The sequence below is a fragment of the Cheilinus undulatus genome, linkage group 9 (assembly GCF_018320785.1).
Source record: "Cheilinus undulatus linkage group 9, ASM1832078v1, whole genome shotgun sequence".
Lineage (NCBI taxonomy): Eukaryota > Metazoa > Chordata > Actinopteri > Labriformes > Labridae > Cheilinus > Cheilinus undulatus.
This window is the reverse complement of record NC_054873.1, coordinates 23314363-23375310: the sequence shown is the minus strand read 5'-3', so window position 1 is coordinate 23375310 and position 60948 is coordinate 23314363. Positions and strand designations below refer to the sequence as shown.

At 39.1% G+C, this 60948-nt stretch overlaps 2 protein-coding genes across 3 annotated transcripts; both read right to left on the bottom strand.

Annotated features, from left to right (window-relative positions):
- Positions 1-22145: 22145 nt before the first annotated feature.
- On the bottom strand, positions 22146-35713 carry fbxl22 (F-box and leucine-rich repeat protein 22). Its single transcript, XM_041794784.1, has 2 exons — positions 35181-35713; positions 22146-25593 (listed from the first exon to the last, which is right to left on the bottom strand). The coding sequence occupies exons 1-2, from the start codon at positions 35516-35518 to the stop codon at positions 25245-25247; spliced, it is 687 nt and encodes a 228-aa protein (XP_041650718.1). The 5' UTR covers positions 35519-35713; the 3' UTR covers positions 22146-25244.
- A 9037-nt stretch (positions 35714-44750) lies between these two features.
- Positions 44751-59551, bottom strand: usp3 (ubiquitin specific peptidase 3). Of its 2 annotated transcripts, none has more exons than XM_041796379.1 (15): positions 59145-59551; positions 57307-57367; positions 56712-56849; positions 56278-56361; positions 55126-55207; positions 54965-55044; positions 53157-53270; positions 52699-52812; positions 52392-52541; positions 52030-52139; positions 51671-51751; positions 51438-51556; positions 51208-51321; positions 46609-46676; positions 44751-46009 (listed from the first exon to the last, which is right to left on the bottom strand). In XM_041796379.1, exons 1-15 carry the CDS (start codon positions 59230-59232, stop codon positions 45544-45546), a joined length of 1869 nt encoding a protein of 622 aa, XP_041652313.1. In that variant the 5' UTR covers positions 59233-59551; the 3' UTR covers positions 44751-45543. The 2 variants fall into 2 exon arrangements, with proteins under 2 accessions (XP_041652313.1, XP_041652314.1); XM_041796380.1 differs by having other exon boundaries at positions 52030-52136.
- Between the last annotated feature and the right edge of the window lie 1397 nt (positions 59552-60948).

Sequence of the window (60948 nt, the reverse complement as noted above, 5' to 3'; positions counted from 1 at the left end):
GTCAGACTTTATTCATTTAAAAGAGCTCCTGAATGTAGCCCTCTTTAAGCATATGACTTCCTCTACAGTCACGTCATTGGTGAAGAATTTTTGAAACACTAGAGGCTTCAGCAGATTTTGGAGAAGTAGGCTAATGTCATTGAACTACTACAGTAAGGGACTGATGAGAAGGACCTGGTGGCTATTCTTACAGCACCTGACCTGACCTTTGGCTTGTCTTTTTGAGCAGAATGTAACAGGACACGATGTGAAATGTGAGGTCTGGTGTGACCTGACGGAGAATTCATCTTCTAAAGCGTTCACAAAGAGGCGGCTAAAATGTCTCTGCTGAACCACATGTCATCGGGCAACTCATGTGAACGAGGTCAGAGGTCAGCAGGTTCATGGAGCTACGCGTCATGCTACTCCATTGTCACAGGAAGTTGACCCCTGGTGGAAAGAAACTAAGGCCTCCTGGTCTGTACTGTATAAAAGCACAGTTTTTACATGGGCTTCACCTAAGTATTTAACATGATCCTTTACATTTTCTTATTTTTTATTTTAAATTTAAAGTTGTTCTTTTCAGTTAAAACTTTTGGATTTAATCTCATTGTACTACAAATAAGTTGTTTTATTTTTTTTTACTCTGAATGAGTTATTTTTTATACTGCGATTGCATTTAGCAGATGCTTTCTTCTATATGCATGGGGAATATAAAGTTTTATACATTCATGTGACTAAACACTAATTAAGGAAAGCTTACTTATAAATATTTTGTACCATTTTTACCAAATTTGTTCTGCTTTTACGTTTGTGCCACAATTTTACGGCATCAGCTTTTAGAATACATGAACCAAAAAATTAAATTCTTCTGTAGTGCATCCTTTTCTCATTACAGTGTGATTCATGTTGTTTCTGATGATAGAGATGTCTGAATGATTAAGATCATCCAGTTTCTTTGTTTTTAGCCAATATTTGATACCCACTACTGGCACTTGAAAAAATATAAAATCTTCTTTTCTAGGTACTTTTTGTTCTTGAAGTCCAGTATTCTGTTGAATACATCTTTGTTGATGCTACATACTACAGTCTTTTCTGCATGACTGTCGCTTTTGGACAGGAGAGGATGTCTTCAGGTGGTGTCCAACTTTCACTGGGCGTTTCGACCCTAAACCACAACGCCCTCCAGTTGGCGGGTCCGGCAGTGATGGCCAGTCACTGCCCATCTTCTCCTGGCCCCCAGCTCAAGTCCTCCCTCCTACTCCAGAGCCAACAAGATGCTCTTTCCGCTGCCTCCCCCAGCCCACGGACAGCTGTCTTTCACTCCCTTCCTGCTACTCCCAGTGCTGTGTCTTCCACACAGACTGTGCCGGGAAACCCCTGCACCCGACCTCAACTGGGAATAGCCAGGCCATGTCCCTGCACTGCTCGACAAAGTCCTGGTACTTGGAAGCCTTCCTTTCATGTGCCTCCTTGCATCCATCTTTCCACGGGACTGTCAGTTCTATCAGGATGATCTTTTTTGACTCCTCTGACCACAAGACCAAGTCGGGCCTCAGCGATGTTTGCACAAACTGGGGGAAGACTAGTCTCCTGCCCAGGTCCACCCTGATCTCCCACGATTGTGCTGCCTGGAGAAGACCCTTCTTGATCTTCTTGGGGGCTGTTGATTTCTGCCCTTCCCTGACAAACTGCATAGTTGGTGTAGGTCTCTCAGTGGTCTGCCGCTTTTTCAGTCTCTCCCGCTCCAAGGTGTCGGCCAGTGCACTGAGGACCTTGTTGTGACGTCATCTGCATCTTCCCTGTTTAAGAGCAGTCTTGCATCCCGCCAATTTGTGTGCCATGGTTCCTCTCCCTCCACATAGCCTACACAGTGGGTCCTCCCTCATTCCCCATCTGTGGAGGTTTGTTGGTGATGGGAGGGTGTCGTACACTGCACGGAGCAGGAACGATATGCGAAAGGGCACTAGCCTCCAGAGTTCAGGCCAGGTGATCTTCCGCTTTGGCAGGTTCCTTTTTGTCCAGACTCCTTGTGATCCAAGTTCCACTGCCTTAGACCTCCTCCTCTCTTCCTCCAGATGCTGGACCTTAGCTTGGATCATGTCTCTTCTCCGCCTTGGGTCTGCTTTACCCCACTGCTGGAAATGAGTGGATACGAGTCCTTGCCTCCCTATGGATGGCTTCCCGATGATGTCCTTCAGCTTCAGAGCACTAAGTGCTTGCACCACTGATGTGTCAGCTGCCCATTTGAGTCTTGAGCTCCTCAACCACTGATGATAGGGGTAGTTGTAGCTGGCCAGACGTGATCTATAGCCCTACTGATGTGAAGCTTGGTGGGATTCCAAGCCGAAGATGTTTGTTCACTCACTTCTCGACTCCTTCCACCGCTGTCATGGGCACTTCGTAGATTGTCAGTAGCCACATCAGTCTTGGTAGCAGACCATGCTGGAAGAGCCAGGCCTTGAACTTGAAATAGCCTCCCCCTTAACTTGTAGCTGGAACTTGCTTGTCACTCTTCCATTTCTGATTACCAAGCACCTCGATTTCCTTGGCTTGAACTGCATTCGAGCCCAGGTTGCCACGTCATCGAGTGCCCTCAGGATCCATCTTACTTGCACATAGGTTGATGTTGTTATGGTGAGGTCATCTATAAAGCTTCTTACTGGAGGTCGTCAGGTGCCGGACTCCATTAATGGCCCTCTGGACTCCTTTCTTGCCGCTGTTATGAGCAGGTTCATTCCCATGACAAACAGGATGGGGGAGATGGTGCAGCCTGTTATAGTTCCCTTCTCAAGGTCCTGCCACTGGGTTGTGAAATGGGCAGTTTTTAACCATAGTTTGAATCCTCAGAAGTAGCTAGAGATCATTCCCCTGATGTGGTCGGGTATATGGTAGTGTTCCATAGCCACGTTGATAAGGTCATGAGGGATTGACACGTATGCGTTGGCCAAGTAGAGCCAGACAACTGTTAGGTTTCCTTTGCTCTCCTTGGCCTCCCGGATCAGCTGGTTGAGGACTTCAGTATGTTCCAAGCACCCAGAGAAGCCTGGGATGTCGCCTTTCTGGACTGAAGTGTTGATGTATCTATTCTTCACCATGTAGGTGGTCATCCTTTTCGCCAGGACAGAGAAGAATATCTTGCATTCGACACTTAAGATAGAAATGGCTCGGAACTGGCTGATGTCAGAGGAGCCCCTCCGCTCTTTTTTCCAAGATGATGGGATGATGCCTTTTGCCCATATCCTCCACAACAGCTTTCAGAGCCTGAGGAGGAGCATTGGGCATTTCTTGTATACTTTGTAAGGTATAGCACTTGGTCCTGGGGCAGATGCTGATCGGGCTTTCTGCACTATGTCCTTGACTTCCCTCCAAGTTGGTTCGCTGGTGTCAAGGTCTTCCTCAGGAGTTTCAGTCCAGCCGATCATGGGGTGTGTGCTCCAGGCTTGGTTCCTGAAAGCATCACTATGGCTGTCTTTGAGGAACTCCTCCAGGACTTCCTTGGGGCTGGTCAGTCTCCCAGATCTTGCTTCGCCCAACAGAGTTTTAGTAAACCTGTATGCGTCCTTAATAAACTGGGATCTCTTGGCCCCCTTCTCCTTCCTCAGTTTCAGAGACCTTTCTGCCCTTCTCAGTATGCAGAGTTGCCCTCAGAGTTCACTGGTCAGATCTTTTATGCCCTCCATCTCCTTGGCGCTTGCTTTTTTGAACTGCTTATTGAGAGTCTTGATCTCCCCTCTCAACCGCAAGATCTCTTTCGCCCTCCTGTTCAGCTTATTGCCAGGGGTTCTGCTGCTGCCTTTCCTCTCTTCTTTGCCGAAGTGCTCTCTGGTCATAGTGAAGATGATGGTTGTCATACAGTTGATTTTCCTCTCAGCTGATCCTGCTAACGTAGTCTCAAGAACTCTGTCCAGGTCCTCGTCTAGTTGGTTTCATGCTGTGCTGTTGTTAGCTGGGGGTCATTACACTCTCTCTCATAGGTTAGGTGCGTGAGGTAGTGTTAGGAGAATCCCTCCTGTGGTTTTGAGATGAAACTGGTGCTGAGAGGTCTCCGGTACTGTGGGGTGCCTCCTGACTGGAGTCCTCCTGTGTCTCACTTAGTGTCTCCACTATGCGCTGCATCTGTTTCTCCCCTCTTCCACATTTAGTCCTGGATTGATGCATCTTAAGGCCCCTTGCGTTCTTGAAAAACCTTCCGCCATAGCACTTTGACTCTAACAGTTCCCCTGTAAGTGTGGTTTGGGTGAGCCGTCTCGTTATCCATGTGTTTTCCATAGCTGTAACCGTTGTGACCGTCCCATCGTCCCATCAAGTCTGCATGTCTTCTACGCAGACTGTGCCGGGAAACTCCTGCACCCGACCTCAACTGGGAATAGCCAGGCCTGCCAACCCATGTCCCTGCACTGCTCGACAAGGTCCTGGTACTTGGAAGCCTTCCTTCCATGTGCCTCCGCGCATCCATCTTCCCTTTTACAGTTTATTTTAATTGGGACATTACTGCTGTCTCCTTGGGCTCAGAGGTTAGCACTGTTGCCTTATACCATGAAGCGTCCTGATTCACTTCTTGGTCGGGGTCTTTCTGTGCAGAGTTTGCATGTTCTCCTCTTGCATGTTTGGGTTCAATTTCCTCCCACTACCAAAAGAGTTGCTTGTTGGGATGGTTGACTCTAAACTGGATGTAGGTGTGATTGTAAGAGGGCCTGGTTGCCTGTCTCTGTCTGCCCTGTGATTGACTAGCAACCAGTCCAGGGTGTACCTCACCTCTTGCCCAATGATAGGATAGGCTTCACATGACCCCAAACAGGAGAAGCAGTGTAGAAAATGGATGTTGTCTCCTTACTTCTCCTTACACTCATGTGTGCCTTCTGTGTTTGCACACAGCACTGCAGTCTCGTGCCTTTATATGGGCATAAAAGGGGCTAGAAGAAATGACTATGAGCACATGACTTTCATGAATTTAAGAGCATAGGTGTGAACAGTTGAGCAGTTTAGAAATGTGTCTTGAATCTGGTCTTAGTTTCTTTGAGAAACTGTCTTGAGAACAAATATGAGAAAAAAATGTAGAAATGGCCATCCACTGTTTACATTTTTAAAAAAAAGCACTTAAAACATATGCTCATTGACATGAGATAATCTGTTTCAAATGTTTAGCCTAAATTTTGATTACCATTTCAATATGTATTATCTATCATTACCTTAACACACGCTATGAATTTAACAATGATATTTATAAATCAGGATGTGTTTTGTGGTCCATATCCCCCAGCCTTAATCATAGTAAGAACAGAGTTCAAAAGAGCAGCATACCCGTGTGCAGAAAAAGAGTATGAATCAGCCTCACTGTGTGCTTGACGTCAAACCAGTATTCTCCGGTCACATGATTCTCCTTCACAGTTAATTTTCCTGAATATTTCCTGCCGTGTTCTCACATCAGCTCACCATAATTATATACAGAAATTCAACCTAAGAGCAGGCAGGGAAAAAATCAGAGTAAAGTTTGTGTTAAACATGGAACTAACTCCAATTATTATTTTTTAATTCTTCAGATTTTTTTTTTTCATAGTAAAGGCATCAAGTGTTATATCTTTACCTTTACCAATAAAATTTCTGAAAAACCATGGAGTTAGTTGGGGACTTTGAACTGCATAAAGTGGGATTTCTTTATCTTGCATAGCAATGCTGAAACAAAGCCTGTTTTTCTTATATCTATCCATCCAAATCCAACATTAGAGGTCTGAAAACAGGCAGTAGCTTTGGCGCAAGTTAAATGTGGTGTCGCTGATCCATTAATAAAGAGAATCACCTCATAAGAGCAAAGATTTTCAAGGACAGTCTCAAGCTTTCACTTGGATAAAACTTCAGAAGTCAAACAGCATAAATGTATTCTGATTGTAGCTTCTTCAGTCTCTTACATTGACTTGATTTGCTACAATGGACCTTTTGCCACAGTGAACAGTAGGAACACAAGACAGAGTTTAAACAGGAAATCAGCCTGCTGTTGCTCTATTCACCAAGGTTAGAAACCAATTACTGCTCTCTATATTTCTGTTAATTTCCCTCCATGTTCCCCCTGCAATTTGAGTGCTGACAACAAAAGAGCGTGCGCATGATGAACTCAAGTTGAAAGCTTGTCATTATAAGCAGCGCGCTCATGTGCCCATGCTGTGACTCATGCGCGTGCTTCATTCAGCCTCCCACTCCTGCACATGTCATCTGTTGCTCTGTCCCCCCCATCCGTGCTAACGTCAGAGAAGGCTGGCCGTTCGTTCTACATCCCCTGCAGAGTGTGACCAGTTGGATAGGCAGCCCAGTCCAAGTCTGCATCCTGTAAGTAGAGGAGTTTGATCGACAGCAGACACACAGGGCCTGAGCACTGCCTGTCTAATTACCAGGCCACATGGGGGAGGAGGAAGCAGCACACAGTGAGTGCCATCAGCTCTCTTCCTGGTCTGGGTTTGAGTCTGCCCTTGCCTGAAGCCCGGTGAGGAGCATCACCAGTGTCTTCACCACCTTCCCCTTTTAAGTGCTCCAGTTACTCCCCTCACATGTGCTCTGGCCAGAGCTCGGCAGCCTTTGTGGATGCTCTGACAGACGGAAACAGAAATAGCTCCACAAATAGACCCATGCTCCGACTCACAGGGGAGCAGTAGCCCCACTTCTACGCGCTCTTGCCTCCTATTCTGCATGTGCCTCAGGCCAAAACAAGTTAGCTGAGAACCACAGGGAAATCAAATTTGGAATTATTAGATCGTACCAAAAGTATCGAGGGAGACAGAGAAATGTCTGCATAAATACATATTGTTAAAAATAGGTTGATTTCTGGAGCTTTCTGCAGCTCATCGTTAGACTATGTATGGAACTGTATGCATGAAACGGAAAGCATTAGCATAATCGATCAAGAAAATCTAGCTCTGAAGGGAGCTAAAATAATGACAGAGTCCTGCAGCCAATAGATTACTTAAGATTAGCCTTTTCAGTCAGACACTACACATGACGCTTTACTGGTGATAGAAAGGAAGCATTGCTAAAACAACGCACCGAAAAGGAGTGTGCATGTTGCAAGAGCAACATGGAAGAGACCTTAAAGCTCAGATGCAGTGGCTTCATAGTTCTCTTTTAGCAGTAAATGCAAAACTCAAGCACAGAGTGTGCATTCAGGAAGGCTCTCAATCTTGATGCACTTTCACAGCGTGTGATGTGGGAGGTGTAAGACTGTCATCGACCAAGTCAAACCTCCGTCTGCGATGTGGCTCCTTCCTGTGCCATCACGTTCCTTATTTCATTTTTAGTCATGTTGTGACAGATGCAAACACGACTCGTTCCTGGACTCCTCATGTTCTCGAGCTGATCTGCATCCTCTCTTTTTGTCTCCCTCTCTGCTGTATAATTCCTTTTCTACACCAGTTTTTTCTTACCCTCAGTTTTAAATGATGAATATAATCCTGTGTGTATCATGGATTTGAATCATTATACCAGGGATTATGAATGTATAAACACAGAAATGAAAGACTTTATCCCTCTCGGTAATTCTCAAAGACTCCAGAGAGCCACCTCAGGACTGAGGCCTCAGGCAAGTATCCTTTGAGTTACTCCTGCAGGAAACATGAAGAATAAATTATCCCAGGACAAGAGAGAGGCTTCAAAGCTGTGCTACATCATCAAAGTGGTGTCTCCATCTGCAGACTGGGCCCCGAGGACAGATTCACACCTAAAGGAGCAGGTGCAAGATAGCACATACAAGCATTGACATACACACACAGATGCAACAAGCACAGCGCCAAAATGTAATTTAAATTGACACTTTAGGGGACGAAAATCTCATCAAACTCAGCGCAGACCTCTCGGGTTAAAGGATGTTTACATCCTTCACTCATGTGTCTGTTTTTCCAGGTAAGATTTACTGACACTCCAACATCTTCCTGTGACTGATAGTACAGAAACATTCAGCGGTGATATTCTGTAAAGTTGGAGCTGGTGGGAGATAAAGCATTCACTGAAGAGGAATGTGTTGTTTACTTATGCAGCAGTAACAACTATTTTGTTGTAAATACTTGTAGCTACAGTGACGAACCTTTTAAAACATCCTGCTTCAGTCAAATGACTCTTTACTGTGAATCTTTGACATGAAAGGTGTAAAAAAGGGGGTTTCTGCCTGCTGTTAATTGCCTCCTCTCACACTGAACTGTAGGCAGCAGTAATAGGCATTAGAAATAACTACTAGGAATGATTGCTCGCTTCTCACTGATAAGCTTTTATTATCAGTCTGTTTTCAACCAGCTATAAGCCCTTCACTCATTGCTTTCATCAACAGCAAAATTCAAAACTTTACAAAAGCAAAGAAGACAAAGAGCAGCATAATAACAAACAAAACATTCTCTCCCCAACACCACACGATGACAAAAATTCAATCACATACTGTGGAAGTCACTGTAAAAGGGACAACTAAAACAACTCAATTTCTTATTCACACTGCAAAAAAATAACAGAAAGGATTTAAATAGAATCCACCCATTACCACAGAGTGCCTGCTTTCAGCACTATGTAACTTTGGAGGCAACCTGCCATTTTTTATAAGAAGTGCGCACACAACACTAGTTTACGCACTAGTTAAAAAGAAGCCAGTGGGTCTGTCCTGGTACTTTTTGATAAAAAAAATATAAGGTTGAGTGACTGAAGGGTCTTGAGAAGTAAGAGTATACATCCCTGTAGATAATATCAATAGCAGTTAGTTATTGTAGTTGTTTTGTTATCAGTGTTACTTCTGTCTCATATTTAGTCGCTTTAGCAGGTACAAAGTTATCTAACCTTTAATCAAACCCTTTTAATGTAAAAAATAAAAAAGTGTATTATTTTTTCAATCTTTGAGTTGGCTTAATAAGTATGGAGCCATCAAACCTAACTCAACTAGCATGTCATAAACTGTAGCTGTTTATTCACGGACTGAAGCTATCGTGCTAAATACACATACTTCACATGCAAACAGTTGGTAAACAACAGGCTGTGGATGCTAACAGTCATATGTGTACAACATCTAGTAATATAACTGTACCTTATCAGTCACCGTGGTTCTTTGTCCTCTCAAAATGACTTTGTCAGCTTCCTCCCCCTCTGTTTGTCAAATACACATTGTTCTAGAGGGGTAGGATAACAGTGCTGTGTTTTCAACAATCCAGTTGCACCCAGGGACCTTTGGTGGGCACCAAAGTGCACTTAACAAAATTCCTACATATTGTTGCTTTTTAAAGTATGTCCCTAGCTACAGTTCACTGAATTATACTTAAAACTACTCTACTTGATGAGGCTTATTTGATATACTTCACTCATACTGTCACTGACAGGACAGGTAACAAACTAGCAGCTGTGAAATGTGTGGGGTACATATAACAGGTGCTTTAATTACCCAGCAGCAAACACAGTCTGCAGTGTAGCACACAGATAAGAGACAAAGTGCAGCTCTAAATGATTTTTTCTGCATACACCAGACTCATAAGAGATGTTATGTCCCAGACTTTTCTTATTGACTTTTGGTTCAGTTAAAAATTTACGAGAATTTTGTCTTTCCTTATTTATGTGCAAATTCAGCCCACATGACATATTGAGTCTCTCTTCTAATCACAATCTCTTTTTTTTTCTGGGCTGGTTGAAGTCCCATCTCTCAGGTTTATGCTCAAATACTGAAAAATGTTGCTGAAAAGAGGGTGATTTGAGATAAAACTAAAACTCGTATAAGAGGACTTAGTTGGTAAAGCAGCTCCCTGTGTTCGAAGCCATTGTTGAACTGGATACTGGATTGGCTTCCTGTCCTGCTGCTACAGTATATGGACCAAAATATTCAGGCCCCTGACCATTATACCAACAGTGACTATCATCCATCCATCCTTATCTGCATATCTGGTGCTGGGTCACAGGGGTAGCAGGCTAAGTAAGTCCACCCAGACGTCCCTTTACCCAGCGACACTTTCCAACTCCTGCTGGGGGATCCCGAGGCAATCCCAGACCAGACAGGATATGTAATCCCTCCAGTGCATTCTGGGTCTTCCCTAGCCAGGCATGCCCAGAATACTTCCACAGGGAGGCAACCAGGAGGCATCCTGATCAGATGTCCGAACCACCTCAACTGGCTCCTTTCGATGTGAAGGAGCAGCGGTTCTACTCCTAGCTCCCTCTGGATGTCTGAACTCCTTACCCTATCTCAATGGCTGAGCCCAGCCAGCCTCTGGAGGAAACTAATTATGGGCCGCTTGTATCCGCGATCTCATTCTTTCAGTCATTACATAGAGTTCATGACCATAGGTGAAGGTTGGGAGGTGGATTGACCGGTAAATTGAAAGCTTTGCCTCTCGGCTTAGCTCCCTTTTCACCACAAAGGTCCGGCACAATGCCTGCAGTACTGCCAATGCTGCGCCAATCCGTCTGTCAATCTCACGCTCCCTTCTACCCTCACTCATGAACAAGACCCTAGGACAGTTGAGCTCCTTTACTTGGGGCAACAATGACTATTATGGCACTATTCAAATACATGAGCTTTAATATAGTGTTGATCCCCCTTTAGCAGCTATAACAACTTCTAGTCTCCTTGGAAGGCTTTTCACCAGGTTTTACAGTGTTTCTGTGGGAATTTGTGCCCATTCATTCAGTGAAGCATTTATGAGGTCAGGCACTGGCGTTGGAAGAAAAGGCCAGGCTGTAGTGTCAGGTAGGTGCAGTAGATCTTCAGTGGAGTTGAGGGCAGGGCCAGTCAAGTTCTTCCAAACGGAACTCATCAAACCATGTCTTTATAGTCTTTCCTTTGTGCTTTGGGGGACAGTCATGTTGGAATAGAAAAGGGTCAAACAGTTGCCATAAAGTTGGAAGCATAGCATGCCACAATGGAGTCATGCAGGTGATGTTCTTCCAGCATTGGCCAAACCAAGAGTCGCCCACCTGACTGCCAGAGAAACATGACTAGAACAAATTATCGCTGTTCCACAGTCCAGTGGAAACCCATTCCATGAGGCTCCTGCTACAGTTTTTGTGCTTACATTAATGCGGATGGAAGTTCTGAACTCTTGAGTGGAGTGTTGACCCCTCCATGAACTTACTTGGTCTTCCCCTTTTTGGCTAATGTTTCTAAATGCTTCCACTTTCTAAAATGATCACTTACAATTGACTGTGGAATATCCAGCAGGACAAAATCGCAGCTAAATGAGTTGTAGGAATAAAAAAATAAAGTTTTTACATGATCAAATCCAATATAATCTAGAGCCTTGTACCACTTTATCTACAACTGATTTGCTATCTGACCATCTCATATCTCAAACATGTCCACTGCATGGATATAAAGAGAGACTGCAGAATGTGCAACCTATTTACGCCTCAGAGATAACAACCACTCTTTCTGTCTAGACTGTATTCATCCACAGGTGTAAAGTGTTGGGTTACAGCCTCTAACCCTGACTGTAAAAACATAAGGCTTGAGTTATAAAAAAAAAGTTGCTGATTAGTTACAGGGGCCTAAATACTACATGTGAGGCTCGGGTGTCTCCTATACTGAAAGAGAAGGGGGTCAACCTAACCCCTTCCAGAGTCTGTCCTATCTGTGACACACACACAAACACTAAGTACGCAAAACAACTTTGACCCAAATTCACCGTCTTCTCTCCTTCCTTCCTCCTCCTGCTGAACCCTCCACTCCCACTCCTCCCCTGCGTGTGTGAGTAATCAGTGGGTGGACACTAAAAAAGCCTCCCAAAGCTGACCTTATAAGGCTTTCAGGAAGCTGCTGATTTCAGGTTTCAGGGCTCAAATAGCTACCCCCTTCCCTCTTACCTCCATAGAATAGCACCCCTCCCTCTGTGAGCACCAGCATCCTGTCTTTATCAGCTCATATTTCACACAGGGGGGAAGACCCTAACTATAACTTCACAAAGGCCATCTCACAGTTTGAATTCTTAATAGCATGCTGGATTTCCTTCCTGCTGTCACAGTCACTGCATCTACTATACGTTATTGGAGAATCCGCTCTGCTAATGGCAGCAAATGTACTTTTTAGAGCTCATTTTCCCCCTTAACAAAGTTCTGCAGTGCGTTTAACATCTATCACTCAAAGATTTCTTCTTCTAATTCAGCCAATTAAAGTGTAGATTGCTATTATTTAAAGTTGGTATATGTCTGGGAAGGACGTTACCATGCACTCAAATGATAATACGATGCATATCATGATACTGGGTTCATGATAGTTACCATTAAAAAACAAGGGCCTGTTGCCTGTCTGTCTGCGTGTCCAGGCCATTCTTTTGAGCAAAATATATGAAGATTTTCATCAAACTTTACACAAATGTTTGCCTTGACACAAGGATGAACTTAATAGATTTCTAAGGTCATAGGTCAAGGTCATACTCATGCTTTGCTTTCCAGGCCATTCTTGTGAAAACAATATCTTTAAAATCCTTAGAGGGATTTTCTTCAAACTCCGTATGAATGTTCTTCCAGACTTAAGGGTAAACTGATTACATTTTGAAGTTTAAAGCTCAAAGGGAAAGGTCAAGGATGTCATGTGCGTCCCTTCCTTTCAAACAGAGTAACTTCAGGATGCTTTGAGGTGTTTTCTTCAAACTTTTCACTCTCACTCAAGGATGAACTGATTAGATTTTGGAGGTCAAAGATCACAGCTAAAGGTCATTACACCTCAAAAAAAATTCACCCACTAACCAGCCAAATCTGGATTTCAGCCGTGGCTAGAACGAGAATGACTCCAACTGCTTTGGCCAGTGGAATTTACTAGCCTATTTCTCAAACAACAAAAATTGCAAAATAATCCTGTGATAATTCTGTGCATGTGTTTTTTCTTCATGAATATGTTAGAGTTTTGTCTTTATTAAACATAGTGAAAATCAAACAGAAAAGTTTTTTCAATGACAATATATATATATATTTTTCTCCTTATGTGTTTAACTTGCCTCTTACTTTAATCCCTTTAATGACGTACTTGGCAAATTCATAATAACTGAAAGCAAAGCCTCTTCAGAGGCTTAAACCACTTTTCAATGATTATCAAGCCTCTTTTAAAAAGTCAACCCTTAACCAAACTGTCTTTTAGCACATTCACACTAATGTAGAAGAAGGTGCAAAGTAATGACTAAAACCTGATAGACAACATTGTTTGGATCCCAGAGTGACAAACAGTATTTCTTTAATTTGCTGGTTGTTAAAAACTTTTTTGTCTTTGCCGAAATTTAAAACCAACCAAGAGTCAGGCCAATGTTTGTCAAAGTTTAAGGTGTTGTGGTCCAGAGTAGGATCCTTGATGATGGTAAACTATATTTTAATGACAAGGAAGTTAAAATTTGTTTACAGGTCTAAGGGACTGCTGCTGCTTTCATGGAAAAACTCATTAAAAAGTCATTTTAACTCTGGTAAGAGTTGTGTAGAGCCTGATGAATGACACTGGTTGAAACTGAAGACCACAATTTTGAAATGCCCCCCCCCTCCAAAAAATAGACATAGAGGTTTGAGGAAATGAGCTCACCAGACCTGTGGAAGCCAACTTCTAGCCTCTGCATTGGCTTGGCACCTCAAGGCTACAGTAGCTGCTTTTAGCATGACAACAGAATCTGAACTAGCTCTTGGCGGTTAAGTTGCATTGTGGGTAATGGAGGCCGCTGAAATTGGAATAAAATTTATAGAATACCATTACTGTGAAGCTGTTATTGACCACATTCACAGAGGATATTTCCAGAATAATTTGCTTTTATTTGAAAGAATGGTTTCCAGTGTTATTTAAGGGAAACCTGAGTGTTAATATGAAAAGTGACATTGTTTACAGAGAAGTTAAGTGAACAAAACCAACCAAAAAACACCCTGTAACTTTTATTGGTGATCATATATATAGCATCCTAGTGTCACTTGTAAGCAACCTAGCTGAGCAAATTATACTTTTAAATACAAGTAATACTAAAAGATGAATTATTTAAACAATGAATAAATTATTGTCTTTTAGAATTCCCATTAAATGTATAATGCCTCATCATTAACATCATCAGCTCTACTCGCTCCACATGATGCCACTCACAGAGAGCAGAGCGGTTAATCAAAATGATTAGAGAGTCAGCTGTGCCCATCAGCTGAAATTTTTAATGAAATCTGTTATTCTAATGGGGGAAAACTAACAAATTTAATCATCAATCTGTTACATAATTATCTGTCAGGGAAACAGGACTGATGTCTTGTTGTTCATTTAGTTCACATGTCGTGTGCCTGTAGTAGAGATCTCACAAGTAATAGCATATTTACAGATTGTTTTGTGGTAGTGCACTTTTGTTCTTTTGTCTTTTTCTACTGAGTTTCTACTGAGTTCTTCCAGTTATCTGCTTTTCACAGGTTATTTGAAGGATTATCACAACATCAGAACCTTTTTTAACACATGTTCTCTTGAAAACTTCTTTAAAAATGTGGGAGCTCTGAGCATTGAAGTTTCCTGAGGTGCTTGTTCACACTTGTCCCTCATAGCAGGAAGTTTTCCCCTTCAGACAAGCTAGGGGTCGGGGAGGGAAAAATATTCTAGGGGATGGCAGGGAGAAGTCTGGGAGAAAAGTACAGCTGTTTGTATTTACATGAAGTTCATCCTAAATAATATAAGACATTTTCAGGAGTTGTCTGTATGTGTGAAAGCAGCTAGAATTTTAAGCTTTGTTAGGATTTAGAAAAACCACTCCAGTAACAAAATTATAGTCTTAAGCACCCTTTTAAGATAAGCTAAAGATAAAATAAGATAAGATAAACTTTTGTTATTTTTATATTTATTTATATTTTTATATTTTACATTTTTATATTTATTATATTTATTTTTTTGACAGTTTCTTGTTTTCAATTATCAAAATAGCATGTCAACACATACACACCGTCTGAACAGTCTGTACATTGCCATGTTTTAGCTCAGAGTTAATCGATTTATTCCTCTTCTACACATGATCAATGTGGCAATAATTGCGCTGCTGTTTAATTAGCAACATTTAAGTAGTTATCAAGAAAAAATAGAGTTGTTCCGATACTATGATTGGAAATACATTTAATACTGCTGAAAACGCAGGTATTGGTGAGTACATGGGTTAGTGCTCTGATCTGATACTGTTTAGTCTAATTTATATTTTGCTTCATTTAGCCATCCTGTATGTCAGCGTTATAAACCCCAAATCAGTTCTTTGTAGCTGCTCCACTGCATACACAAAACGTCTATAGAGCAGCAAAGAAGAACCAAACAATTGGGAGGGAAAGGACCCACAGCAGCAGCAAGGTTTAGAGGAGGTGTGGCATTCAGCATTTTCTGTATGTTTTTATAACCCCCCCCCCACCCCGACAGGTGTTCAGGAAGTGACACGGGTTATTGTAAAGGACCATTTGAGAGGGAAAAAATGTTTAAATTATTGTAAACCTCTATATGATGTCTGGGGTTGGTGTTCCTATTTGTTTCTGTATTTTGTGTGGGCTTTTATTTTGAAGTGGGTTCTCTACTCACATGATCAGACAGGCTATAGAGACCAGCAGTGGTCAGAGAGTCAACTGACTGCGGGAAAGCTTTATCCTCGTGGGCCATTTTGGGGACCAAACTCTCAAATAAAGTAAGATCTTTGTAGAAAGGTCTAATAACTTTTTTTTTCTTTTAGATATGTATACTTTTTTAAATGTATGACATTTTTTGCCCCTAACTGTGAGATCAGATCCTATACCACAGCCAGCCACAAGGGGGCGATTGAGATATTTTACCTAAATATTTCTGTGGTTGTCCGTCACTGGGTTTGATGCTAATGTGCTGTGTACTGATAACTGAAAAACCCAACGCTTTAAGCTGAAAGTTGACATAGAAAAGGTCAGCTTTTATCAATAATGGACTGATAAATACGTGTTTAACATGCATTATATTTGCCAGTAACAGCTAACATGAGGATTTCTGAAAAACTGATGAAACATAAAAGTCATTCCTGATTAGAAAAAAAAATCTCAATTGTTTTTGGAGTTCCTTTAATAGCTCTTAGGAGTTTATTTAAAAATACACGAAATACAACACCAATTCACATTTTCTGAATTGGATAATGTTCTGGGGGCCCTGAGTATTAAAAATGTTTTAATGCATTAGTTTTATACACTACAAATTAATGATACGGTGTTTACCATTCTAGTACTTAAAGTAGAACTCTATCCAGGAAGAAATTCCTAAAACAATTTACGATGTTTTGAGAAGTTTTCTAAATACCTTTCTTTACTAATAACATTACTCCTCCAGGCACACCTACATTATTAGTGAGTTTTATATTTTTCTGTGACATGATAAAAAGCACATCTGCTAACATCTGATTTCAATTACATAGATTCATAATAAAAGAATAAGAACGTGAAAACCAGTGATGCAAAATCCAACAATGTTTCACCTGAAACGCTCCCCCTCAGGTAATGGCAACAAATCTGGCCTCATTTTCTAAACATGTCTCCTGAAGAGTTTCATGAAGATGAAATGTTTCATCTTCACTGATGTGTCAGCCAGAAATCTGTTGGCACAGTAATCCACATAAGCGCTGTTTAAACATGAAGCATGTAGCAGGCTGTTCTCATCATAGAGGGATATCATTTCAAAGTGTGGTCTGTTTGAAGGTCTAGTTAGCCCCCCCCCCCCACACACACACTCTCTAAACTTAGCATGCTCCACCTTAGGCAAAGGGGGCTTTAATATGTTGGCGCCCCTTTAAAGTCCATCCTGTAGACAGATGTATATTTCCACATCAGATGTTGGGTGATTTATACTGCACAAACCTTCTAATGGGATCTCCATAGCTCACTACACTTACAAATATGCTGTCATTACATTCTAACCTAACAGACTGGGTTCATTTTTTATTTAATTGGGTTTGTTTGAAGTTTATTTCATGTGAGATTTCCCACTGTGTTATGTGTGTAATACAGTTGACTGAAACAAGATACATTTACTTAAACATGTCACCAGACTCATATTATTTAAAAGCACTGAAATATCCATTTATACACACAGAAAACAATTGTTCTGCTCAGAGTGCTTCTTTCTCTTACAGTATAATAGGAAGATTTCCAACATAGTAGTTGCTGTTTTCCAACACACACTGCTCCTTTGTTTGAGCACAGATCAGTATTTTTCCCTGGATTCCACTGGAGTGAGCGCTGGAATCCACTGCATTACATATTTAGTCATTCAGATGGCCTGAAGACGTGTATCAATGAGGAGTCACATATTAGCATCTGTGAGGCTGCGGCTGACTTAACTTTGTAGCAAAGAGCGGTGCTTTTAAGGACGGGCATCTGGGCAACAGGTTTTTCAAGATTTCCTGTTTTTAAAAAAAAAAAATCATACGACCATAAAATAGACCTGCCTGTGGCGGGGACTTGCAGAAGACTGAGGCTTTGATCCAGACATGCTGATACATGTCTGCAGTGCTGTTATTGAGTTGCAGAACTAAAGGCTGAGGGAAGTGCCTGAGGAGTTACCCCCACCTGGAAAACATAGCTCTATCTTGTCAAGACTTTGCTATTTAGGTATGTTTCTTTACAGTAAACAATACGGCATGTGTTGTCTGTCTCTAAACAATGAGCCTGTGTCTCTATGTGCACTTGCACAGTCGTGTTTATCAGGCTGTCTTTATTGGAAAACAATACATTACTGTACATTAAAACTGAGCATGCTATACTATCCTCATCCTCCCTCTGGGCCTTTCCTTTGTCACCATAATGTGTTGTATTGTAGGCTCTGTAAGCCTGGTACATACTGTATAGGATTACTGGGATATCGTGTGTCTACAGAGCATCAGAGAGGGAGAAGACTGCATAAACAATGTAATTGTACGTCAGTTTGAATACGTCTCAACTCTTATCAAGTCAGAATGCAACATTGCTGATTTCACAGGGAAGATCCAGTTACTGCTCGTGTGTTTTTGAGTGACCAATGACCTAAAAATCCTAACGGAGATTTTGAAACTGATCCTACAGCACAAAACACTTAAACCACATTACCCATCAGCCTCTGTATCATGTAACTTAGAACCTAACATATTAAGAGAGGTTTGCAAGTCAAGAAAATGAAAGTGTGAATACAGATTCACTTCAGTTTTTGTTTTCAATTCACCTCATAAATCAACAGTAGACTGTATAAAACATGGACATAGGCACAGTGTTGTCACCCATGGATTTCTAGCGTGGACTTCTGAAGCCAAAAGTAAGTCAACTTGAAAACAGGTAAAGAGGTAACCTGGCATGCCAGCTGGATGTGTTTCACACATCCATCCAAAGAGGTGGAGTTGAGACAAACCTCAACCCTTCTGGCAAAAAGCGACAACACACTTCCCAGACAGCAAGACGACATTGAATAAATGTTGATATTTCATCTGAACTGTCAGAATGGTTGATATCGATTTCTCAATGATAAATAAACATTGAATCATCATTGAATTGTTGATGGTACCTGATGTTGATGACTATAACATTGGAACAACATTGATTTATGATCGGCTATTGTGGTTGATTAAGCATCTATTTCTGGTTGACCGGGCGATGACACCAATGTTGCTAAATAGTTGAAAAATGATTGACAGCGAAACTGCATGTTATTGAAAAGCCATCGATTTATAGTTGACCGGGAAATTGCAAGTTGCCCAGGAAATATGATCGAAAATTAGATGATGTATGGTTGACCGGGAGATCATCTTGTGGCGGACTCATCCATTTATCTCTCATCCTCAAGCGAAGCACCCAGGTAAGCACACAATCTGTTATCTATTGTTAAAAAATCTGGTATTCTTGCTTGATGATATGCAAAGGCCAAGGTGGTAACACATCCGTGATTCCTTAAATCTTTGGACGTTCCGTTTCAAAATAAAATCTGAAACCAACCAAAAAAATCTGTGTAGTTTGTAGAGGGTCCGTGCCGGTTAGCTAACCCTGCTCTAGTAGCCTATTGCAAATGAGCATCGCTAACTCTCGCATTCACACAAATCAAATAATGATGAACAGATAAAAACAGTTAAAACAAGCAGGCGGCGCTGCCTTGAGAAAAAGAAAAATCTCCGTTACTCACCGCTCATCTGTTTTTGGAAAGTAAAAATCTCCTTTTGCCCAGCATTGTACGGTCTTGTCTGGACGTTCCAGCTAACCACTCTACGTTCTGCCTTTTTGAGTGCAGTAGCAAAAACCGCTGGCACAGCGAGCATAATGACAAGTGTTTCTACAGTTAACATCCACCGGCCCGTATTCGGGCCGTTGACGACTTTATTTGCATAACACCATCTTTACAGAGAAGCAGTGGCAGCAGTAGCATATCACAAGTGTGATCCGCTGTTTGAAAGCTAAGAATCTCATGTTTTCAGCCATATAAACCAATCTCAGATACAACCACAACAGCAAACACAGTCCGTCAGACCTGCAGCAAAAAAGACGGAGTAATATAAACGGAATTACTCACCTTTGAAGCCCTGTCCTGTTCCACTGCATCAGAATATTCCCACAAAAATAGTCTCAAAATCTTCCTAAGATATCCATAAATCCAATGACACTCAGCATCTTGTCCAAAACTCATAAGAAAAGGCCATAAATCATGACTAAGTATAGTTGCATTTACAAAAAGACGTCCACCCTGTAAATTTCCTCCTCCTTTTTCGTTATATCTGCATATTCCTCCTGCCGATTGTTTACATCTCTCCTCAAAATTGCCGCTGGGGTCTGACCGTTTGATTGACACCTCGTTTGAGCCGATCGGAATTTGTATATCTAAACCACAGGCTCTAATGTCCAATCAGCGACCGCAGTTCAGAAAAGACCAGCCCGGACTCCTGCCCTCCAAACTTTCAGCCAATGTGAACCAGCTTCTTTTTGACTGACTAGTCGTTTAGCCAATAGACTGACCTTTCCTACGACGTATCACATGTAGGGGTTTGGATTAGATTACATGACGTAAATGCGCCATATACATCCCACTGTGTTTTGTGGCCTAAAAGGACTGTTACAATGACTGGCACAATACACACGGACTGTAGATTGCATGCAGATGTAAAATCAGTTGTAAATAGTGTAATGTAATTAGTTTGTTGTGTTTTATTTTATATATATATATAATTTTTACAACCAAAGCACTTGTACTGACCTCTTATTTTCTACAATTTTAGCAGCAAAAAGAGAAAAATGCACAAAATGTCCCTTTTTTTCTGCAACAAGTCACATTTTCACTCTAGGTTTCCTGCCCCTGCACCCTCCTTTTTTTAAAAAAAATTTGATTCACGGAAGTATAAACTAAGCGTAACTTTGCACTTTGTTTGTATTTTCTATTTAGATGCTCTTGTACTGCAGGGAGGGCCCGCGATGGTGACCCAATTCATGGTTTCCCAGGCAGTTCAGAAGTGGCTCCGCTACGCGACGGACATGGCAGGGGGAGCTGGACGCCTGCACCGGTAAATGTGTTATTAAATGTAAATGTAAATGTGTTAGTAAATATAAATGTAAATGTGTTAGTAAATGTAAATGTAAATGTGTTAGTAAATGTAAATGTAAATGTGTTAGTAAATGTAAATGTAAATGTGTTATCAAATGCTGTTATATTCTAATAAAAATTTGTTTATATGTACTTTAAAGTCATCAGGTGTAGTCTTTTTTTTTGCCAACCCTAAAAGGTTTTCATCACTTTTTCACACCCTGGCTGTAGATAAAGCAGGTTGTTTAGGCCTGGATATTCAGCTTATTACAGTTGAAAATGAATTGAAAACACCTTGATTTATAGTTGAGTAGAAATGTCCACATCGTTTCAATATTCCTGATAATTGAAATACCATTGAAATTCTGTTGTTCTATGTTCAGAATTTCAACGTTGTTTCAATATTAAAAAATGGTGCAACATGATATAGAATCAACATCATATTTCAATGTTGATTCAATGACTTAATGTTGAAAAAATAACGTTGGTTCAATAGAGTTTCAATAACCGCTTGCTGTCTTTGCAACGTTGTTTCAATATTCCCGATAATTGAAATACCATTGAAATTCTGTTGTTCTATGTTCAGAATTTCAATGTTGTTTCAATATTAAAAAATGGTGCAACATGATATAGAATCAACATCATATTTCAATGTTGATTCAATGACTTAATGTTGAAAAAATAACATTGGTTCAATAGAGTTTCAATAACTGCTTGCTGTCTGGGTTACCTGTCAGTCATCAAAGCTCCGCCCCTTATTTTAAAGATTTACAGATAACTTTTAATATGGGTGTTAATGGGGCCTGTGGAGTTTTTTAGCCAGCCTCAAGTGGACACTTACTGAACTGCAGTTTTTTTCTGCTCCACATTGGTTTTTATTATCAAACATCAGAGGATGTAGCTTCAAATCAACAGACCATCATTTACTCCAGTTTACTCTGATTGACTTACAACTTGAAATTAATGCATTTTCTTAAAAATACATTGGTGACTAGTCCAGCGTGTACCCTGCCTTTTACTCAACGACAGCTGGGATTGGCTCCACCTTATGCAACATGTTAAATATAAGTTAAATAATAGAAATCTTTTAAATGTTTTAACACATATTTAGATTTAAAATACCAACAAATCAATGCATCATTTGAGCAAAATGATGCAGTTCAAACCTAAAAAAGTATTTAAATACTTATATCATCTTTTTTTTTTCATCTAATTGCTCTCAAAGTGTCATTATCTAAAATCATAATACACCATGTTGGATTCTGATAATTTTTACTTCAGCCCTATAAAAATGGCTTTTTATTTTTTAGTTATATTGCATAGGCAGGTTTGAATTTGGCATAAAAGTTTACAATTAGAACAATGAAAAATACTTTAATCCTGCAGTGAGTGCACAAGTTCTCAATGGTAAATAAAATGCAGAATTTTTTCACTTTTATTCATTTTGGCAGAATCAAATGTCCACATTGTGATCAGTAAGTCCTAATTGTTTATCACTTAACTCTTTTTGCATTTAACTAAGACAAAACTGGCTGCAGTTATATGAGCAATCTTTTCACAATCATATAAAATTAATTCTGATAGGAGATTTTATCTTCTCCGCTCACATGGGCTGTCATGCACTGAAACAAGGCTGTAAAAAGGGTTTAGTGTCGCAGTTTAAGTCCAACATAGGAAATACAGTCCGAAAAGTGTTTTATTATTAAATCAGCAACAAAAAGTGACATTTAAAAAAAAGATTGTGTTTTTTTTTAAACAAAACCCCATCTGAGGAAGTTGTAATCTGAAATGATGAGAAATGTTAATGACTCATTCATATCTGACATTAAGTTTATTATCCAATCTACAGCAAAAGAAAAAGGTTTTTCAAACATTTGATAATTTAATTAGAAAAAAAAATTCAATCAAATACAGAGAGTAAAAAAAAATCAATTAAACACAGTTTTTAAATGGTGAATAGAAAAAGTCAAACATTAGAAATATTTAGAGTAAGACATGAGTCTGAATAGTGCAAATTTACTTCATACAGTCATATGTGTGTGTTAATGTGAAATATAAAATAAAAGGTCCTTCTTCAGAGATGCAGATAGGACAGGCCTACCCTGCAGCTGCAGCAGCAGTCTGCAGTTTATCAGTCACATGGCCTTTACAGACAGACACACTCACCTAATCAACCTACTTTCATACGTCTCCCAGTCTTATATAATATGAATCCAATCCCAGGTCAGGCACACTTTGCCCTCTGAGAACCCTTCCTCAGGCTCTGACATGTCTCGCCTTAACACAGACAGACACAGGCTGTGACCAGACCTCGTCTGCCTGTTTCCTCTTTAATAGTGCAGGTGTGCCTCTCTTCTGGCAGAGGTGTGACTGATATCTTCACTACATGCTTGAATATAATCAGGGTTTGAAAATATTTTAAATACTTTTTTCAACCTTATGTTGAGTGAAGGATCCTACCATTTGTACATTAAAAAGTCGATATGTACTCTAGCAGAAACTCTAGCATTAAAGGATAAATAAGACAGGCTTTGTTGTCTGTGAAAAACACAAATAATAATGTACATTCCATTCGTGCCCACACGTACTTCTCAACACACATTGCATACAGCTTTAGGTCTATGCAGATAATAATGATGATATGCTCCATCTAGGGGAGGCAAGACACAACATGAAAAAGGCTCATATCCCCCAAGGCCTAAGCAGCCACAGGGATTACTTTTCATTTTAACAAAGAGATGTATAAATACAAAAATTATATTAGTTTAAATTAACAAACAAATTAATAAGGAATCAATTTAAGGCTAAATTAAGTCCAACATAACATTGGAGGTGAGTCTGAGAGGTAAGAAAACCAGCCAAAAACTCAAGAAAACTAAGATACAGTACAATAAACTTAAACTCCTTAAATGACAAAAACACGACAAAATAAGATGTCAGTGTAGGTTCTCAGTAATCCAATTTATAGTTATCCAAAATTCAATCCAAAAGAGAAAATTGACTAGGTTAAGGTTCTTGGAGATGCTGTAATTTGCCAGTCAAGGTATTTCCAGTTTTAGATTATTTATTTATTTATTTAGTCATAATTAAATTTTGTCCGGAAGTTACATTCATAAAATAACCATATTGTATACGTTACAGACTAAGACACATTTTACAAATAAAGCAGAGAAAAAAGTTTAGAGCTCTAATCCAGACTTGAATTATGCAGAGACCTATTTTAAAAACATGAGCAGTGTCTTGCTTTAGCCTTGTTAGCTTCGGCTAAAATAGCTATGCTAGCTACGTAATTAATGTAACAACAGCCAATGTAGCTAAGTAAGCTTTAGCAACATGAGCTTTAGCAAACATGGCTAAAGCTAATGTAGCTATGTAGATAACATACCTATGTAGCTTACATAGCTGCTTTGATTGCTTTGTTTAGCTATGTAGCTATGCTATATATAGCTACACTGGGGCGATGAAGGTTGCTGCTCTCAAACATGACAGACAAACGAGAGGAGCACAGGAACACATATCAAAACTTTTTTAATGCCTTTTTTTTTGTTTGTTGATTTTGTTGTTGTGAGTGAAACTCTACCGTTAATTTTGATCCTCAGCCGTTGTCATGGAAATCTACGAGCCGTTGTTGCTAAATGTTTTAAATGTGAGACGGCGATGACGTCATTACCCGCGGCCAGAGTAGTGTCCGAAATCATTTCTGTGTTTTGCAGTTGAGTCCACTATATAGTCCACTTTATGCTGCTCACTATATTGTGGCTAGGGAGTAGGAAATTGAGTGTGTGGTTTCAGACAGAGCCGGTAAATGGTTGTTTTTTTTTTTTTTTACATGGCAGCAGTTTTATGAAAAAAAGATCAAAATTCTACCAAGTTATGCAATTTGAGCAATATAGCCTACGTCATCATCCCAGTGTAGAGATCTGCTGCTGAATGCCCTACCAAAGAGGTCTGCTCGAAGTCTGCAGCCAGATCCCCTTTTATTCCTGGAAGCAGACTTTTTACTGTGCTTGGTAAACATTTTTTTTTATCAGACTTCTCAGGTTAGGTTTTTGACTCATGCACCTTTTGGTATTCTTTTACATTAACCCCTACCCTATCTCTAAATAGGCATTTAATCTGATTTTTTTTTTTAGAAAGGTTAAGGTTTTTTTCTTTGTTTTGTTTTGGGTTTTTTTCTGAGATATCTAATGCATCTTAGATAAACGTTCTGTGAGAGTGGCTGTCAGAGATGAACGTCTGTAGGCTGTCTTAGAATTTCTAGAGCCTTTTGGAAGAAATGTGACACATCCTCAACCTAAACGATGTCCAGTTGCCTCTTAGGATCAAGCTTTAAAGGACAAAACAAGGTTAAATAAACTTGGGTTTCACCCCTACACCTCCTAACATAAAACTAACTCGATGTAAACCCTGAAATAAAGTGTGGTGTGGCCACCTGGAAGAAGAGAAAGATGGGGGTTCCCCCTGCACTTTAGTGATGACATCTTGTCCATTCAATGGGGGAAGACCTCTTATACAACCTGTCTCATATCCTAATTTGTAGACTTTTTTTTATATCATTATCATGCTTTGATAAAGAATTATTAATAAGGCTACTTGTGTAAACAATTGTATTGATCGTAAGTGCACCTAGGATTTCTCTTTGGTTTGGACAAATGGAATTGATCCAGCTAAAAGCTATAGCATGTGTTCTATAAAAAGATTTAAAAAAGAGGATGTTAAACACTTAAAAGCAGTTATATATCATCACAAAAGCACCACAGTAAGTTATTTCCAAAGTTACAGGAATGCTTCTCCCCTTATAAAAGGATGTCCTTTAGGAGAACAGCAGGACCTTCTGCAGCGTCCTTCTGAGTGGGACCTTCTCTTCAGGTTTGCTGTCCGGGATCATGCCAGCGCTCCTCTCTGCACTCAGCTGAATGCCTGGCCTCTTCTCTCGGACGGCCTGCAGCCCTGCCTCTGTAATATTCCTGCAGAAGTCGACCTTTACCTCCTTCAGACTCACTCCTTGAGCCGCCACACCCTCCAGGCTGCGGTCGGTGATGCGGACGCAATTCTCCAGGTGGATGCTGCGCAGCTTCCTGCAGCTCTGCAGTACAGAGATCACATCTTGGTCGGTGATGTGTCCGCAGCCGGACAGGGTCAGGGAGAGCAGGTTTGGACACCTGTAGCACAGAGAGCAGACGGTTACATCATTAGCTGGTGACACGTGTTGCAGTTAGACATGGAGGAGACCTTCACTCATCACCCCTCTGGACAGTATGTAGAGCATGGAGGGATTAGTTTGTTTGGAGAAGAACGGGCCTTAAGTAAGCAATACTGTTTGGCGTGTGTGCTTAAATCCACAATACTCTATAGGTCTCATAAAGAGTCAGATAACAGAGGAGAGCATACAGATCAGAGCCATATATGAATGAGGTGTAAGCAACACCACTGAGAGGCAGCAACATGATCTGTTAACAACAGGGCTGTTTAATACCTGGACCGGGCTATCTTTTCTTAACACACTGTCCCAGCGGGCATTCATGTTTCCGCTTTATAAAAAAGCTTTTGTGAATAAAAGAAGCATGGCGCTGCTGCACAGAACAATCACAGGATGTGCGATGAATTATAGCATGAGAAAAATGCATTTTCTCATGTTAAAGTTTGCAGGGTTGAGTCTAAACGTGAACTTGAATGATTGTGTTGAAAGGCATGTGTTTGCTGCATGTTTCCAGTGTGTTTCAGGAGTGCACTGCAGCCTACTGGCAGGCCGGCAACACAGAATTGGCAGACACACAAACATACACACACACTAATGGCAGCGGATTGAGGATGTCATTCACGTTCACTGATGCAGATTACATAAAGACTTACATAATCTTACCACTTTACCACATGTGAGCCAAACATATTCCAGTTGCCTGCAAGTGTTAAGGGCGCTGTCCCAGTAACCTCTGAGCATGGGGAATATAGCAGTCGATCCACGTGCTAGTTGCTTTGTTGCATGGGGGCCTATGTGGGGATTTATCAGGGGATATGATTGCATGGTATTGACATTAACCCCCCAAAAGAGAAGAGGCAGAGCAGTGCAATAAGACCTCAGAGCCGGTGGCATTTAAAGATTTAGTAGTCTCTTATTACTACAGTAAGACGGCCCCAGCTGGGAGGGTACAGAACATGAAGGACGTGAGCGAAGGTAAACATGAAAGGAATAAAAACTTCATCAACCTTTGTTACATAACCCACTCTTTCACTTCACACTGATATGTGTGTGCTCTCGAAGTATCTGCTCTCTCTTCTCTTACTCTGCCCTCATTAAAGTGTCCTTACTGTCTCACACAAATGCCCACGATGACACTCGGATTAAAGCTCCTTGAGGAGTTTTTTGCTGGTTATAAAACAGACATTAGATAATACTGATGTCTCTTTATGACCGACAAAATAAAAGAAGGTAAGCAGTGACAAGGCTGATTATATCATAAGGTTATTTATAATGGTTGTTAAAGGGCTATGGGTAGGTGTTAGACAAAACAGTAATTAAACAAACATGCTGCGAGTCTAACTTCTGCTAAGGGAGAGCAGTGAATTATTCACAGTGGACATTTTTCTTTCTCTTCTCCACATAAACCACCATGTTTGGTTTTTATAGTTTTAGTTAAAAAGCTGCTGCAATTGAGTTCTTCTGCTTATCAAGAATAAGACGGTAAGAAAGCTGAGTTGTTAGTGTAGTGTCTGGTAAAACAGACGGCTGGTTAGCTATTTGTTGTAATAGTTTGTTAGTTTCTGATTAGGGTGTTATTCAGCTGTTGTATGGTAGTAGCTAACAGACTAACATAAAGCTAAATGCTGGTGTTTATGTGCCAAACGCAACAGGGTGTGTGTTGCAGCAAACTGTATGTATGTAAGAAACAGCTGATCAAGTTTTTCATTATGTTTGTTTAAACAACAGATATATGAAATAATGCATTTTAATAGTCATTTCCACCACCTGATCATGAGTAATCTGTGTAAACTTACATTTAAGCTAATGTTGAGTTAGCTTTAAATATATGTGTTAACGTTAGCCTTTTACTAGCTAAACTAAATCTCTGTCACTGTCCACGCTGTCTCAGTCTTCCACGCTGTTTTATTGGCTTTGTGAAAGGGAAAAATTCAACTCCCCACTGTAAAGATTTGAGGGTTATGTAAACCCACCACTCCAGTACACTAGCATCTGCTGAAAGCTTGTCAGGCCTCCCGAGCGTTGCTAATCTAGGATTTGACAGTGGTTGTTTTAGGGAGGGGTTTTGCGATGCGTAGCTTATGTAGCTCCATTAACTGCTCAAGCTATGTAGATAAATGAGGTATAGTTAACGCAGCAAGGTAGGTAATGTAGCTAAGCTAAGCTCACAAACCAGCTATGTAGGCTACATAGATATATTGTCGAAGTAGCTGCATTAGCTTTAGCTACATTTGCTAAAGCTCATGTTGCTAGAGCTTATTTTGCTAAAGCTAACTTAGCTAGTTTTTCTCAGTTTTGTTTAGGAAATATTGCTTGGTCTGAAATGTTTGCAATGTGGTTATTCAATAAATGTAACTGCTACATTTTGTTTCTGAATAAAGTTTAATTTCTATCCATCCATTTTCTATACCGCTCATCCTGTTTGGTGTCGCAGTGGGGCTGGAGCCTGTCCCCGCTATCATTGGGCGAGAGGCAGGGTACACCCTGGAATGGTTGCCAGTCAATCACAGGGCTGACATGGAGAGACAGACAACCAGGCACGCTAACATTCACACCTACGGCCAATTTTTAGAGTCACCAGTTAACCTAAAGATGTTTTTGGTGGTGGGGGGAAGCTGGTAACCTGACACACCAAATGGATTTGTTTCACATATCCATCTGGGAAAGCTTCAATAGGAAATGTTTGAGAAAAGGCAGAGGCTTTGAAAAAACTCGGAGTATGATTGGATGAATGTTCTGTCTGTCACATCTTTACGGGCCAATCAGAGCAACAAAACACGTGACGTAGCCGCTATCAAGCTGCACGTGGAGGAAGAGATTAGCGTGGATGCTGCTAAAACTGGTGCTTTAGCCGCATCCACGCTAATCTCTTCCTCCATAACTGCACCAGCTCTTGCTGCTTGTTTACGTCATGACTTTGTTGCGCCCGGAAGTACTGCCTCTCTTTGCTGATTGGTTCTGTCACTTCCTAACCGGGCCCAAACGGTTCAGATTGGAGCTCTGCAAGATGGATTTGCCAGTGAGAAACAAGGAAATGGGTGTATCCATCTGCTTTGCAAGGTTAGGAAGCTGGAGTACCCAGAGAAAACCCACGGGTGCAGGGGGAGACCATGCAAACTCTGCACAGAAAGGCCCTGACCGGGAAGCGAACCAGGGACCTTGTTGCTGTGAAGCAACAGCGCTAACCCTGCGCTGCTGTGCAGCCCCTTTAAATTTCTAAAAATAAAATAAAAATGGGAAATACATAATTCCTTTCTAAAATACATGGCATCTCAGAGTAACAGCCTGTGAGAGTGGCCGTCAGAGATGAATGGTCTGCAGCCAGACCCCTCTCACACTTTCAGAAATTTACATTACTAATCCAAGATCAAGAAGACGGATGAAGATGGATGGATAATCCAAGGCACTCTTTTTTACCCCTCTGTTGCAGCACAAGAAGTCTTGTTAAATTTGGTATTAATGTTCTCTAAAATTTTAATAATGCTAAAATGTAGATCCTATTCAGAGTTAAATAGGTGGTATAACAAAACTGCTTTAGAGTGTGTCCACCTTTTCATGATAAGGCACTATTTAGAAGGCTTTTGGTGCTTGACTTAAAGATGCAGAGATATTTGTTGCATTTTTCTGTCAGAACAAATTATTGAATTTTTCCCTTTGGCTCACTAAAATACTTTGTCCGTGCAAGCTATTTTTAGATCGGCGCTGCCGAGTTCGGAGCTGCTGTTCCAACTCAATGGAGACAGATGGTATTTCTGGCTTTCCCTCATCAAACTCATCAAATACACAATCCAACAACTCCAAAACACTCTCGTGGACAAGTTGTGACCTGCACATTCATAGAAAATAAATAAATAAATAAAAAATTGTAGCAATAGGGAATACCCAATGCACCTTGCTAATAGCATCAACCTTAGGGTCTTATTTGTCTGGCACCACTGGCTGAGATGCGGCATGGCAAACTGACTGAGGGCTAAATCATTACCATACGTATTTTGCCATACCTTCAAATTTGGTGGGAATCTATTTTCTAGGAGCCCTCTTTAATTGGAGCAATTGGCCCACATGCACAATACACAATAGAATTGAGTTTTTTGTTATGTGTGGTGTGTTACTGGTTAGCATGACACTGGCAAAACATGAGGGACAAGGAACAAGATCCTCTGGTCTGATGAAACCTAGATTGAACTGTTTGGCCTCAATTCTAAACCTTATGTATGGGAGAAACCAGGCATCCTCTGCCCAAAACATTCCCAACAGTGAAGCATGGTGGTGGCAGCATCATGCTGTGGGGGTGTTTTTTTAGCAGCAGGGTCTGGGAGACTGGTCAGGGCTGAGAGAAAGCTAAATGGAGTAAAGTACATAGCTATCCTCAGTGAAAACCAGGACTTCAGACTGGGCCGAATTTTCACCTTCCAACATGTCGATGACCCTAAGCACACAGTCAAGACAACACAGGAGTGACTTAGGGACAGCTATGTGAATGTCCAAGAGTGACCCAGCCACAGCCCTGACTTGAACCCTATTGAACATGTCTGGAGAGACCTGAAAATGGCTGTCCACCGATGGTCCCCATCCAACCTGACTGAGTTTGCAAGGATTTGCAAAGAAGAATGGCAGAAAATTCCCCAATCCAGGTGTGCAAAGCTCATTTTCAAAAAGACTTGAAGTTGTACTTGCTGCCAAAGGTGCTTCAACTAAGCACTGAGTAAAGGGTCTGAATACTTATGAAAAAGTGATAGCTCAGTTTTTTCCTTCAAAAGTGTTTTCACTTTGTCATTATGCACCTTGCCAGCAATGGATGCTAGCTTACCATTTGCTAACATCTCAGCTTCAACCTTTTTTTTCTATAGAAATACAAAATAACAAAGGCTAAATACAAAACTGGAGACATCGAAACAGTAGCTCAAACACTATTGACAGTGGCTATGTTTGTATAATGATGTACATGATGCTCATATTAAAAAAACAGCATCGGCTGCAGTCTGGTCTGAGCCGAGTCCAAGCAGAACACCACAAGGCTAACCTGTAATCATCCCTCTAATGACCTGTTTGGTTTCCTAACGGTTATTTTGTCTGGTCAAATTACCCAGTGAACTCTAAAAGGAACTGAGACGTACATTTAACATTCAGCTGCTTTGGCCTCTTAAGTGGATGGGTATGCTCTAAACTCCGACTTCAGACTTCTTTTACCATCTACTTTTAGTAGCAGAGAGAAAGTCTTATCTTTAACTGGAATAGTAACCCAACAAGTACTTCAACTTTTTCTTAGAAGGAAAGCAGCCTTCTATTTACATGATGAATTACAAATAATGAAATAAAATATTCAACCACACAAGCCCACAATCTTTCTGTGCCACCCACTGTGCATCCCACACATGGCATGTGAATCCATGTTGTATAATTCAAATTCTGAATTATACAATATGATCTGGCATTAGAGGGGTAATACACTACAGACTTCACTGTAAAGAGGCCCACAGACATGCTATGTTTTATAGTTTTTCCGTGAAGATAAAAAAAAAAAAAGAAGACAGACATGAGCTTGGCGTCAGAGTTAGAGTGTAGTCTTCTCCAGGAAGAGGCAGGCAGAGACAGACGCACATGTTCATTCCTCTGACAGCAACAAAGAGCCAATTGTAGGCTCCACCTGCCTGCGTAAATCTCCAGTCTGCAGCTGACTGGGAGGGTCTGTGGCTAAAAATCACTCTTTATCACCCCCACAGCTCCTCTGCGTCCCCTCCCACTCTGTCACGTGCGCTTCTTGCTTTCTTCTCTCTTCAGCAATTTGGGAGGGTTTACCATCAGTATGCTAAGAGTGTGCCTTAAGGGTGTAGAGATACAAGACCCAGACGAAGTAGGTGGTTCTAGTTTTTCTGACTGGTCTTGCAGCTCTTGCGTTTGTGTCTCAGATTTCACAATACAGGAAGCCGTCACAGTGTCCTAAAGTGAGCCAACGACCCAGCCCCTCCTCTCGTCCCAGGCCAGCTGCAGCAGCCAGGCTTCCTAACATCAGCGCTTATTACTGGCCGCCTTGAAAGAATTACCCAGGGTCCTCATTACGCCTCTCCAGGCTGATTCCTGCATGCAGTCAGCCACGCACACAAGGCCAACAGCCAATTCAGTGACCTGTCTAATCCAACTGTCATATCATTCAGTGTGTATAATTTGATATGTGACCACAGTTATGTTAGTTAATAGAATCAGTCTTACGTCCCACAGATGTGACATTTTTTGTTTCTGCAGCCAGCTCCTGATACTCCATCTGTTTCTAATGATTTTCTCTCCCTGCTGCTGCCTACAGCTAAACATGGCAGCTTCACTAAGCCATGTGCCTCCGAATGAAAACAATTCACTTCCTTGTGGTGGGTGTGAATAATGACCCTGAAAAACATAACTCAAATCACGTGATTATCCCCAAGGCAACATCAGACAAAGACCAACATATCTGACTTATCTTTTAGTGTAACACAGATCTGTGAAACCTCTGGTAAGATGTTTTTGTATCATCTTGTGAAAAGCAGCTGCAGGGACGGTAGAAATTATCTTAAATTACAGTCCATCTAAAATAACTTGAAGCAGCTCATGGTCAGTTTTAAATGAGCATATGTTACAGTAGTGCAGCCTGCAGGGCATGAGCCTCTAAAGATAAACAGGATAAAAGTAAGGAGATGAGAAGAGGGTTAAAAAAAAACAACAGATTTTTTTAAACATGACATCACCAGTAAGTTTTCATATTTTTTTCAGTCTTTTAACTTTATAATCATCAGGAGTTTAAAACTAGTTTTACTTAGAGCTGCATTTTAAAGGCCCTGTAAGGTAAAAATAAAACTGTATTTAAGTTTGTTGTATGACAGGTCACTGTTATGAACCCCTAGTTCAGATTTTAGTAAACATCTCCAAGTTAAAAAATTAAGCTTCAAAATCATAAAAATGAGGCAGTAAAATGGATGGATGGTGTGGACGTGTCTGTTGAATGAGCTGAAGCCACACCCACTCACAGGAAAAACGATCCTCTCAAATTAAAAAAAAAAATGCTACAATCTGAATGGAGGAAAGGAGATGAGCTGCTCTGGGATTTTTTTATTATTGTGTTAGAGGGGCGGAGTCATTCCCCACTGTGGGCCCGTGACATCACAAGCCCACATATTTGCCCCACCCAAATTAAACCCAGCCAGGAAAGAGGGGAAGAACTTTCAAACAGTCTAAATCCAAAATTCAGTCACATGTAGATCTCAGTGTTTTCGCATGTTTACAACAACCACATTCTAACATATCGTTAAGACACAAATTTTGGATTTCACTTTACAGGGTCTTTAATTGTATGACTCATTTTCAAGGAAGAAGGGATGTAATAGATGAAAGGTAATAATAATTTGATAGTATTATATTTGAAAAAAGGGTACAAATTTGGATTAACTAATTAATTTTACTTTTTAAGTCCAACACAAACAAAAAACTGCAACTGCAGAGTACCCATGTTTTTTTGTCTAAGCCCCTTATGCAGTGTTTGGGATTGCACTTTACAAAGTATGCCATTAGTGTACTGAGATTACTTAGATTGTCATATAAAAGGGTTGTATTATATAAAATAAACTGTTGCTGGGGTTGGTATATTTCCTTTTATCTTTTGTTGTGACCACAAACAAAAATCCCTGAAGCCCCTGCACTGTTTCTGTTTCTCTCCATGTGCCGGGGGGATCGGTCAGCAGAAGGTAAATCCAATAGTGCTGTGACTGTGCAAGGTATTATGTACATATACAGAGTCAAAATTAGGAAACGTATAAGACTATTGTACTCAAATAGAAGTTGAAGTATTTTGGTTAAAAAAACTTAAGTATAGTTAAATTACTGGTCTATAAATCTGCTCAAGCAAAAATAATAAGTGTTTCATTTAAAGTTTACTTAAACTATTGAGTACTGAGCAGCTACTATGGAGTTGAACAGTTAAATATGATCTTTCCTTAAAGCCAAAAATGGTATAAGGTTATGGATCTCTAACCAGGTTGTTCAGGTACAATCACATCTTTATGATAAAGTGAAATGCGAAAGCTGTTTTAGGTTGTGATGTGAAATAATTCTCCTGCTTGGTGCTGACCATCATGTGTAGTCAAAGCCAAACTACCAGCCAGTTTCATGCCGTCGACAAAAGCTAGAACCTTTGCTACTTCAAGTTTTTGTTTTTTCCCTCGATACTTGATTATTTTTTAAATGTAATGAAATACAATACTTCCTCTGAAGTATCCTGAAGCAAAAATAAAATTACTGATTTCAAAATGCACTCAAAAAAGAAGAAGTACACAAAAAATCTACTCAGTTACAGTAGTTACAGTAAATGTTATTAGTTACTTCCCACCTCTGTATGGAGCATATCCATGCCTACTATGTGAACCCCACTAAGGCATTTTATTCAGTCATATGCTGCAATTTTATCTAGAGCTTTACTAAGAGTATGACCTGCCTTACTTTTACTCTGATTGGCTTCTCATTGCTGCCTTTGTTTGATTGGGTAAGATTATCAGGTTAAAGCCGAGTATAACTGAGCACAACTGTTTTTTCTTACTTTTTGTATCTTATCAGCTTTTTTTGCACCAAGCTGGTGATTCAGGTAAAGTTTTATATCTGTTTAGTTTCTGTCTAATTTTAATCTCCAAATTTTCATAGTTATGTGTATAGAGAGTTTTTAAAACTCCTGTTAGAGACTCCCAAATATTTAATTTTCTTTTAATCCCATTTCAAATTGTATCTATTTTAATGGCTGCGGATAACTATGAAAATCTACTCATCTACTCATCCATGTTCCAGCTGATGAAGCACCAGTGTTTTCCATCTCCTCTCCATCTCACTTTTCTTCTGTATGAAACTGTAGAGTAATCAGCCACTCAATATTTGTTAACTCTGACTCCAACATTTTTTGCATGTTACAGTTGCCATGGTTTTCTGTAAACAAACAAGCAGGAAGTGTGGCAGTGGAGCCATGAACTGGCATAAAAATCGTGCTGCTCACTTGCATTATAGTATGTAATATTGTAGAGCCGTGCATACACACTAACCTTTAAGTATGCATAGAAGTATTACTTAACACTGCCTGTTAGTATGTTTCATTGCTGACTTTTACATTATCTGCTCTAAAACAGTGCTTTAAAGGAGTTTAACTAATATGATGTTTTTGTTTTTTATGCATTGCATCTGCAGTGATTTAATACTCAGTTTTTACATTGTGTGATGGCCCTGTTAAAGTATGAGACAAGGTATGTAAACACAGAGTAGGCTTCACAAATACACACAATCAGATGTGCACTATTCCATCCTGTGGGTTCGGATGTTATATGTTGTTACTGTCCTCCTCTTTCATTACATCTCTTATACTTCCAATGAAGATTCCAGTGAATCAGAGGGGGTACATCTCTCCTCCACCATTCCTTCTCCATGCATTAAACATTTTAGATGAGGCATAGCAGGGACATTAATGTTCTGCCTTCAACTGGAAATATGTAAGTACTCTTACAGTATCATTTCTAAATGTACAACAAAGCACTCACAAACACTCACATGAGGCAGACCTGGGCCAGGAAATTGCTGACCAAGCGTTCATGTTTACTGCAGATATCCCTCTGAAACGAGCTCTTCAGCCAATCCTCGATGTTGCACACCTGCAGGACTCGGCTGGAGTACCAACAAACAGTCAGGTAACGCAGTGAGGGTCCCAGCACAAAGTTGTCCCTTCTCAGCTCACACGGGGAGCTGAAGTGAAGTAGATTCCAGAGGCGAGGGTCCATGAAGACCTCACGCAGCTGATGACAGGTGAAGGACAAACTCCTCCGACTGTCTTTATCCAGAAAGGAGAAAAGGTGAAGGAGACATTCGCGGTTGAGCTCAGTGAGATGCATGTTGAGCTGACACTAAACAGAAAGACAGGCCTGGTCCCTGAGGGGGGTGATAGGCCTGCTGGTGAGCAGCAACAATGAGCCTGCAGCTCGTATTGTGTGGCCTAGATACATGATGCCTCCTCAGGCACATGCTGCAGGCCTGCACATATAAGGCCGTGGAGTGCGGGCTATTTTAGGAAGACAACTGCCGGTAGAGTCAAAGATGGAAGTGTTTGAGCCATACGCTCCCTTTCCATCTGTCATGGATCTCAACAGGCAGCAAGCACTGGACTGAGCCAGATGTTTACACTAGCCTGGCCTAGTTCTCAGATACAGATACCAAAAAACTAAACACCTCTGAAGGGGACTGCAGCACATAAATCCTTCAGTACGGGAGTTAAATGTTCACATGTTGTGGAGTCTTAGAAACGTGTTTTTGTATTTTTGTTCAGTTGGTTGGATGTTTGACCTTCACTCTGCCGAATGATGTACTGCAGTTTGACACCACAAGGCTGTCTTCCCATTCATCATTTTTAAGTGTGGGAAAGGGAGTAGATGCAGTTTTCATGATCTTTAGCCAACTAATTAAACTTTTATGTGGAAAAACAGCATCAGACACACACTATTAGAAGAAACAGAGCATTTTAAATGTCTGAATAGTGTTTGGAGTAAGGCAGTTTGCCTTTTCAATTATGGTTGTCAAACTAAACTTCTAATATGTTTTAAAGAACCAAATCTCTTTTTTAATGATCTATAGTATCTTAGGCTGCCAGACCTTTAAAACATCATATTAAGAGTCATAATTTTAACCCCAGAGATGCTGTAAGTGGGAGGAAGAGAACTATTTTAATATTACTAAAAAATATTGGCAATGTTTTGTTGCAAATGTTTTTGACAACTTGGCTTTTGTTGGATGCCTTGGACCATTATTTTTGATATCAAAAACAGGTGTTGATATCTTTAGATTTTTACTAGAAGTCTGTCATAGCTTAAACTAGAACTACCACCTTGAAGTTACAATATAATACCTCTGTGAGGCACAGTGCCAATAAAAAGTATTCGACCCCTTGGATGTTTTACCCTTTTATTGATTTTATAATCAATCATGGTCAAAATAATTCAGCTTTTTTGATTTTAAAAACTCTCCAATGTCAAATCGAAAACAGATTTCTCCAAAATAATGTCAATTTAATAGAAATGTGTTACATCAGTGACTACACCTTTGGCTGCAATCACAGCACTGAGTCAGTGTGGATAGGTCTCAATCAGGCTTGCACATCTGGACACTACAATTTTACTCCATTCTTCTTTGCACAACTGCTCAAGCTCTGTCAGGTTGTACAAGTATGGGGTGTGAACAGCCCTTTCCAGCAACAAATTCTGGATTGAGGTCTGGGCTTTCACACAGCCTCTCCAGAACATTTACCTTGTTGTCTTTAAACTATTTTTGGGTGCTTTCACTGTATGCTTTAGGTCATTGTTTTGATCGAAAACAAATCTTCTCCCAAGCTGTAGTCCTCTTGCAGACTGAATAGGATTGTCATCATAGATGATCCCATATTTTGCTGCATTCATTTTACTCTTTACCTTTACAAGCCATTGAAGGCAGGCTGCCGAGAAGCATCCCCACAGCTTGATGCTGCCTCCACTGTGCTTCACAGTGGGGATGGTGTTTTTGTGTTGATGTGCAGTGTTTGATGTCTACCACACAAAGTTTCTTGTTTAATAGTCAAAAAGCACCATTTTCTTTTTTTCTTCCACTTGACCATGGAGTCTCTCACATGCCTTTTTGCGAACTCTAGTAGAGATTTCATGCGAGTTTCTTCAACAGTGACTTTCTCTTTGCCTTTCTCCCACAAAGCTGTGGCTGGTGAAGAACACGGGCAACAGTTATTGTACGCAGAATCTCTCTCACCTCAGCTTCTGAAGCTTGTAACTCCTTCAGAGTAGTCATAGGTGTCTTGGTGGCCTCTCTGATTAGTCTCCTTCTAGCACTCAGTTTGTGAGGACAGCGTGATCTAAAGAGATTTACACATGGGCCATATTACTTTCATTTCTTGATGATGGATTTAACTAAACTTGGGGGGATGTTCAGCGCTTTGGAAATTATTTTGTATCCGTCCCTTGACTTATACTTTTCCATAACCTTTTCTCTGTTGACCTCTGTTGAATTATGTCAGTCACTTTAAAGGTGGTGAATATTTATGCAGTCACTCATTTTACATCATTTTTATTTGATTGATATTACTTTGTAGAAATCTGCTTTTCACTAGACATCTAAGAGGATTTTATGTTTTATTTATTTTATTTTTCTTTTGTCAAAAAAGTCAATTATTTTTACCATGATTGCTTTTTAAAATCAATTAAAGGGTAAAACATTCAAGGGAGTGAATACATTTTTTTTGTAGGTACTGCATACAATTTCTGGAGAGTGAAAGTACATTGGTGGGTAGAGAAGAAGGGCTGGGGTGTTTTCTGTGCTAGAATGATTTGTTAAAATCTTACAAGAAAGGGATGAACATGAGGCCAAATGACCTTTATCTCTGATCTGCAAAATCTAATCAAGTCCTCCTTCAGTCAGATTGGACGTTTTGTGTTGGAGTTTTAAGAATATCCTTTACGGAGATATTTGAGATATAGTATTCACAAGCAAGAGAGGAAAAAGAGCCCTAATGACTTTGCAACAAACCTTTAAGCTCTAAATCTCATCATACGAAATCGTGTTTTAATCAGAGTTGACAATTGCGCAATGTTTGAAGAAAAACTCTTCTTTGGGATCTTGAGATATTGCATTCACAAGAAAAGCAACAGATTGCTGGGAGGTATAGTGATCTTGACCTTTCCAAGACAGTCCGGCTGCAGACGATACACCTCTGATAGCCACTCTAACAGATTGTTCATCTGAGACACCGTCTCTTTCAGAATGGAGGTGCCGTAACCTGCCAACAAAGCATTTTAGATTGTTTAAAATTAAACTTTACCCATAAGAAAAGCCTGGCAGTTACATTCATGAAATAACCACATTACAAACTAAACTTTAGGCTACAGAGTAAACATTACGGGATAAGCAACATGTCATAAATAAAACAGAAAAAAACCTGATGTCACTAAGTTAGCTTTAGCAACATCAGCTTTAGCAAATTTAGCTAAAGTTAAGCTCACAAAACAGCTACTTACCTTATGTAGCTGCTTAATGAGTCTAGCTTTAGCTACATAAGCTATGTAGCTATGTTAACGACCTAGCTTAAGCAGCTATGTAAGCTATGCTTGCTACATTAAAATGTTTTCATTGAGGACAAGCTTTTTCCTACAAGCAGCCCATTTACTCAGAGTTATTTAACCATTTTGTAATCAGGGTTTGTAGGTCAGGTTTTTAACTTGTAACTGAAGTTTAATTCAACTTTATTTCAAAAGTCTTAGGGTGTATTTCCGTTCTGACAAAGATGGCTTCTCAGATGAACAGACTGTGAGAGTGGCTGTCAGAGATACTGTAGGTCTGCAGTCAGACCCCTCTTGTTCTTTCACCCATACTCCAAAAAACTGATTCACTTTGAGTCAGAGGGGATATTTGTGCAAAGTTTGAAGAGAATCCCTCTAAGGTGTTCTTAGGTAATCAGATTCACAAACAAGGGACCTAATGACCTAAACCACTGACCTCTAAAATGTATTTAGTTCAATCTTTAGTCAGAGTGGACATTTGTGCAAAGTTTAAAGAAAATCTCTGAAAGGGTTTCTGAAATATCACATTCTCAGGAACTGCCTGGAAAGCAAGAGATTAACATGAGGTCCAAAGACATGACCTTTGACCTATGACCTTCAAAATCGTATCAGATCAGCTTTGAGTCAGGGTTGACATTTTTGTAAAGTATTAAGAAAATCCCTTAAAGGGTTCTTGAGATATCAGGTTAAAAAGAAGATTGATGCCTAATGAATAAACCTCAAGTTTACATACAGTACAAATGCTGAGATGACTAAATAGTTCATTTTTATTTACCTGTTTACACAGTATCAACCCTAAACTCACTTTTTAAACAGGCACAGTCTGGAAGTCAGCCATTGTGCGTGATTAAAAAATGAGTCGAACAACACAATTTCATCGACCTACTTTTAGGACACTAGAACATTCACGTGTCATGTTCAAAATAATTACAGCCCCATAACCTCCACCTCGCAACCCTTCCTGTGAGTGAAAGCCACAAGAACAAACAAAAACTTTCCTTCAAAGAACATTGTGAACTATGACTCAGCCTTTGCATTGCTCAACTGGAGTGCAGAGGACATACCGAGAGGGCAAAAAGGCAAAAGCATCAAACATCTATGTCGTCACTCCATCCGGCATTACCAGTTATGTTCTTCCCCCACATGTTCTCACCAGTCCCACAAAAATGTAGGGTGTTGGGAAATGTTGTTTCTTGGCAGGCTGATAACAGAACGTACCATGACTCACCAGGTCATGGTGTTCCTAACCAGACCTCTCACAAACAATGGAATATGAGCTTATTACTAGCACCTGTGATCGAGCCTCTGAGACAGGAAAGAAAAAAGGCTACTTGTGTCATTAATGGGGACAGAGTAGCGAGCCCACGGCCACCTGTGAGCCGGCGAGGGAGAGCAGCTGTTCATCATCATACAGGAGTGCTTGTTCCTGCCTGAGCGTTGAGCCTGACTGGCTGGCACGTGTCCCAAGGGGGCTCTTATGTGTGAATGTGTCTGTGTTTGTGGGGGTGGAAAAAAAACGGCTTGCTAAAAGTTGGCCTCTCTCCTGTAATGTTGTATTCGGACATATCAAAGACTGTTTTGACATAATAAGGGTGCTGGGGTGGTTATATTAGGGGTATAAACACAGCGGGACTGTCTGATGTGCATGTGAGAAATTCATAATACTGACATATCAAGGCAATGGGAATATCAAACTTAGCACATATGGTTTCAATAGTTTGTCTGCAGAATTCATATAAAAGTTCTTCCAATGACAGAAACCAATAAATACAAACAGCAACAGTATTGGAGTAATAAATAACACATGTTTAGTGATATGGCTTTGTCTTTAAGTTCCATGACTGGTTTTATTTTTATGAAGATATCTATTTATCAATTCATTGTATAATAGTCAAACTGACTGTAATGGTCTTACCAACCAATTTCACAGTTACATAAAAAAACAGATTTAAGACAACACATCCTCATGAATAAAGAAAAAGAAACAAAAACAACACATAAAAGTGATGAATAATACCAGGAAAATTAAAGTCTGTGCCATACTCCAGATACCAAAATAAACCTAGCACTAAGAGTAAGTTAATTTGTGTTTGGTAGATTATTTCTTCGTTGTCCCAATACTTCTTGGCAAAAAATCTTATCCGACTGGAAAGCCTGTTTATTTCCTTTTTAAATGGTGCCATATTTGTAAGGAACATGCATTTGTGGGATGAGCAGCAGAGCTGAGTATGTGGGTTTCACTCATGAAACAGCTTATTCTGCTGTTGCTATTGACTCTTCTTTAGCGCACTCATTCTATCGCACAATGCATTATGAAAAGTAGTGACAACAACCAATGGTCACTAATCCAGCAATATTTACCATCATACATTGCAGTTGTTGCTCTCAAACATGACAAACGAATGAGAAGAGCAAAGGAACACATATTAAAACATTTTTAGGCTTTTTTGTTTGGTTGGTTTGTAAGAACATGCTAAGGACACCAAACGAAGTAACTTTTTTTCCCCATAATGATTACACAATCATCTATATGCAAAAATAAATGATATACACGAAACCATTTTGACTATTTTGCCACTAATGACACAAAACCTTTTTTTATCTATTTTTATTTTTAGTGAAAATACGTTACGTCATCAACTTTCAGTGAAATTCTACTGTTAATTTCAATCCTCAGCCGTTGTTATGGAAATCTACAAGCCATTGTTGCTCAAGGTTTTAATTGTGAGACAGCAATGACATCATCGCCCGCGCTGGAGTAGTGTCCCAAATTATTTTTGTGTTTTGCAGTTGAGTCCATTACATAGTCCACTATATGCTGCTCACTATATTGTGGATAGGGAGTAGGGAATGAGAGTGTGGTTTCGGACACAGCCTAGGTGTCTGCTCCAAGAATCAACACGCCACGTTTGACTGATCTGGTAGGGCCTGTGCAATAGAGCAACTTCAAGCTGGTGTTCCACAAAACTAAGTTGTAGCATTATTTGGAGTGAGCGCGAGTACCATCTCCAAACTGAAAGCCAAGTTCTGTTTAACGGGAGATGTAAGAGACAGGCCTCAAAGTGAAGACCAAAACCTAAGAAGACATTTTCCTCACCCTATCAGCACAAAGGAAACATAGGCTGTCTATGACAGATTTGCACCCAAGGTTTGCTGGATGATATGGCCTGCAGTGTGTACTTACTGTAGCTGTAGTTGGTTTGAATGATTCTTACACTTTTCTGTAATGTAAATAATGGCTTTATGTTTGTAATGCTCCTATTGCCCCAAATTTGCAAACAGTAACTAAGACATGGCAATACAGAATCCTAATTATCATTTACACAAACTTTGCTTTGTTCATAAGTAAGACATTCTCAGACACCTTTGTTTTCACGTGCTATTTACTATCCATACTTAAAGCATAAAATTCTGACCCTGTTTCAATATAAATTCCATCTGTCATAGACAGCTTAAGTGTCTTATCTTTTTTTTACAATAATAGTTTTGTTTAAATACAAGAATTGGTTATTCTTATCAAACCACCCATATGAGTTTGTCAGGATTTTGTGGCCATCCAAAGAAAAAAACAAAAAAAAAAACATTGAGTGCCCAAGACTTGAAGTTTTATTACATTTTTACACACTGAACAGAAATGTAAAAACTGGTTTCAACAACCCTTCCACCTGCAGCTAAGGATTAAGTCTTTCAGTCGTGTTTTTTCTACTTCTCTGTGCAATCGCATAAAGCCACAAGATGCTCGACTGAACACAAGAAAGAAAAAGAGAAAGGGTAGCAACTCACAAAGCTAGAACTGTAAAGAATCTATTTGTGCTATTTACTGTGACATTAGAAACAGAGTTGTCTACCTGTTTGGAAAGAACAGCTTCATGTTGTCAAATTGAAGTAATGGATTTGCCAGCATGCTACTAAAGGATTTTAGAAAAGAGTAGAAATTAAATTTTGGAAAAACTTTTGGTTCGGTCAGTTTCTTAAGAAAGTATTAAATATAATAACCATCCCTTCCTCCCAGCTAAACTGGATTCTGTGTTCTCATTGTGTCAAAGAGTAGGCATTTCTAAATTTAAAGATATGTACATTAATGGCATATTTGCAAGTTTCAGTGACTTATCACTTAAATTCTTTGTTCCTTTACCGTCAAATCTGGCATGTTTTTTCCTACGCTATGACCACAACTTTCCAAACAGGATTAGATGATTTCTGTTTATTCAAAAAGTCTGATCTTAAAAATATCGGATCATATTGCTTCCCTCAAAAATTAGTCCCTTCCAAAGATCAAGGCAGACTGGGAGAATGAATTAGGAGAGGTCATGGATGAAGATGTGTGAAGCTGTGGTCTACAAAGTGTCAGTGATAGTATCTCCTGCTCCAAGGTGTTAAATGCATTTTCTCGAACGATAGACCCATCTCACTGTTATCAAAATTCTCAAAAAGAATTGAAAAACATATTTTGTAAAAAGTCTAAATGAATCTACTTACAAACAACACACTATGTGAACGACAAAATGAATTCAGGTGAACTAGAACCTCTTCACTCACGCTAATAGATTTCATTGAAGAAATTACAAATGCAACTGAGAGAAACGAAATATGGTTGGGATATTTGTTGTTTTACAAGAAGCATTTGACACCATTGACTGTAAACTGTTACTGTATAAATTACAGAGATACAGTCTAACCTTTGAGGGTGCCACAGGGTTCAGTATTTGGACTATTGTAGTTCATATTGTATATTAACGATATTTGGCATTAAAATCCCTTAAGTGTGTTTTATTTGCTGATGACACAATGATCTTTTGTAGTGGGAACACCTGAAACTTCTGGATACAGTTGAGAAAGAACTACAGACAGCAGAGAAATAGTTTGATGCTAATGACAAACTAGAAAAGCACTCGGAGAGTGCAGACCTCTGCCATTAGTCCTATCTCCCAATAGTAAAGAATCCTTTAAAAAATTTCTGGATCCAGACGGTGATGCGGATCACTCCTAAAATCTAATCAGTTCTTCCTTATGCCATTTGTGACATTTCCTGAAAATTTCATCAAAATCCGTCCTTAACTTTTTAAGTTATGTTGCTAACAAACTAACAAACTAACAAACCCTGCTGATCACATAACCTCCTTAGCAGAGGTAATAAGACTTCCCCTTGGTAAAAGAAAATGCATATTTTTTGGAAACCTGGCATTTAGTCTTGACAGTAAACTAAATTCGAAGTCTCATATGAACTATGGCACAGCCAAAATTCCAATTCTTTACAAAGCTCAAGATTTCTTAAGCCAGAATTCTTTGTAGACTATTATTATTTACGCATTGTCCTGCACGACATACAGTGTAGAGGTCTGGGGGAAAAACGTTTAAAACAAAGACCAACTCTATTCTGCTACTGCAAAAGAAAGCCATATGAATCATAAGCAACAAACACGATTACGAGCTAACTAATCCTCTGTTCCTTCAGATGAATATACTAGAATTTACAGATTTAGTAGAATACAATACAAACAGTGTACAAAGCTTTAACTGAACAATTACCACAAAATATCCAGAATTTGTGTAAAATAAGGAAACATTGATATATGAAAAATAAACCAAAAATATGAACAAATATTCAGTCTCATTGTCTGTCAGTTAGGGGGGTGAACCTGTGAAATAATTATTCTAAAAATATAAATACATACAGTATACTGATCAGGCTTGAAAACTGTAAGAATCATTTAATTATGTAATATAACATGGAAAATTAAAATTTTGGCGACCTTGGAAATCCAGAATTTCCTTGTATATTGTTTTGTTTGTTGTGATTAAACCAAAAGTCCTCCAATCAATATACATTATTTATTTGTCTGGCATATTTTGTGGTTATAACTTTATAGGAACTTACACTAGGTAAACCAATGAATCCTCACTCAAAAATACTTTTTTCACTTTTAATTTTAATTTCTATATAAAGTGGATTGTGTCATTTGTTCTGTTAAGTAGGGAGTGGGAGGCGATTTTCCGTTTGTTGAATTTTAAAAGAAGGGAAAGAAATTCCATGTAATGTAAGCATATATTTTATTCTGTGTATTTATATTTCCAAATGAAACCATTACCTAAAAAAGAAGAGTGAAATTTGTCATTTCTTTTTCCAAGATAAATGAAAAACATCAAACATTTGAAAAAAAGATTCTTTGTTGTATTTCATATTGTTCACTTTCATTTCATCAAGGCTTGTTTTTCAAGTCCATTTAGAGCAAATCAACTCTTAATTACACTCCAGCATCAATACAGGCAAAAACATCTTGAGAATGATCTTTGTTCACATTGGTTCTGACTGACAAGGTAAAATATCTCTCTAAGGCTCAAATGAGAACTTTTGTCAGTCCATAAATGCACTGCATTTTGCATCCTAACATTTTCCTAAAGAACTGGAAAATAAGGGCAACGAGGTTCTGAAGTTGAAAATTATATTATAGAAAATTAAAAAAAAAAAATATTGTTATAGTGACAGTGTCTTGACATGATCCATCCCTTTTTTCTTGCCTAAACATTGGACCAACTGAGGTTTTACAGGCTAGTTTTTCTTTATTATTTTAAATAATGTCCATTTGAATCCATAAGATACAGAGAAGTCTGCCTCAACTGAGAGATTCATCATCATGGAAAGGAATACAAAAAGGAATACTAAACAAATAAAGCAGCAAATCTTACATGATGCTGTCATGCAGTTCTTTAAGAGCAAAATGCTCATACTTTAACATGAAATAAACTATTTGAATCAAACACTAGAAAATGTGACTGAGGTTAAGTACAAGTGGGTTGAGAAGCTGGTCTGAGGCAGTCTGACTAAATCATTGTGTAACCGCTTGCACTGCTTGGCTTGCTTCCTCTGTTGCCGCCTTGTCTGAGGTATCGCTATCTGCTGCAGCCTCCATTAAAGCTGTGTCAGCTTCATGTAAGTCAGCTTCGTCTTCGCCCACATTTCCCAATGCTGCATTATCAGGAGCTGGTACATCCACTGTTTCTATGTGTGAGGATGCCTCATCCATCAAATCCATATCTGTGGGAGCTCCGTCCGCCACAGCCTCCTCCTGACACACTACTAAGGAAACACTGTTCACTGCAGGATTTTCTGTGGCCATACTGATGGTGACAGTCTTGTCTGAGGCCACCTGGTTGGTCCTTTCCACGTAGAAGAGGATGTAGGCCTTGGCCTTCCTCACTGTGTCCTCAGTGGTCAGAGTCACCGTGCTGTCATTAAAGTGGTACCAGCGGCCCTCGTGGCTGCCATATGCTGTGTAATGTCCTGATCCAACCCTGTGAACACACACATTTATCTCACCTTGTGCTGTATGGTTACTTTTAACATTTACTTTATTGCTGCTGAAGTTAGGGGGACACGTTCAGCTCAACAGCAGCAGCAGTGCAACATGGCCACCTAGAGGCTAAGGGTGAAACAACAGCTGTTTGATTGACAGTTCTTACCAAACAATGCATTTTCTAGGACTCTCAGCTTTATGCCTTTCAGCATTTAGCGGCTGCATTAATATTTAAAAAGCAGCTGTCAACTAGGCTTTGCAACAAATTGGATCACATTAGTTTTGACAGGATGAATGACAGCCATCTGTGGTAGGCAGAGCTGGTTGGCAAATGGTTATATCTGGATTTATGATCCAGTGTTGGCTTTTGTAGCTATACAACAGTTAAGTCCGCTACTGTGAAAAAGGGAAAAAAGCATGCATATGAACATCATCATCATACATCAGCAAGAGGTAAACACACAAGTAAAAGATCCTGCAAAACTAAAGTATTGCATGTGTGCTTTTTAAAAAGGGGAAATAAATCTAAAAATAAAAGCTCATACTGGTTTCAACTTCTCCATTTCTATTTTATTTTGTGACTCTTCATTCACTCACCCAGATCCATGATGAACCACAACAGCAGAAAGGTCATACAGGCAGCTGTCTGGTAATGAATTTTCAGGCTAAAAACAAACAAAAATCATTAGTATAGATGAATGTTGGGTTTCTGACAGTATCTGATATTTACAAATTCATTCAAGCTAATACCAGTCTTGAAATCATTATATAAATGTAGGTTAGACTTAAAACTTCAGTCCTTAAGACAAACTTTAAAGTTTAAGGAATAAGGATGTACAAAGAAAATGACTTCAGCTTATGTGGCTTTGTTGGTCCGTCCTAAAACTCCACTTACTTATTTGCATATACATTTACAACTGATAGACCGATATTTACAGCCCATGAAATATCTACTGATACCATTATTAACTTTTTAAGCTATTTCTTTCTCATGGTCTTAATACACTCACAACTTCACCATTTGACGACTTACAGTGTAGAAGGAGGCAGACAAATACGATCATTTACATAAAACCTGTGCTACTCTTAAACCATTGTATTATACAGATTCACAACGACGAGAGGCTTTGCAACATCAGCAATACAAATACAAGAATAACTTGAAAGCTTAATTTCTAGCCTCCCTGAGGTGTTGTTGGACTTGTTGGACAAAACATAGATTAGAGCTGAACTGTTTTATAATGTGATGGTGATGTTTGCAAGATATGCAATGTTAAGACATGTGACCTGAAGCACTTCATGCTGCCACTTCTTTGTTGTTTGATGTAAACCAAAACCACTTTTTTCTGTTTCTTGATTTGACTGCTGTAAAGTCTGCCTGAAATTAGAAGTTAGTAAAATGTGCACTGTGTAGGTCAGGGTTCCCCAATTACTTTTTCCCCAAGGGCCAAAATATTTCAAGGACAGAAAGCCGAGGGCCAGACATCGGATTTTTTTTTTTCTTTTTACATTTTTTATTATATAAATAAATATATACTGTGCTTAACAGATTTATTAGACCCCCCTAACTCTAACCAAACTAAGGTTTATGCCACAGCTGCCCTAAATTAACAGCATTGGTAATTACCAAAATCATTTTTTATGTTTCTGCAATGGTTAATACACCAATATGTAGAAGCTCTTTAACAGAAATGATGTTTTTAATGCTAAATTATAATTATTATTGTTATCCATGAATTTTCAAATTTACTCATTTACACAAAAACTGCAAAAACAGTAAAGCACATTATTATTTCTTGATTAATATGTCAAATTATAGTTATTTACTTGCATTCCTGAAGAGAAAAGTGAGTTTTAGTGGTTGAATGTTATGCTTCATTAATATCTGACTTCTCAGAGAAGCCCAGTGAGCCGGCTCAAACTTGGGTGAATTCAGTTTGAAATCCCTCATTCCTGTTCAAAATGGGGAGAGCTCACTGAAAATGAAAGAGTCCGCATTAAAGCACTTCATGATGCTGGGTGGTCTTTGAGACAAATATGACATGTGGTCTAATAAATTTGTTAAGCACTGTAAAAAAAAAAAAAAAAAAAAAAAAATATATATATATATATATATATATAAATATATATATATATATAGAGAGAGAGAGAGAGAGAGAGAGAGAGAGACCGCCATTTGGGGATGGCTGGTGTAGGTAGTGTCTGTGTGTTTCCTAAATGTACACTGAGGCTATAGGAGACACTGCTGGCATCACAGATAAACCAGCATGACATGAAAGGCAGACACTCACATAGACAACGCTGTTTGGGTTGCAGTGGCAACTGAGGGTCATGTGGTAGGTTGTGTAACTTACCAGTAGCACATAAGGGCAACATTGGGATTAGGGGTCTCTTTACTGAGCACCTATCCCAGAGGACGGAAACCTTTTAAATTGAAAGAGACATTTACCTACCTCTAACAAATCAATGGAGAGTCGCAAAACACATTTGAACCTTACAATGAAGGTAACACAGCCTATCAAGTAGGGCTGGGTATTGCAAAGAACCTCACGATTCAATTCGATTTCGATTCTTTAGGTTGCGATTCAATTCGATATCGATTCAATATTGATTTAAATGCTTTGATGTTGATTCAGTAAGAAGTAGAAATACACAAATGACCTGTTGACAATTTTTAATAATTATTTTCATGCCCATGTGAACATATGTGATAGGTCACCTCACATTTTTCAGCAATAAAACATCTGAAAATGAAAATTTGCACAAAAATAACTTATTTGTGCATAAGGAATACAAAAGTAAAAAACATACCAGTTCTGTATAAACACTGAAAAAGTAAAGTGCATGTAAACTTTAATAATATTTCTTTCCTCTTGGAAATTGTGATAAACCTCACATAACATGGTTATGGTTGGTTGTTGTGACCCCCACTGGCCAGGAGGTGAATCGATTCAGAGGATTTGCTGAATCGATATTGAATTGAGGGGGGAAATATTGCGATGCATCGATTAATCAATATTTTTACCCACCCCTATTAACAAGCCTAAGCCTATCAACATACTACAGTATGTGACCACTCATTGGTATGTTTTACCACATAGCATATACTTACTCTCCAGCTAGTCATGTCATTTTACTCTTGGTTGGCATTTTAAACACTATAAATATTTTGTGGCACTTATGGGTTCAGAACTACATAAAACAACTGCACTTCTTCTATTAAAGTATTTATAAGTAGGGCTGAACGATTTGGAAAAATAATTTAATTGCAATATTTTTACCCAATATTGCAACTGTGATTTGAAATGTGATTATTCCTTAAGTTCCTCATCTTATGTATTTTCCAACAAACAAAAGCAATGAATCATTCTATATCATAACCAGCACAATATTATATTAAACTAGGGCTGAACAATTTTGAGAAAGTATCTTATTGTGATGATTTTAATTGTATTGCAGATTGGATGTGAAATGCTGTATTGAAGGGACTGATCATTTTTATGCCATACAAAGTACAGAAAATAGAGACAGTGAGATTTTTTTATACTGTTTTAAAAAATGGCACTTGAATGATTGCATGATTGTGTGATGCATAACACCTCTGCTGCATAAAAAGTTTTAAACTGGTATTTTGAAGCAAATTCCAGGTAAAAAAAAAGACATTGCACATTTTGTGATTTGAAGATTGCATCAGATTGCCCCGCCCTATTTACAAGTGCCATTATGAGCAAATTATTATTTGTGATTACTAATACAATTATAATTGTTGTTCCTTTTACACCCATACAGCCATAACGCACATATCAGACATGATTAGTGCGGGATATTGTGGTAGCCTGTTCATTTTTAGCTGCCACTTTCTCTACTTCATCTCCTCTCTCTATCACCCACTGCTGTTTGTCTGTTTGCATTGCATTCAGGAGTGCAGTAGTAAGAAAGATGCATTTTGGCTGGTTAAATAAACAATAGTCAACATGATCATTGGGTCAAAGAATGTATCAATGATGCATGGTGGAAACACCAGAGCAATCACGACAATCACTCAAAATAACCTTGAGAGAAAAGGGCCGTTTCTCCCTCCCTCAGTGTCTGAGTGACAGATGCCAGTCAGCTGTCTTCAGCACTGTGGACAGCACCACATATACACTCGTGCTGCCATTTTCACCGCATCAAAAATGTCATCTTTCACAACACAAATACCCTCTTGTACACTTCGCCTTGCATTTATTACATGCAAAAATATTTAAAGATCAAAAGCTTGAAATTACTTGTGGATAATGTCTCTACCTACAAACAAGGGGCAGACACTCTCCAATTTCTAGAGCTGACAACTATAAAAGTTTAACAAACACAAAGAGATTATCAGTTCATCCAGCCACACTATTTTCCAGTAGCAGTGCATCACTGGTCAGCCAGCAGAGGGTGGCATCGATCCCTCTGACAGTCAAGCAGATTGCATCTTTCTTTGTGGATAGAAATCCATCATCAGCTGACTTTCGAAGAAAGTTTCGGTTTGACTTAAATACCAGTTTGGCAATGCAGCCATTGTAATTACTGCATATAACAAAACCTCATACATCTCATTTTAAAGGTTTATTCTCCATTCTGTCAGCTTTGTTTGTGCCTAAGTTAGAATGCAGTCATTCAAACTCATATTTCACGACAACAATTCAGCTGTATGGTATTTAACTTAAGATTCTTCCTTGGTATGACTACTATCTTGCCTTCACAACCATGAGCATAAAGGTTTAAATATGACACAAAAGAACATCTGTTGCTCATTTCATGTTTCATATGAGAACTACATGTATAAAATTTCCCCTATGACTACTCTGTGAATGTTATTCACTTGAAATCTTCCAAAACATGGACCCTTAAAATAGCAGGCAGGCGTATTAACACAAGTGTTTGTGAAGCTGTTATTCATTTTGCATACAGTGTAATGGGTGCAGCCAGTGTTTTTCCACAGGGCTGCAGCTCATTTTCTCTCAGGCCAAACTGACAGAGCAAAGTTGACTTCTGACCTCTGACAGTTCTAACTTTGGCTCTAGTGAATGGGTCGTGTTGGTTTTAGGGTTTTCATCCTTATTATTTTAAACCAGATATAAATGTATTTGATGGAATTTTACTCTGCTGCAACCTGTCTGAAATAGCATTCTTGAATTTTATAATCAGCATTTACTTATTGGAGCTCACCTCAAGTAAGTATCCCCTCATGTCCAAGCCTTTCAGTGGGAACTCCACATAGGTATCCACCTTGTTTCTTAAAAAGGCTGTCCAGTGGAACCTTTTCAGGTGCAGACACAAAACCTACAATTGGAAATACAACCTCAAATTACAGCCAAACAATAATTTTTTACCCACTACTTTATGTTCATAAAATAAACAGTCATTTGGCATATAAGCACTGAGAATATCTCTCTTACCTTTGGCAGCTTCTGAATCCAGAACTTCTTTGTGGATTTCTGTCGCTTTTTACATTTATGGCAATAGTACAGCTCAGTTTCATCAAGTTCCTCCAGGTCAGTAAAGCTACGTAAGCAGTCTATAAGAAGCAGAAAAAATATAAATTGCTGTCAATAATCTAAACAGCACACAATTAGATATTAACCATTCAAAAATGCCATGAGTTATCTCAGTCAGTCAGAGATGAACTTACCACGCAGGGTACACGTGGGCCCTGGCTCCTGGTCCTTACTCCTCTTTTGTCTGAACTGACTGGGAATGTCCAAAGACAGATCTGAGAAAAAAAAAACAGATTAAAATACATTTTCTGTGCATACATCAGCCTTTTTATTTTTCTGCATTTACAATCTTTTATCTACTTTGATTTAGCAGAAACCAAATCTATTTTTGCCACAGTAAATATAGAAAACCATCATTTAGGCATTGTGTTTAAGTTCCTTCATCTCTTTGTTGTTAAAGTAAGTTAACCAGGGGAATGTCTTTCCAGTCACAAAATAACAGCGTCTTTTCAGCCTACTGTATGTGGTTACTCAGAAAAATGTGCTGCTTTACCAAGGAACGGATCCAACTTCCGAGATTCTGTCCCACATATCAGGCAGTTCACTTCGTTCTGAAGTATGCCACCAAAGATGGATGTGACAACACTGGCAGTCCCATTTCTGCTAAAAAAAAAATCAAAGGCAAACATAAAGTTTTTATAAATTAAAATTTAGTGTTTAAATTATCTGATTGGTGAGAATGTAGCAAATTTCTAACATGATTATTGAAACTTCTCAAGAGTTCAAACTCAAAGACTATACTTTTCTAAACTTTGCTGAATAAAAGTGTCTGGCTTGTTAGAAACTTGAAAACAACAGAAAGGTGGGAAGAAATCTTGGCAGGATCAACACAAGTGTAAAGTAACATAGGCTTACATGCTGTATTTTCCCTCTGCAGCGGGCAGCCTGACCCCATCCTGAGGTGACACTTGGTGCGATGCCCCGTTGCGACTTTGCTGGAGCTCCCTGTGAAGGTGATCCAGCAGGTAACGCATGAACTCGTGGGCATCCTGCTGCTGATAGCCCCTGAACACAAACACACAACAGTTACACTTAACAGTTCATTTTTAAAAGTTTGCCTAAAGCAGTATTGTAGCTGTTAGAAACTTTATTATAGTGACAATAAACAAAAGTCAAAAGGAAGTAATGTGAGTTATGTATTTATTGTAAGGTTTTGGCCTACCTGAAACTTGGCATGATTTTCCATATAGCATAAAACAAGGAGTCTGGACTGAAAGCAGTCTGGCTGCCCTGCCACAGGGAGCAAAGGGTTTTCCTGAACTCTTCCACCAAAGACCTGTCCATAGATAGATAGATAGATACTTTATTAATTCCAAAGGAAATCCATAGAGAAACCTCATTACCTTGCTGCACAAACTCTGGCTGTCTTACACTCCATCAAAGTATAGTCTTTTTATTTCTCTCTGACATCATTTCTCAACAACAAAAAGGTCCCATTGCTAGTGCTGCACTGCATCAAAATCAACATTTTTCTCAAACAAAAGTAGTGCTGTTGTAAGCCTCACAGCAAAAGTCAATTTTGAGCAGTTCTGACATTAATGTACTTGCTAAAATTAATTTCAGTTCAATTCACTGAACCCATTAATTCCCTCCCAACCCCCTTCCAGAAGAGGACCTTACACACTGGTGTCCCCTTGGCTGCGGGTGTGGTACATCCTCCTTCCTGCTGTCTTACCACTGCGCAAAGCAACTGCAGGCAACTCCTTGAAATAACAGCTGAACTGCTCGATGTTGCTGTTAAGAGGGAAACACATGTATGAGATATTTGCCAACTGAGATTTATAATACCAGACAATGTAAAAGAAGGAAGATCTATGATCAAATATGTGCAAGGTCAAATAATCTTAAGAGGGACAGAAAACATAAATTGACTTAAATGACTTGCAATAATGTTTTTTGTTGATGACACATTATTCTTGTATTCTAACTGCAGATAATTCAAGTGTATTTTACATTATTGCTGCTGACCCTGATTGTTTAGTTCAGGGTTCCTACACACATCTAAAAATAAAATTTAGACTCTTTAAAGACCTGAACTGAGAAAAATAATACCACTTTTTGCATGGTAAACAGTGAAATGAAAGGCATGAGATTTCTCAGTACATCTGACCAGGGCTGAATTTTCTGATTTAATGAACTGCACATGGCATAGGGTAAAACAGATTTTTTTGGTCACTGATGCTCTAATTCAATCATTTCTGGGGCATTTGATGCCCCTATTCTACCAGTTTACAGATTATTGATATTGCTGAGCATAACGCAAAACAGCTTGAATATCAAAAAGCAGAATACACTATTTGTCAGAGAAGACCTGTTAAAATATGGGTGGGCTGCAAGGATTTTTAAGCTGGCAACATGGTAGCCCAGATGTTAGAAAACTGACCTAGTGTCTTACAACAGTACCGAGTTTATTAAATCACAGTGAGATAAAATCGGAAGAGGGTCTGGGGTCCTTCCCCAGTAAATTTAGAACATCCAACACGGAATTCCCTTAATCATAGAGAATATTTATGCAACAATTTGTGAGGAAGATGATTAAAATAATCAAAGATTGGCTCAAAAACAAACATATGATAGGGGCATGTCTTAGTCAAAATGACTTTTAAATATATGAACTCCCACATGTAAAAATCTGACTTGCAAAGACTTTTTATGGCTTTAAATTTCAAAGGTGCAATTCAAGATTATTTAAGACTTTTTAAGGATCCACATGAACCCTGATATAACTGAAAGATTTTAAAATTCAACCTTGTGTATTTTTGTAGGTGATTGATATGTATGCTTTAATGTCTTTAGATTAATGCTTTTATTGTCAAGCTAGCTTTCAAAAACAGTTGTGCTGACGGCTGTAGCTGTTTAGCAAATACTGCCTGAACAATCAGTAACTGAACTTGTACTTCCCATGCCATCATTTCATTGTTAAAATACAGAACAAATACCGAGATGGTACTGCTGTCTATGCATCTAATGTATTTGTGTAAAAGAACTCAAAATAGATGGTAAAAAAGTGGACATATTTAAACTTCTGCATATCGTGTATTACACGATATATTATATATATTAACACATCTGGACTGTGAATGTTGATTAAATACAAAACTGAAATCAATGGAAAATAAGAGCTGATAAAGAAAGAAATGTACTTTGGCATGTTTAAGTAAATGGTCCATAATAGTAAAACAAATGCTACTACATGACTGTAGTATTATAGGACCCAGGACAATAGCTGTATGTGTAAGCTGTAAAAACCTGGGCTATGACTGTGTCTTGTTTCCAAGCAGCCTGAGTAATTCCCCTGACTGTGCCCCAGACTGTGTTAATAAAGGATGACTGGTCATGAGGCCCTGGGTCTACAAGGGCAGAGCAAATGCACCATGCTTCAACCCCCGTTTACCACCCACATACCTCATTTTCAGTGCAGAGCTTACCTGAGGGACTGCAGAATGGCATTCATGAAGCACGTGTTACCCAAGTTCCTCAGGCCTGTAGCACCTAAAGCAGCCCCTTCCTGACAAAGAAATGAATAGAGTTGTATTAAACATTGCTTCTTATGAAATCTGAAAACCTGAAAATATTTTCAGGCACTTACACTGTCTTTTAGCAACTTGCTGTCTTGATCTGCACTTTCCTGAAGTTTTCTTTTCCTCTGTCTGTCAGCTATCAATGCTGAGCTGCAAGATGGAAAAGCATCTTATCTGAGCACCAACAGTTTTAGAACAGTTACAAAACATTGATCATGTGAATTTTGACACGTGCATGTTTATGGCCCAGATATGCTTTGATCTCAAACACCTTTAATCTACCAAGATGGGGCAACAGTAGCTCAGACTGTTGGGACTTAGGTTAGGAACTTGAGGGTTCAAGTCCAAGGAAACAGATTACTTTCAGAGCTCTGCTAAGGTGCCCTTGAGAAACTGCTCTATTGACTTTCATGTGCAGCCCTTCACTATCACATCTGCATGATCATAGGATCTTGTGTGTGTGTGTGTGTGTGTGTGTGTGTGTGTGTGTGTGTGTATTTCTGGCCTATAGGTATGTGGCGGGATTAATAATAGAGCGTGCATTTTATTTCCCTTTGGGGATTAATAAATTGTAGGGGTGGGAGAAAAAAATCGATACGGCATAATATCGCGATATTTTGTCTGTTGATATACTGTATCGTCTTGTCCACCAAGAATCGATTCTTTAAAATCAATTGCTCATATGAACTGAAGTCTATGATAATGGGAAAATAAAATCAATTGTTTGAAGAGTGAGGTCAGCAGACGTGTCACTCATACAGCAGGAAAAAGTTAGTACAACAAACATGACAGCACCAGGGGAAGAACATTAGGAATGCAAGGAGGGCACGAATGAGATGGACATGAGGTTTGCAAGAAGTGCCTCATGAAGACAAAATACTGCGGAAATACGACAAACATGAGGGCAAGATTAAGCTAAATCAGCTAAACAGTTGAAAAAATTGTATAGATCGCAATATGTGATATCGCAATACTCACTGTATCACAAAATGTTTAAAATTGCAATAATATCGAAATGTGACCCAAATATCGCAATATCGTATTGTGGGGCCACTAGTGATTCCCACCCCTAATAAATCGTATGTTGAAAAAGGAGAAAAAATCCTAAATAATACAACATTTCCATTATTTTGTGTGTGGATTTTCAAGGTAAATGGCAGAACAGTTAACAGAAGGACACAACAGTATAACAAAACATAATTCTAGAGATTTGTACTTACTTTTCTAAACCTTGAAGCTGTTCCCTAAACTTCTGTACCTGCGCCAGCTTGGTGTCATTGACAACAAAGTCATCACATCTGTAACTACAAATCCACATCAGTCATGAAACATCATTACTTTATAAGATCTGGACACGTTCAAACATTGTACGGTAACTGAGGTACCATACCACAAATGTGTTTAATTTGTTTAACTGTAGTAGCATACAAACTTAACGACAGTTACAAATGTTATAATAGACATTTTTAAGTAATTGTTACCAATTTGTTGATACAATTTGGATCACTTGTTTTTGCTAATAATTAACAATGGTTCCTATAATCACATCATACACATCATTGATTTAGAAGTTCAAAAAAGCTTTGGTTACTGTACTTCAGCATGGCTCTACAGTGAGTCACCAACAGTAGACAGGGTCAGGAAGGACACTCACCAAAATAGCGTGTAGCTGCTGCAGTCCATGCAGACAGTATGATGGGATTTCTCTTTCTCTTGTTTCTCAGCCTTCTTTTGAGTTACACCAACAACCTGGCTCTCTTCAAAGTGTTTCTTTGCATGCCCATTGACATACCTATGAAAAGGAGATTGCTTTTTTAACATTCAACACTGGAACTACTTGTAAATAATTCAAGGTTAATAGATATTTGGACTGAGATATACCAACAAATGTTATCAAATAATCTACCATAGACAAATATTCCATCTTGAGAACAAAGGAGGTCCTCGTCAACTAAAGCGTGTATTATTTTGGGGAAATGCCCTTATTTGTTTATCTTCCAAAACTGGTGAGATAATCTAGGACTTTCGGGGCCATTTGTATCTTGAAAGCCATCGCATCAACCTGACAATTCTTTCTGTTTACAAAAAACCTTCATTAGCTTTGCAGGCCTTACATGTTTGTATAATTAACTTGTCTACCAGAGTCAAAAAGCTTACACAGCAAAAGCAAGAAACACCACCATTTTGTTTCAGTTACTGGTTTGATAGGTTTACTACAATGAAAACAGCAACAATACCCTCACGTTTACCTTCCACAGTGGACCACCAGACAGGTAAGGCAAATCCAAGGGCTTTTATTAGACCTGCAAACTAGAAATAAAACATGACACTGTATCAGAGTAGGGCAGGACAATACATGACACAAAAAATCTCAAAACTTTGAGCTCTCTTTTTTAAGAAATGGTTGTTATAATACTAGAAAATTATATGTTTTGAGACTATTCTAGTAAAAATCAAATGGTAATGAAACCTAAATGATGATACAATGACAAAAACAGAAGTCCTAGACACCCAATATTGCCCAATTTTGTAGGCGAACTTCTTCATAATGTCTAAATTGTGCAAAACAATTGGCAACATTTCTTTTCGTTGAGGTTGTCAAAATGTTATATCCCCTGAAGTACCGTATGTTTCAAAATGATTAAATCTGCCATATTCTAATGATTTCTGGTATCAGACAGCACAGAAATGTTATGATCTACATTCATATTTTAGACTAAAAGAGAAATTGCACTGTCTAAACTGCACATATATGTTGGGAACATTTGGTGGCTCTACTTTGGTTCCACTGCAAAGTGCCTCTTCCCATCTGGTTTTATTTTCCCTCTCCACAGTCTCACAAAAACTGGTTGGCTGGTTGGTTGGTTGGTTGGTTGGTTGAATGGATGGATGCTTTATCAGTCTCAGGGAAATTCAGATGACACGAGTTGTAGCCAATCAACACTTAAACCTGGGTGCCACTTAAACGATAAGCTTGTAGCATCATGGCCTGTTTTCCTGCTGGTACTGTGTTGCTCTGTGCCATGTCTAGGGTTGGGTATCGTTTGGGTTTTTTTCTGATGCTGGTACTAAATTGATACTTTTTATACTTTGCCGGTGCCCGTGTGGTGCCTGAATTGATACTTTTGAGAAAAAAAAAATTGTTGAAGTCAACAGGAGAATAAAAGCTGTCTAGGTATCGTAAATGACTTGGAGAAGTATCTTTATAAGATGCCAGTTAAACATAGGATAATAAAAGGAAACTGGTGTAACTTAACTTATAAATCACACAAATTTCGTAATGCATTTCTTACCTTTCATTCAATAAGAAAGGTAATGAAATGAAGTAGTGATATCTATGTTATAATTTGGTCTGGTAGGTATTGGATAAGTTGGTACTCATCCATAGTCATTTCTCATGTTGATAGAGCTAGGGCTTAATTGTTTATTTTTCATTGTTTTATTGATAATGCAATTTTACTTTTTCCAAATTAAAAACATTTTGTTCGTCAGAACGGCTGCATATTAGTTAAAATACTGAGTATCAGCCTTATGAACCACTAATAATAAGCAATATTGGTCGGCCCCCTAGTTGCCAACATATTTGTGCAATTTAGAAATGTGCATGAGTTTGCCTCAAATTTTGGATAATTTACAATAAATTACCCAAATACTGTGTATGTAGGACTTCTGCTTTTGTTTCTGTAGCATCAAAATGAATTTATATTATTTCGTTTTTGAGTAATAATATAGTAATAAATGACAAACGCTCCTGGATTAAATGGTTACTCCAAATTTGACTGAAAAATTCAGATACATTGTCAAATGATCTACAGATTTTGTTGTAAGTGGTGCTTACGGTCAGCAATATTTTTACTGATCATTAGGCCTGGCCGTCCTTTTTTCTCAGAGCAATATGTCTATACGATATTGCAATCCTAAGTATTAATAGGAAATACATCGGTATATCTTCAAACTACATGTATTGCCAAGCTTAAAGACAAATGTGGCGGTATCACTGTCAGTAGAGGATGGGAGATAAAACCTGTAATTTTTCTTTCCATTGACGTCAATTAAAGAGAGTGAAAGAGTGACTAACGGCTCTTACCGTTACAGCACCAGGAGGACGGAGTACCGTTGGGGAACCGGGAGGAATCCACGGGACTCACGTTTGAGTTCAGATGAGGGCACTCCATCAGCTTACAACTGCCAGATAAGTTATTGTGCACAGAATAAAGGCACCACTGGGAAAAGCGAAGCCCACAACAGTTAGCCAATTAACCAGAACCAGCTAACTAGCTACCGTTAGCTGACCAACAATTTCTGCTGGCGAACGCACGTTTTCCTGTCTTTGCTAATGCTAATACGTTTGGTCGCTGCTACGTTTCTTGCATAGTTTAAGAATTCATTAGTTTATAGACGACACGTCAATTGCCGTTTCCATTCTTTCATGTAAGATAAAATAGTAACGCTACCCTTGGTGTATATGGTATCAGACCCGTTTGCTACAAACAAATGGAAAGAACTCGAGGAAGTGACGTCAGTCTACCGGCTCGGCCACAACTACAAAACAAAAGATGGAAACCAAACGTTTTTTCGTGTACGTCGAGCTACTTCCGCCTTCGTTTACACCACTTCCACTCTCAGGCACTTTTGTGTCTTACTTGGGCTCAACGGCTTTCTCCTGCAGTTTTATAGTTTGACTTTTGGAAGCTCGTTTAATCAGCCGCGTGAACAATGTGTTAAGTTCACTTTTCTATGTTGTAACTATCACCCTGACACGCATGCGTAGTTAAAAGACATCTCAGACCGGTTCACTTTGAGTCTGGTTTGAACAAGTGGCCAGACAAGTTTGACTAAACGGAAATAAACCATTTAAAATGTACTCAGTGTTTGCTGAATGTGAAGTACTAATGATACAGGGTAGAGCAACATTTAAGTCTTACTTAATCTTATGTTTGGTGTATTTCAGCGCGATTAACCTTACCACCATCACAAAGATGGCCCTCCTAAAATCACACTGAAAAGCTTGGAAACATCAACATATATGGCTGCAAGCTGATTTGCCCCCCAAATGCTAGACATTCTGCATTAAACACAGTCTGTAAGCAGTGCAAGGCTTAGCATCTGTAAATGCATTAATCATATATAACAGCCCAGGTCACAAATATATGACTGATTTCAAAAGCAGTGTAATCATTTCTAGTTGCACAAAGATAGAGTGTTCTTTACTTGTAATGCCAGATAAAATGGTTGGTAATAGTTTAATGCAGTTTTCAGATTAGGCATTGGTCCTTAGGCGTTCTGAATGGGCTTTGTGCTGTATGCAACCCCATATGTCAAAAATTTTCCAGGCAAGAAAAATACAGCTTCTGACAGGTTGTGAAACTGATAAAGTACTATTTGATCAAATGTGCATCCCAAAAATATCAGTAAAAAGTCTAAGTTAAATATTATACTGTTAATATGTTTTTTTTTTTTGTTTTTTTTTTAAGTAATGACTCCACCTATTGATATCAAGGTGACATGCTTTTCCATGACATTTCCATCCTCTGCTGCTGAGGAGATGATTCCGCCTGGGTCTCTAATATTTTCTGTCCCGACTTCTGCTTGGAGCCCTTTTTCATGAAGATGTGAATACTGAGAGTTATCTAAAAGTAAAGTTGTACTGTTTGAATTTCAACCACATCAGCAGGCCTGCCACAGAATTGGCTGGGCCCCTGAAAAACCTATTGAATGGCCCCTCCCCAGTTGTAGATTATATACAATTTCAATGAAAGCAGGCAGTAGCATTAGTGCTAGCATCCTAGCTAACAGTTACCACATTTTGGTGCTGAAAAGTGTGTCAAGCTTTTCACCACTATTTCCATCCTTTTTTGCCACTTTTAACACCCATTTGCCAACTTAAAGCC

Coding starts and splice junctions, on each gene's coding strand:
- fbxl22 (XM_041794784.1), bottom strand. CDS start 35,518: ATGCATCTCACTGAGCTCAACCGCGAATGTCTCCTTCACCTTTTCTCC. Junction 25,594..35,180: donor CTGGCCCAGGTCTGCCTCAT/GTGAGTGTTTGT, acceptor TCTGTGCTACAG/GTGTCCAAACCTGCTCTCCC.
- usp3 (XM_041796379.1), bottom strand. CDS start 59,232: ATGGAGTGCCCTCATCTGAACTCAAACGTGAGTCCCGTGGATTCCTCC. Junction 51,557..51,670: donor GCCCACGTGTACCCTGCGTG/GTAAGTTCATCT, acceptor TGCTTCTTATAG/ACTGCTTACGTAGCTTTACT. Junction 46,010..46,608: donor GTGGTTCATCATGGATCTGG/GTGAGTGAATGA, acceptor GTGTGTTCACAG/GGTTGGATCAGGACATTACA.